This window comes from Aethalodelphis obliquidens, unplaced genomic scaffold, assembly GCF_003676395.1.
Source record: "Aethalodelphis obliquidens isolate GAN/ISIS:26980383/991018 unplaced genomic scaffold, ASM367639v1 scaffold3, whole genome shotgun sequence".
NCBI classification, from domain to species: Eukaryota; Metazoa; Chordata; class Mammalia; order Artiodactyla; family Delphinidae; genus Aethalodelphis; species Aethalodelphis obliquidens.
In genome coordinates this window covers 65,045,868-65,117,956 of record NW_020837947.1, presented here as the reverse complement: position 1 = coordinate 65,117,956, position 72,089 = coordinate 65,045,868, and positions in this window count along the sequence as shown.

The window sequence follows — 72,089 nt, the reverse complement described above, 5'->3', positions numbered from 1 at the left end:
AACATTAATCTACTGTAAATTCCTTAAAGTTGGTCTTTGGGACAAAACTTTTATGTTACGATGAAGTGTGTTGTATAATGGAGGATCTTGAGTACAGATACCTTTTTATTAAAATTGGTTTTTATAGTTAAAGGACCTTTTAGAGAAGGAAAAGGGTTGACTTCAAAATTATCTATGCTGTATTGACTTTATTGCACCCTGGGGTGCTCTTGAAATGCAAATGTGGGTGTTCATTAAGCAGAAATGGTTTCAAAGCTATTATGCTCTGGTATGTTAATGCAGGTAGAAATTTGAAAGCTTCCTGCCTTTATTATTTTTCCTCTTACTTTTTTTGGGGAGGGAGGTATTGGCTGGAGACTATGTATGGGTCAAGCTAAATACTAGAAAATCCCTCAAGGAAATGCATTTATATTTAAAAGTAAGGATTTGCTTTGACTCCCTGGCCATGCTAGCATAGAAGCCACACCCCACTCCTTTCCAGCTCTCCCACACACAGAAGAGCACAGACATGTATTTTCAATTGCGTCAATTTCAACGGCTGCTAAGCTATTGTACAATAGGTAAAACAACTAACCCACCACATGTATAATCCACTGTCTCTTCCCAATGCACATAGCACGTATTTTACAGGACTAGAGGAATTTCAGCTCTGATTCTTCCTGATTTTCATGTTCATTCTTACTGCTTCAGTTGGTTACAAATGTTTTAACTAGACCTACCGGGCCATTGGCTTGATATTGACTTTTAACATGCTTCAGCATGCATGCAATCACACAGATATGGTCCTTGATGTTTGCTAGTTTACAACTAGAGCAATGCTGAGGTGAGTAGAAAGTATTGGGGGGTCATACATTAATGGACTGCATGTTTAGTCCTCAGATTTATACCTTAATGAAAACAAAATACTCACCCACTTGGGATGTGAATGATGAGTCATTTGGAGATGCCTAGGTCATTGACGTCCTAGGGCACATGCTTCATTACCCATCATCACTATTACTGTCAGGGTCATGTCATATTTGGACATGCCCTTTGGACTCTGACTTGGCACGTTTTGCTCTGAGATGGTGCATCATAGTGCTGTCAGAAGCATTAATGTGGGTACATGGAAGAAGCAGATCTGGCTGTTGCTTTGACACTGGGTAAAAAATGTTTTTCCCTGCCTGCTTACTTATTCCATGTTGAGAGATCTCATTTCTTCTTCTTATTTAAAAGACATGTTACTATATAAAGTAGTGTCACTTGTACTTATAGAGCAAGGGCTGTACAAAATTACCTATGGAAAAACATTTCTAGCTGTAGAAATCATAGAACTTGTTAGTCAGTGATTTTCAGAAACTAATATGTAGAATGGTGTATTTGGAGAGCATTAGTCTTATGACTTCTGGAAAATGGATTCATTTAGAGGCACACTCTGCCCTTCTCCACTTGGTCGTTCATTTATATCTCTATGTTGCATCTGTTTATATGATCACTGCTTTATAATAAAAACACATTAACAGCAAATATATTTTTTATGTGAGGAGCTAGGAACAAAAAGAAAAGGAGATTAAGGAAACCTAAGATGAAACCAGAAATGAGGGAGGTACACAAAATAAATGCCAGGGGTCCTCACTCTGAGCCTTGATTTTGAACATCACAATAACCAAGGCAAAGAGAGAATGTCTTGCTAGCTATTCTTTGACTATAAGAGATTTGTGAGTTCCTTTCCAGTCTTCCCCTGAGAAGCAGGTTAGGGGCCTCACAGCAGCCAACTTAAGCTTCCCGGTCTACTTTCTGATCGGCAGATCCACTGGACAACGGGCCACACAACTAGCCCTAGTGTGATGGGCTCTCCATGACCATGCCCAGCCTTTTGGGCTTCACTCTCACATTGCTTTCAGATTCCGGTTGAATGGAATTGTTCACCTTTCCACGATTGCACTCTGTGGCTCTGCCTTTTCACACACTGTCTCTCCTATCAAGGATCTTCTCTTGTCTCCATCCTTCAAGGCTAAATGCCACTTCCTCCATGAAGTCTTCCAGAATCCCCACAGCCAAAATTGATTTTTTCCCAACTTCTCACACTCCTGCTTGTTTTTCTCTTAGGATATTTAGCTTATTATAGTTTCTTATTATACTTTAGTCACAAATGTACAGGTCTTATTGCCTCTGTTTGATTATAAAATACTGGTTGGGAAGTACTATTCAATATTAATATATTCAATACTGAGACATCTAATTCAATACTTTACATATACTTGGTGCTTAATACATGCTTCATTGAATGAATGATGAATGAATTAATGAATGAATGAACTTTAGCAGGTAAGATTTAAGATTCTTCCTAAGCTGAAGTGGTTTGGCTTCTCCCCAACTTGGAGTGAGCTATTTTTTAGAGTTGTATTTGATTTTAAAAACAGAATTAGGGGACCATAAAAATAGCCTTCAATGAGTTATTTGAGCAGTCTCACTGTTTTTTAAGAGTGGTAATGTTCCTTTTATGATGCTTTTCATTTACAGCATGGCCTTACAGCCAGCTCTTTTTTGAAACACAATCCCATTATTACGGCTGCCTTTAGCCTCAGACAACTTCCCACAACATTAGAGGTATAATATTGCAGGAATAGCTTCTGACAGGTTTCTGGTTTGCAGTCAGGGGGATACAGGATGTCAAATTGCTCATCATTTCTGGATCTGAGGGGAAGTACTTTGAAGATTTTATTTTACCTGTGTGTTTCTAGCCAACCATATCATGGAAAACATATTTCCCTATATAGGACAAGGAAATGGCTCAAATAATTCTCACACTTTGCTGAAATCCAAACACAAAATAGGATTGATCTTGTTTTCTTTCAATTCTTTAGATGATCCCAACAGAAAGAGTGCCTGTAAGAAGAAATAAAAGGCTCAGATTCATCTTGAAAGTTTGTTTTTGTTGAAGTTTTTAAGAGTTGTAGGTATGAGCCTTGAAGATTTCTACATCTGGATCTTTAAGCTGTGGGTAGATTTGGAAATGCTGGAAGAGCTGGAGAGAACAGTGGGCGGAAGTGGCAAGTGCAGAAAAGACTGGAGGCAAAACTTGAAAAAAGGCAAAATCTGTGTTTGGGACCCTCCTGCCTCCGGGTGCTTGGGTACCTCTGCCCTGTGGGCCCCCTTGGCACCATCCCTTCCATTTAAACTGACATTCTCCATCCAGTCACCCTGGGGTTACTCTTCTTTTGTCTGGGGGTCAGATTCCACGTCTTCCTGGACAGGACTACCTGATAAACCAAATTGGGATAATTGGATATGGTGAGAAAGTTGAAACCCAAGAACTCTTCTTTGCTTCCTGGGCAAATGCGTGTGTGTGTGCGTGTGCGTGTTTGTGATGCTGTTAAGGTAGTAACAGGATTGGATGGAAAGAATGCAGGCTTTGGATTTAGCCATCCATTAGTTTATGCTCTTATTCAGCCGCGTACCTTATGTGCAGTGCTGGGCATATTCATTATCTTCTCAAAGCATCTGTTGTCACTTGCCCCATCTGGAAGACTGGAAAGTCATTTTAAGGATTAAATGAGGAAAGAGTTGAGTACAGTACCTGCCCTATAGTAGGGCTCACTGAGCACTACTTTTGATGGTTAATTTTATGTGTCAACTTGACTGGGCTAATGGATGCCCAGATAGCTAGTAAATCGTTATTTCTGGGTGAGTCTGTGAGGGTGTCTCCGGAGGAGGTTAGCATTTGAATCAGTAGACTGATTAAAGAAGATTCACCCTCCCAGTGCCAATGGGCATCATTCAATCCACTGAGGACTTGAATAGAACAGAAAGGCAGAGAAAGGGTAAATTTGCTCCCTTTGCTTGATCTGGGACACCCATCTTCTGCCCTTGGACGTCAGCACTCATGGTTCTCGAGTCTTCAGACAGGGCCTGATATCATTGGCCAGCCAATTCCTGGGCCTTTGGACTGGGACTGAATTACACTGTTGGCTTTCCTAGTTCTCCAGCTCACCGACAGCAGACTGTGGAGCTTTTGGCCTCTATAATCACAAGAGCCCATTCCTATATTAAATCTCCCTTTATATCTATATCCTATTTGTTCTGTTCCAGTGGAGAATGCTGATTAATATGCTGCTTGTCTCCACTTTCCTCTGCCTTTCTTTTTGTTTGTTTGTTTTTTGTGGTACACGGGCCTCTCACTGTTGTGGCCTCTCCTGTTGCGGAGCACAGACTCTGGACGCGCAGGCTCAGCGGCCATGGCTCACGAGCCCAGCCGCTCTGCGGCATGTGGGATCTTCCTGGACTGGGGCACGAACCCGCGTCCCCTGTATCGGCAGGCGGACTCTCCACCACTGCGCCACCAGGGAAGCCCCCTCTGCCTTTCTTAACAGAGGCCTGGCACATCCTGCTTACTTTTTTTCTTTCTGTGTGGTCCCATGTAGGAAATGGCATCTCCTTGCGTAGCCCATATGGCTCTTTTAACACATGATTGCATTTTAAGGTGAAAAAAAACCCAACACATTAGATAGCTAGGATTAATATTGGAAAATAATTTTTATGATACTAGAACTGTATATTTTTATATCTATTTTGTATATGCAAGAGAGAAAATTAAAAGTACAATTCTTTATAATTAGTTTTCAACTTTGTTATAGTAATATTGCATATATCCAAGATGATAACAGAGAGGTATGAAAAATGAATGAATAAATGGATGAATGAACCTCATCCCTCATTCGTGAAAGAAGACACAGCGATTCAGCAATGAGGGTGATTGCAGCAGCACTGAGATTCCGTGGTATAGTGTTTACTCAGAGATAAGTCTGGAAATCTTACCTACTATGGATATGAAGAGGCTAAAAATGATAAACTCCAGGTTCTGGGATAGACTTGGCCATCTCCTTGTCATATGACACGGGCAGGGCACTTCATTTCTGTAGATCTGTACTTCTTACTCCTTATCTGAATCTTTCCAGTTTCTGAGTTCGTATAGTAAGAGTTTAGTTCAAATGGGAAGAGCTACCTTAATAAAATAGATATGAACTGCTGTTTAATACTCAGGTTAATTTCCCCAATTTAATAATAACCTGCTTGATACTCCCCTACGCCCTGTAACCCCTATCCATTTGGGCACCTCGAATCATCTCTGTGGCCCCTTGCCTGTACTCTTAACAGCACTGCAGTGGTGTCCTATGAAGCCCACTCCTGGCCTTTCAAAGGAGTGCAAATCTAATAACTCCTCCCCCTTCAGGCCAGACCCAGGGCATGCCTGACAGCCTGATAAACTGCGGAAACGAGAAGCTGGATCTTGGAAATACCAAGGACCCTGTGTAATTTACCCCAAATTGGGGGAAATACTTTCCATGCTTTACCAGTAAGTCACCATCCCAAGGGTGATCTGAGGACTCTTGGCTCTTTCTCCTATTAATATGGCAATGAACAAAGCAGAGAAAATTCCTCAGGGATCATTCATACGGTTAAGGCTTCTCAGCTACACAAATATAAGGTATTCAGTCGTACCTTAGAGCACACAATTCTAATTAGTTTTTCATCTGGTTTTTAATATTTGTGCATTTTAGAAGTTTGGGTATAAGTTTTTCTGATAGAGTGGGTGAGTAGAAGGACAGATTCTTCTGCTCATCCAACATACACATGTGCTTTTAAAGTACACTAAAATAATTTTTATTTCATAATTAATTTTGGAACATATAGTGGGGTATTCACAGATGATAGACACAGAGGGGGAAATGTAAAGTGAGAAGAGCGGGCAATCGCTGAAGCTCAGTTTACACCTTATGTGATCTGCAAAGACCGGAGCTGAGGATCTGGCAGCTGCGTGTTGCGGGGAATTTGGGCCCCAGTTCCACACAGGAGTGGTATTCTGCTCCTCACATCGGTATGGATGTGCTGGTGGTTTGTGGATGACAGCTGTTCCAATTGGTTTTGACATCTTCTGTGATGGGTTGGAGACCTTTACTGGTTTCCAAAGGAAGGACTAGAGTAAATGAGGGAGAGGAAGTCGTTGAAGACATAATGTGTGAGGATTTTCTCAGCTTGAACAAAGACATGAGTCCTCACGAAAGCTAAAGCATATCAAGTCCTGAAGAAGATAAATAAAAACAAATGTCCTTTTAGCTGTGTCATAAATAAGCAGTAGACCATTAAAGCAAAAAAACAAAAAGAAAAGGTGACCAAAGATTTTTTTTTTTTAGAAAGGAATGACCGTTAGACTGGTAATTGAATTCTGATCAGCAGCCATAAGTGTCAGGAAAACGTTATGTACCAAGAGTAAGAAGTTATAGAGACAAGGAAGGGATAAGTCATATTTCAGTAAGCAATGATGAACAAAGAAATGAGAAAACACATTATAAAAGAAATATGGAAAATGAAAAGAACTATTCTAATTTAAGTAAGCACATTAAAAATTTGAGCCCAGCTATTAAAATAGTAGAAGCAGAAAGTGTGACTTCTGAGGTTGAGACAAAATGGAATAAAGAAAACTTCATCAAAAGGGTAGAAGGAGATACATGAGTAGGTTCCACTTTTTGCTGTTAGAATCAGAGCTGCAATACATATCGTAGATATGAATCCTGGCTCAAATATGCAAAGATTTTAACCGAAATATATTTAGAAGTAGAATTCATAGGTTATAGGGCATATGCATTTGTAGCTTTATTGGATACCTTGATGTTGATGGCCAAAGTACTTGTGCCAATTTACAATCTCACCTCCATGGGTATAGAATTCCTGTCTACCCACATCTTTGCCAACATTTTTTTTCATGCTTCTGAATTTTTGGTGTGAAATGGTGTCTCATTATTGTTTTAATTTGCATCCTCTGATTAGGAGTGAGTTCGGGTACTTTTTAAAAAATAGTTATTGGCAATATGGGCTTCCTCTGCTGTGTATTGCCTCTTCCTATCATTTGCCCATCTTTCTGCTGGTTTTCTTTCATATTTTGAATTTATGCATAGGAGTTCTTTATATATTCTGAATTCTGATTGTTTATTAATTAGACACATTGCAAATATATACCTCAGTCTGAGTCTTAACTTTCTGATTTCAAATTTTGAAGTTGCCGGGCTTCCTTGGTGGTACAGTGGTTGAGAGTCCGCCTGCCGCTGCAGGGGGCGCGGGTTCCTGCCCCTGTCCGGGAAGATCCCACGTGCCGTGGAGCAGCTGGGCCCGTGAGCCATGGCCGCTGAGCCTGCGCGTCTGGAGCCTGTGCTCCGCAACAGGAGAGGCCACAGCAGTGAGAGGCCCGCGTACCAAAAAAAAATTTTTTTGAAGTTGCCAATGTTAACAATTTTTCCCTATGAATAGTGTTTTTGCGTGTTGATTTAAAACATCATCTTATACATTGATATTGTAACTTTACTCTCCTGCATTTTTTTATGGCAGTTGAGAATTTTTATTTTTCTTGTTTTCACGACTTGGCTCTTGGTCCAATACTCTCTTGTTACTTCTATTCCCTTATCCCATGTGTTCATCAAAACAGAGCATTGAGACAACTAGCACATCCAACTTTAGCCCTGGGTTCAGTGTTAAGAGACGTAGAATATTGAATAGCTGGAATTTGTTTTAGTGAATGCTATGAGGTAAGAATCTAAATTAATACTTACGTAGACAAAAATCTGATTGTCTCATTACTATTTGTTGCGTAATTCCCACTGAGTTATAATGCCATCTTCTTATAACCAAGTTTCTATATAGGCTTTGGTTTCGTTGATCTATCACTATTTCTCTGCACGAATAAAACGTTATGTCTTGAAATCTGATGTGGAAATCCCTCTCTCCATTTGTTCTTTAAATGAATTAACTTTGATATTATCAGACTTTTCTCGTCCATATGAATTTTAAAAATTGATTTGCCTAATTCTACCTAAACATCCTACTGGCAGTGCCTTGAATTTGTAGACTGGTTTGGGAGAAGACTGCATGTCTTAATGATCATCCTCCCATCCATTAATATAGTACATCTCTCCACTTATTCATGTCTTAACTTACGTCTTTCTACAGCATTTCACAATTTTCTCTGTACACCTTTGGTTAGAGAGTTCCTCGCAGGTAACTCAAAGTTGTATCTTTTAGCTTTTGAATTGATTATTGCTAGTGCAAGGCTGGCTTCATGGGAAAGCAACTGGTACAGTAGCTCAGTGGGCACAGGGTTTAATGCTCTGTGGTGGCCATCTTGAAATTCTTAATAATCTTATCTTTGGTGTTGTACTTTAATAAGTGAAATCTGATGAGAAAATGGAGCATGCACCTGAGGCTTGGAGAGCTCACAATGTGTGTGCCTGCCTCGTCTTTCTGCCTCCCCAGGACAGGTTACTGGCCTGCTGCATCCTCATCCCTTGCCAGCTACAGCTGTTGCCCTCCTCCCCATGTGGGGTCTGGACTTGGGAGGGTCTGGACTTGCACCTTGAGCACCGAGTTGCTGGGCAGGGGCCTGGGGCACTTCTGAGGGTCTGCCCTCTCCATAGGGGTATCCCCATGCACAAGGTAGTATAGCCAACAGAAGACATGACAATAAGTCAAGAGACTGCCAAAGAAAGGAAAAAGCTTTTCTTCCTGCAGATTGAGCAAGGGACCCCACATTTTCATTTTGTACCTGCTTGGCAAATTATGTAGCCTGCACTGTCCTGGGGTTTGGGAATGCTAGAATTTGTGTATATTGATCCTTTCATGGTACTCACTATCTCTTCTCACTCATAATTTTATGTTACAATGGATATGTGTAATTTCCATACACATTTTAAGAGGAAGTTTTGGTAGCCATTTGAGAACACCTCCAGGGGCCAAGTGCCTTTGCAATAATTTAGTTCATCTGAACACATCAAAGCCTAATGAAATTTGGACATATTTTAAACCCTGCTATTTCAGAGATGTCTGTACCTCAGACATAGGGATCAAAGTGACTTGTTCAAAGCTAGCCATAAGGGACTGTTCTTGTTCCTACTCTCAGTTCCAGTAGAACTCACACTATTTTATGATTCCAGGCAAAAAAATGAAATCAGTGCTGGGAAATTGAACCACCCCAGGAGAGCACATTTATCATGTGTTTCCCACAACCCTCACTCCTCTTCCAGCACCCCCATGGGGTGTCCAGGGACTAATGAATTAGTGTTGGGAACTTATTTATGCATTCTTGCATAAAAGTACCATAAAGAACAATGCATACAGTTATTATTTGGGGTCAGCAAACTAAGGTTTTTGAGAACATAAAGCATATTTAATATATTTTTTACTTCTTAAGGGAGTGTTCAGAGAAGAACTAATTTATTAAGTGAAATATCTTCGGTTGTATATTCCATATTTGTTTTATATCCCAAAGTACCGTATCAAAATATAGCCTGCTTCACCTCAGATGTCTGTGGGGAGAGGTGCGTGTGAATATATAGTACAATTCACAGCCAGAAATGGGGAACAGTGCATGTGACCTCATTGTTGACCTCACCTCAAAGCCCATTACAGACATTTCTTGAGACTGTTCATTCTAGAAATAAAAAGAGTGAGACTGAACTTCGATTCCATAGAATGATGATATTCCCTAAGTTGTTTTTGTTGTTGTTGTTACAGCTTTTTCAGAGTCAGACCTGAAGAGAACCATTTTTGTTTATTGGATCCCTTTCACATACTAATACACAACTTTTATCTCTTAGTAGTATTGGTGATCTAGTAACAGGCAGTTATATTCTGGGGTATTGAAATATTGCTCTATCTTTTCCAAGAAATATACAGCTATTTTCTGATATCTGGCATTCCATCATGAGAACTTTAGTCATTTAGATTATACTTAACAGGGTTGCTTTTCCTTTTCTAAAATAACCAATGCCCTTAGGGAGGTTGGCACACTAAACCTTATCTGTCTTTTATACTTGAGGGTGAATGGTAGACCAGATCCTTCTCAAAGAGCACGTTTAATGGATGGGGGAGAGGGACATGTTTCCTGGGAGAACTAGTTAGATAAGACTGTACTAAAAAAACGAAAGTAACAAGGGTAGAATAGAGGAAAGTAAGACGAAAAAAAAAAAAGTCAGGTCACAGACGCTAATTAAGGCACCCGTCACCCCTTTCACAATGTTGCTTAAGCCTCCAAAATAAATAGAAATTTCTCTTGCTCCTATCTTCTTTTTAGAACTGGTTTCAAAATGATTCTAAGGAAAAGATTTAAGGCAGAAGTGTTTGACTTGTAGCCATCCACAAAGTGCAGAGAACCGCGTTGTAAGTTAACAGCAGACATGGCAAAAACAGTCTCTTCCAGCATTACCGTGAATAGCCATCATTGTTTGTTTCTTCTATCATAGTGTAGATATAGATTGCTGTATATAGCTTCTGGAATTCATCAAGCAACTTCAACCTCTAACAGAAACATGGGAACTAAGGTGCCAAAAGTCCACCAACATGAACAGGTTTCCGTCATCTGAAAGAATGACGCTTTACTAATGGTGCTGAAGCGTCCCTTGTTGAAAAGAGGTTCAGGAATCCAATTAAAATTTGCCTCATTTTGAAAGAATGTTGTTTGCCCTTAATGCCCATAACATGATTTATTTTAGAATTTTTTCCTTTAAACTACAGTCTCATGCCCATTTTCAGCTTTAGAGAAATGTGTTAGGCACAACCTCCCAGGAGATACTGAAAACATCTGTGATCCAAGTCTTAGTAGTTTGGGGGATTAAAGTTGTGATCAGATTTCTTGGATGATGGTTCCTTTCTGTATTCTCACAGTCTCTGTTGACTTTGGTTTTTTTGTGTAACAGGAAAATTAAACTAGGTATGGTACAAATAATAGAGATCTAGATGTCTAAACCCTGACTCACATACTTATAATTTGTATTCTTTATAAATTTTTTTTAGAAATGTAACCTCAAACATATGTCTTTATTATTAATCATTTTCTTCATTTACCGTGTAGAAGGTTGGGCTAAATGACATCCCAGGATCCTTTCAGGTCTAATATTTCTGACTTGAGTACTCTATGATCACCCAGAATTCCCTCAATTGTTAACCTGTGACTTTGTTTAAAAGTTGACAGAAAATCTGTTAAAAAAATGTTTCCAATTTGAAAAGAGAAAGTTTCTGTATTTCACGGGGAAAAAAAGCATTGACTAGAAACAACCCAGACTTATTTCTGAGTTCTTGCCTTGTCTTCTTTTGCTCAGCATAACAAAGGTAGATTAAAATTAGACAGTGCCCTTCTATGAAACCATAATTCATAACAGGCTTAGAGTTTTTCAAAGATACAGTTATCTTTCCAGTGTTTCTGTGTTAGATCTGATAACTGTGGTTGGTCAGATTGTAATTTACACCCCTAATATTTATCCTGAAATTCTTGGCCATAGACATTCTTGGGGAAAGGATAATTAGAAAATAATATAGTCTTCCTATGGTTCAGTATTTTCAAATTTACTTCTTGGTCAATAAATTCCACGAGCTCCATCTTCTTTATTGAGTAAAACAATGGCAGTTGACTATAGAATTGAAATAAGGACTAAAATAAATTTGGGGTAAATGACCTAGGAAGTATACCAGAAGCCACACTCAGTCATATACTATTCTCTAGGCAGAAACATAAAACAAGCTCAGTATATTTGTGAGTCAAAGAATAATAGAGACTTAAGATGGAGACCATGAATCATGAGAACATTGTAAAAGAAATCATAGGCATAAAAGAGAAATTATAGGAATCAGAAGGCAAAGCAACATTTTTAAATGAAAGATTCTCAGATAATACAAATAAAATCTTCCAAAAGTGGAAATCAGAATTAGTATCTGGAGTTAAGAACTACCTCAAAATGTATTTGTCCCAACTTAATCAGTGACAAAGAATTGACTCACCAATTATTTTTGTTATGAGTACATTGTACTCAAAGCAATCTTACTTTCTGGCAGTTCAGAGCAGTGGTCTCAGCTTTTCTACCATGATTTATGATATAATAAAATAGGCAAGTTACTGGACTATTTCTTTGATGGCCATGAATTTACAAAAGATTAAATTGGGCTCTTCCCAGTTAACAAGGAAAGATAAAATGTATTTTAAAAGTTATGGTATCTTACACGTACAACTTTGAAACATGGTAACCTCTCTGTATTTATAGTTCAAAAAAAGTGGGGAAAGTGTTATTTTTCTAATCTAAGAGTTGGGAAGATGTAACCAGATGTCTCATGGAAGTTTCAAAAAATCAGAAAGTTAATTTGAGGAAGATCAATACTAAAACTCATTTATTTCCAGATTCAGGGTATGTTCTTTCTCCCATATCAAATTCTAAAAGGGAAAATAATCATCTTAGAGATTTCTTTCTTTCAGCAGAGGAAAAAAGATTTAAGAGTAGTTGGCTAAAATCCAACTGTGTCTGCATGAAAGGAATACCAAGTAAGTAAGAAAGACTGCATATTAAAGGATAACAAAAGCATTGTAAGGAAGCACCGAAAAGAATGATTAAAATCTTAATATTAGATTGCACTGAATGTAGGGAAAAAAAGCATTAAACAACAAAAAGGGTGTTTTATATAAAGGAGTGAATCCACAATGAAGATCTATGTACCAAATAACATAGTATCAACATTAATAAAACACAAGTGACAAGAAATTCAAGGGATAATGTACAGAAACATTCACAGTAGGAGATATTAATTTTCCACTCTCATTTCATAACTAATCAAGTAGACAAAAATATGGATATGGAAGACCTAAATGTAAATGGGTAGAGACATACTTTAATTATAGACTTTGTTATTCCAAATGTTACGGTAAAATATCAAGAAAAACTAGTAAAAGAATAAAAATGGTGTGTATAAATTCCAAATTAACAAAGGGGGAAATGAAATAAGAAAAATTTTTAAATCAGACAGTCCAAAAGAAGAAAGAAGCAGCAAAAAAGGCATGACAAATTTAAAAATATACGATAGTAGAAAAAATCCAAATATATAAATGTATTGGATTAAACTCACCAATCAGATAAGATTGTCAGATAGCATACAAGAAAATGAAACTATATACTGTTTATGAGAGATATTCATAAAATATAAGATTATAGAGAAGGTGAAGGTAAAAGAAGGAAACAATGTAAACCAAGCAAATATTAACCAAAAGAAAGCTGAGATATCTAAACTACCATTAGAAAAAGTAGATATAAAGACCAAAACAGTATATGGGAATAAACAGGATCATCACACAATGATAAAAGAGTCAATTTACCAGGGAGATGTGAGAATTTTCCCTAATGGAATTTCACCTAATGAAAGAGCCTCTAAATGCATAAAGCAAAAGCTGACAAATTCACTGTTACAGAAGGGGATTTCAAAAACATCTCTCTGGAAACAAGAGGTTAAAAAAATAGTAAAAATATAAAGTATTTGAACAACTGAATTAACAAGATGGATCTAATGAAACTGCAATTATAGTGTATGTATTTTTCTCAAGCAAGCATGAAACTTTTATTTAAAAAACCATAATTAGGCAATAAGCAAATCTTAGCACATTTCAAAAACAGGTATCACATAGATTACATTCTTTGATCAAAATGCAATTAAAAATCCGTAACAAAGGGACACCCATAAACAACTCTGTACTTACAAAAACTAATAAACTGTTCTTTAAAAAAAGTTACCCAAATAAGAAATAAAATATGAAAATTAACAGTACTTTTAACTGAATGTTAATGTAAACATTTTATTTTATAATGTTGGATACATCTAAAAATGTATTTCAAGGTATATTTGTAGCTTTAAATGCTTATATTAGTTAACAAACAAAGCAGCTAGAAGTTAATGAGCTAAGTTGCCAATGTTAGAAGGTAAAAATTAATTCCAGAATAAACTTAGAGAAAGTAGAATGGGAAAAATAATAAAGTAGGTTAAAAAAAATGAAATGGAAAACAAAGGTACATTAGAGCAAAATAACAGAGTCAAAATTGGTCATTGGAAAAGACTAAGGAATAGGTACAAAAATCTTTGGCAAGACTGGTCAAGATAAAAAAAAGAGAAAGAGAAGACACATATATATGGAATAAAACAGAAAACCAGCTACAACAGAGATTAGAAGATAAAATTAGAATACAAAACACAATTTTATTATTTTCAATAAATCTGAAAACAGAGTTTATGGAAAAATTCCTGGGAAAATATAAACTGTACATTAAAAACTGACATCAGATAAAAAGTAAGCTTTAACCAGTCCCTATTATCATTGAGATTTGCATTAATATTTTAGCCATGTTCCACAAAGAAAACATTAGGTCCAGATGGTTTTATAGGTGAATTCTACAAGGGACCCCAGTAAATACTTTATGCTTTCAGTTAAGATTTCTGGAATCTATACTGTAGTATTAAGAACAAACTCACAAAGCCCGATACTCAGCCTTGAAAGATCTTATTTCCTAATTGGATCAAGGTGATCTGCCACAAGTCTAACTGCCAGCCAGCAGAAATTTGTATCTTCCCTAGAGAATGAAACATCATTCAGATTTCCTCCAATTTTGCATCACCATGTCCAACATTCAACAAAAACTGATCAGTCATGTCAGGACGTAGAATCCAATGAATGAAAACCAAGCCAAAATACAGACAATAGGAACATACTGAGACATGGCCCAGATATCAGGGTTATCAGAAACAGAATCTGAAGTATGTTTAAAAAGGTAGATAATAAGACAATTTTATTATTTGTGATTAGTGACAGTTTTGTTTCCTCCTTTCTAATTCTTATATCTTTTATTTCTTTTTTTTAAATGGTGCTTTGCAAGTATTCACCTCCCACCCCCACCCCCCCCGCCAGTCTGTAAATTATATTTTCTCTCTTACGAGTATCTTCTGCAGGGCAAAAGTTCAATTTATCAATTTTTTTCTTTTATGGATCATGCTTTTGGTTTCATATGTAAGACCACTTTGCCTAGTTCCAGGTCATGCTTTTCTCTTTTTGTCTAAACATCTTATAATTTTACATTATCCATTTGGGCCTATGATACATTTGGAGTTAATTTTTGTATGAAATGTGAGGTTTAGATCAAAGTTTATTCTTCTGCTTATGAATATCCAAATTTTCCAACACTATTTGTTGAAAAGCTGACAGTACTCCATATCACATCACAATATATTTTAGTTATCTCTTTCCATGCCTGTCTTCCGATTGAACTGTGTATTCCTTCTGCATTGAGTCTGCAAGTCATCTTTGTATCTGGGAATCTTAGAACCTTGAAAAGTAGTGCTTAGTAAATATTGGTTTGACTTATAAATAATAAAACAATGAATTCAGACTTTTCGGCGCATGGTAGAAGCATTCAGAAATATGTGTAATGGAGATCTTTTTTGTTTGATTGTTTGCTTTCTTCTATCCCCTTCTTAGAGAGCATATCCAACCCATAGCCCTGATGGAGGCAACATATGTGTCCTGAGACTTTCGCCATAAATGATTGGACCAGGGGCAGAAACATAAATCAAACTGGGCCAACTAGTTTTTCCATCCCCAAAATTCAGATTGGCAAATGGATAGAACAATTCAGATTGCTCTGGGTTCTGAGTCTGCAATACTATGTAGACTCAAGGGCTGAAGTCACAATGTTGAGGTGGCAGTGATGAACTACATGGAGGTGGAGAAGAAAATGGAACAGGCACTTGAGAAGCAAAAGTGAAAACTGGAACGGAGGGGTAGATGCCTGACTTTGCAATTCTCCTCAGGCTGGGCTGAGATTCTTGAGAATCCCTTTTTTTTTTTTTTTTTTTTTGCAGTACGCGGGCCTCTCACCGCTGTGGCCTCTCTCCTGTTGCGGAGCACAGGCTCCGGACGCGCAGGCTCAGCGGCCATGGCTCATGGGCCCAACTGCTCCGCGGCATGTGGCATCTCCCCGGACCGGGGCATGAACCCGTGTCCCCTGCATCGGCAGGTGGACTCTCAACCACTGCACCACCAAGGAAGCCCGAGAATCCCTATTTTTTAAGTTAACTTCTTTGGGAGTTTGTCTCATTGCAATTAAACCGCCTAACCAAAGCAAGGTAGTAAGAACAATGCAACAAAGAACACTTAATTAAAAAAATAACCTAGAGGGTGAGTAGATGCCATGAAATTTTTGTAATTCCCAAATGACTTAGTATATATAAGGTTTTATAAGGATGGTTATAACATTCTTATAGCTAATAATGCAGCCATGTATGCTTTATTTAATTAACTTCAGTGCCATTGCGAGTAAAGGAGTAGTCTTCTTTTTGAAATGGTCTCTGCTCTTCCAAAGATTCATTCATTTAGAGTCAGTCCCAAGCAATGGATGCTGGTGATAAAAACATGGATGACAGGGCTTCCCTGGTGGCGCAGTGGTTGAGAGTCCGCCTGCCGATGCAGGGGACACGGGTTCGTGCCCCGGTCCGGGAAGATCCCACATGCCGCGGAGCGGCTGGGCCCGTGAGCCATGGCCGCTGAGCCTGCGCGTCCGGAGCCTGTGCTCCGCAACGGGAGAGGCCACAACAGTGAGAGGCCCACGTACCGCAAAACAAACAAACAAACAAACAAAAACATGGATGACAGAGTCTGCCCTTCTAAGCTCAGAGACTAGCATGAGAGATGGGAATTAATAAGTAATTATAGTTAAGATTCTGACATAGTAAACCATACTAGTCAACACATAAAGCCTGGAAGTGTTATGAGTACTCATAGCATTGGAAGACCCCTGATGTTTGGTGTAGTTAAGGGAAGGCTTTGGAAGGATTTGAGATTTGAAGACTAAGGTATATGTGGGTAGAGAAGAAAATGGAGGTATGAAAAGTAGAAGAGCTTCCTTTACATGTACCAATATTGACAGAAATGTAAGTATTACTGAGCTATTTTTGAAGGGTCTGGGCACGCTTTCAAAGTTACTTACAGCTTTCCCATGCCTTTTTTGCTTGGAATGAGTAAGGGCAAGATGAGTAGAGGCGAGTAAATTTAGTCTAGAAAATGTTCTCAGAGTTGTAACTCTCAAAGCTACAACTTTTAGGAAGCATAAGAGCAAAGAAAAGATGTTATTGCCAGAGCCTGAGGAAGAAGCTGTTCGTGGTGTACCGACAGTAATTTAATCAAAAAGGTTATCTTCTGGATTAGCACTCAAATTTCCTTAGTCTTGCCTGATGATCAAGGGCATTCTTTGTTAAGTCTAATGTGCTGGCCCTCAAAATTGCCTAGTGTGCAAGGAAGCTGTCAGTCATATACTTTTAAAAGTGTACAACAGAAGAGTTCTAAAGGGAAATCAAATTACAGTCCATTTGGAAATGTCACAATCAAGTTGTACCAGCAAAAATAAAGAGGTTCATTGACTATTTAAATTGGTATATAAAGAATTGCGTGTTTTTGCTGCTAATCAAAGATAAAGCTGGACTTTGAGCTGCCTATGTGGAGCCTGAGACCACCCAGGCTTTAGCTAATGTTAGTGTTTACCTGACATGTTGCAAACAAACTGGGCAATTACAAAAGCCCAGTCTAACTAGATCCTAACAGGCAAAATGCCCTCTGATCCAAATGTTAATAGCTTTGACCTTCATTGGTTTTTAATCTCATTCTGTCTGGCAGAGTAAATGAACTCTAGGTTATACGCTACAGAAGAGTCCTTTTTGTTTTTCATTCTGTTTTGTACTTTTTTTTTTTTCTGATATTGCTGGGGAAAATGAAAGTCTGTCTTTTTTCAGTTGGGTATGTCACTGAGTGTATGCACAGAAAGTCAGCTGATTGACGGTGCTTCAACAAAGGCAGATTCAGTTTACAGCTGATAAGGAGCAAAGTCATCCACGCCGTGTTTACAAAGTAGGTGAGGAGAGTGAAAAATTAGTGATAAAAGAGCTAATCTTATTGTTTTGCCGGATGAGAGAATGGCACTTCTGTGCTTGCTTAAAGAGGAGCTGGCATGTTCTCCTCCTTCCCCCACTATGCTTTGGCAGCAGAACAATTTCCAGATTCCCCAAAGTGTTACAGATTATAAAGGACACAGTTGTGTTGGAAGGGTTTCCTAACATTGAGTAGGGTACAGACTGCACTGGCTGCTTATTCTATGTGCCCGTGACTCTTACTGCATAAACTTCTATTTTCTCCTGTGGTGTTTCTAAAGCAAAAGATAAATATTTGGGCTGTCAGACAAATTCATTAGTGTTTAATTTTCTAACATATTTAACTGCTTGGTTGTGCTAAAACTGAAGTTTGAAATCCCTTCACCATCCGGTGTAGGTTCTGGAAGTGGTAACCAGACCTCTTTGAGTATCAGGTCATGCAGCTGAAGGAAGGGATCAGGGAAGAAGAATGTGCCTTTGTTCTTGTTGTTCATGACTACTTAGTTGTAAGCCCCACTGAGGTGGGGAAGCAGTAGCATATAGCAGAGGTCGCCAACCTTTTTGGCACCAGGGACCGGTTTCGTGGAAGACAATTTTTCCACGGACTGGGGTGGGGTCGGGGGATGGCTCAGGTGGTAACGGGAGTGATGGGGGGCGATGGGGTCGATGGGGGGCGATGGGGAGCGATGGGGGCGGTGGGGGGTGATGGGGAGCGGCAGATGAAGCTTTGCTTGCTTGCCCGCTGCTCACCTCCTGCTGTGCTGCCCAGTTCCTAACAGGGCATGGACTGCCTGGTGTATAGTAGCTCTAGGGGCAAACATGATTAAAAAGTTGGTGTCTCTGAATTTAAAGTGCTTCTGGTCTTAACTTCATCATCCACTCAGTTTTTATAAAGGAGAGATAGTAGATGATGTTTTGATCTGAGGCATATCCCAGGCTTTACGATTCCTCACTATGCTGATTTCTGCATTTGGTGTGATCTGCAAAGACCCATAACAATGGCAGCCATGTGTCTATTCCAGATCACCTGAATCATTCACTCATTTATTCTTTCAACATGATGTTCATTCAAGCCTACCACGGGCCAGGTGCCAGTGCTCTTGAGGGGAACAAAGCACAAATCACTACCTCCAGGGGTTTCCAGTCTTGTAGGGAGGACATAGAAGCAGACAGATAATTATGCTACAATATACTAAATTTCATAATAGAGATGCTGGGAGAACATAGGAGAAGTATCCCTCCCTTGAGCAGTAGAAGAAATCCTTGAAATAGATGACAATTAATTGTATCTTGAAGACTGTGTTGGAATGAGTTAGGAGATGACAAACAGCTCAGAATGACCAGAGCCCTGATTCTCAAGCTTTTGTACAAGTTCTGTGCCAGAGATAGATAAGGGCACAAAATAGATAATTTTCTGCATCCACTAAGAGTTTATTGTTTACTCATTTGTTCGAAATATTTTTTTGAACACCTAATCTGTGCTAGCCACTGTAACAGACACTAGGGATAGAGAAACAAGTGAGACAATCTTCAAACTCATCATGGGTTATCAATTCTGGGGAAATACATCTCAAAACAAATATGTACATACTATTGAATAGAAGTACAGATATGTGCAATCGAACATGAATATTTCAGATGAACTTTGCACTTGCAAGCGCAGCTTTTGGCAATGCCCCTAGATCCCAGAAGAGTGTGCTCATTTTATGCCAGCGTCAGGGATACTGTGTTCAAAGACTCTGAGGTAGTGCTAGTAAGGTATGCCTGAAGAATTGAGTGGGACATGGGATTGGAGAGGTAGGGAGCACTGAGCATCTATAAGTTTGCATTTTATATTGAAGGAAATGGAGTGCTTATAAAGAGGATTTGAAATAGGAATGGCATAATCAGTTCAGGGTTTTAGAAAGATCACTCTGGTGAGAAGTACCCATAAGTACATCTGAGATCATGCTTTAAAAATATGGCCCCTAAACCCGTTTTTCATTTGCCCAGCCTATATTGAATCATTCCATGGTTTCCATCAATGTCCCAACAGCCAAACCTAAGGACCTGAAATGGATAACCTGCAAACAGTGCATACACAAGAGAATTTGCCTTTGTGGATTTTCTCTTAAAGATGAGGTCACAAAAACCACAAATTGAATCTGAAAGTTGGAAGCACCTTTATTCATATTTTGAATTGATTTCGCTTTTTATTTAAAGGATCTCAAGTTATTTCACATATACTAGATGGGCTGTTTTTCAGAGAGAGATTGTTTGGTTGCAGGTAGGTGACACCCGTTCAAACTAGCTCAGGCTGCGAGGGGGGGAAATATATTGAATGACTACAAGGGCAAACAAGGTAGCCAGGACTTAGGAGGCCTATAACTGGGATATGGAATGAGAACACGTCTGAGACCAAGGGAGTTTTGTCTCTCTGTGTCTCTTTGGTACATATTGGATATTTAGCTTCATTCTTTGTTATCTCTGCGAGATGTTTTTTCTTTGCTGGTTTGATTTATTATTTTTTAATGAGCATGTGTATATAATGTCCACACCAACTTATATCCTTTCAGTCTAAGCATCACTAGACACTAGACAATATCAATTTTTCAGGAGAGAGAATTGGATCGGCCAATTTGAGTATGGTGCCCACTCCAGGTAAAAGTGGAGTGCCCACTCCACCTGTTGACTGGAAGGCAGTCCTGTAACTCACTGCCCCTTCATCAAGGCTATGGGAGCAGGCTCTGGAATCTCAGGGGGGTTAGATAAGTTCCATTAGAAGAGGAGTTGTGGCAGGGTGCAGTGCTTAGATGAAGGAACCTCTACCAACTTGCACAGTGAAAGCCTGCCAAATCCCCAATATTAATGAGTGTGTATATTTTCCATAGGAAGAAGACCACTCCTTCCTTTTTATATCTTTCCTTTCTCACCTTGATATCTTATAAAGCATAGATTCATGTATTAGTCACGATTCTTCAGGTTACAGTGCTAGAAACTGAGCTCAGATTGCTAAAAGACATTGTATTGCCTGATTCACCTGAGATGTTTAGCTAATAAATTGGTTTCACAGCTGGATTTAGCTACTCTGGTAATCTAAGCAGAAATCTGTTTCTGTACCTCTCTAGGCTCTGCTTTTCTTGATGAAGGCTTCATTCTCAGATGGGGTCTCTACCATGTGGTGGTAAAGATGACCACTATAAGCTCTTGACTTACATTTTGCTTAAAATGTTGGTGGATGTTGAGGATATTGCTACTTCTGCTCCAAAACGATCTAGACTCCAAAATTAAAATGCAAAATTAAAGTCAGAATTGATGTTTTATTCTCATTTTCTAACTAGTAAATTGGGTTTGGGGGAAAAAAGTAATTTTTAACATGAACTTTATGCAAGTTCACTGCATCATATCTGAACATTAAAAGTAGGATAACAATGTAGAAAATATGAATATTGAGACTGAAAGCAGTAGAACGCAAGGTACCATGATATCTTACAATACCTGTAAAGGTATTAGCATAATGCAGATTTGTTTATTTATGTACACTACAGCAAAACTGTTTTTATATTGTTTTTTTTCAATTTACTTCTTTGATATGCCTTTTTCTAAATTCCAAAATATGAAAATACCTATCCAGCCGCTTTCAGAAGTGTTTTTTTTTAAATTGGGGGTATAGTTGCTTTACAATGTTGTGTTAGTTTCTGCTGTACAACAAAGTGAATCAGCTCTATATATACATATATCCCCACCCTCTTCAGCCTCCCTCCCATCCCCCCTCCCATCCCACCCATCTAGGTCACCACAGAGCACCGAGCTGTGCTCCCTGTGCAGGTTCCCACTAGCTATCTATTTCACACATGGTAGTGTATATATGTCATTCCCAATCTCCCAATTCATCCCACCCCCTTCCCCACACCTGTGTCCACACCTCTGTTCCCCATGTCTGCATCTTTATTCCTGCCCTGCAAATAGGTTCATCTGTACCATTTTTCTAGATTCCACATATATGCGTTAATATACGATATTTGTTTTTCTCTTTCTGACTTAACTTCACTCTGTATGACAGACTCTAGGTCCACCTACATCTCTACAAATGACCCAGTTTCGTTCCTTGTTATGGCTGAGTAATATTCCATTGTTTTTAAATGTAACATTTTATATCTGCATACCTGGGCTGGGATTTATATTCTCTACCTATTGTTTAGAAAGGTTGCCTAGTATTGTGAGAACTGAATTGAAGGGTATTGGTGTTATAAGTGAGGGGAATTTAGGAGGCTAAGTTAGAATTGGCAGTTGTCTAGTATAGAGGTGACAAAAGCCTGAACCAGACAATAGCTATGGAAATAGAAAAAGAGGATAGATATGAGAGACATAGACATGAAAACAAGTTTTGTCCAATGCTTTTGTTGCATATTGCTGCTTTCTACATTTTTATTGTTAGCAAAACAGTAAAACTGGGTCTAAGTGGGCTAGCTAATAATTCCATACAGTTGGTTTTAGAAATTATTTGAATAAGAGAATTCATATTAGCATAATTTTTTTGAAGGAAGTAAGAGGATTGGATGCAGTGGGAGCAGGGGTGATTTATGCCTGATAGGAAGCAGGGAAGCAGAGCGCAGTTTAAGTAAGAGATACCCAGGGCAAATGATACTAGGGGGATGTGAAGCAATGTGAAGCTTGGTTCTGAAAGGAAAGAGGAGACTCACTTCTGATGACAATTGACTGCTCAGGCCCTGTTGGGCTTCTCTTTCATGCTGTGGCCTTAGGAATGTGGACATTTTGTTTTCCTTTACTTTTCTAGGTTAGCAAATCATCACAGCAGCTACATGCTCGTAGGCTGGTTTTCTTTAGTACAGTCAAAACCACTTTATTACAGATGTGAGATAACCCAGGTGCAAACTACATAAGGAGTTGGTAAATACAGCATTACAAAACCTTGTCCTCTTTTACTCCGGAGACTCTTCTCGCTGATCTGTCTACGACTGTGTTTTTCTGTTCCAAACTTCTTAGTTTCTTGTTTCATTTTACTTATTCTGAAATCAGCTTACTTTTCTATTTATCTGTCTTGTTCTTCTCAGTTAACAAACTTGATTCTCTCCTAATTTAAAGATCTCAAGGTTTTGCGCCTTTTAGGAAGTAGAAGATATTTTATTTAATAATAAGTGTGTGTTGATTGAATAAGGTCATACAGCCAAGTTGTTATGGCATAGACAAGGTGCAGTATATCATCTATCACAATAGTGCATATCCACAGACTCATGATAAAGGAATAAGTGGAGAAGGATGTGCAGATGGAAATTACTAAACCTTGTGTTGCTCTAGTACTTATCCTTTTCTTTTTCCTCTTTTTTTTTTTTTTTTTTTTTTTTTAGTTTTCTTTCTCCTTGTTGTCCTAATAGAGAGAGAGAGGAAGGGATATAAAATGTTGGGAAAATTTCAGAAGTGGGAGCAGGCAAGAAAGAGAACAAGAATCTAAGCTTAAAAATTTGTCCCCTCATCATCCAGTGTTCATTTAGAAACTCTAAATTCATTTGGATTAATAAATGCCTTGTTTGGGATGCAAATAACTACTTATAGGTTAATAACATTGACCATTCATACGATCTTTGTGTTGATTACTTTAATCTTATTAACTTTTGTTAGTGGGAGAGGCATTAAGTTGGTTTGCTTTTGCCCCATAGGGCAGAACTAGAATCTATAATAGAAGGAAAGGATTGTCTAAGATGGAGAGTTGTGGGATGGTGAGTTTCCAGTTTCTTTTGTTGTCTGCTCAGGGTTGAGCAAAGAATGTGTTACAGGAAATTCAAATATTAATAAAGAAGTACGTACACTAGAGTTCATTCATTAAAAGCAAAATTAAATAGCCTAGGAAACTTATGTAAGAAGGGAATGCATCGAAAGGATCTGAGAGAGCTAGGAGTTGGCTAAGACAGTCTAATGGACCAGGTTTGGAACAGAGAAAATCCAGTTAACTCCAAAAGGTCTAGTTAGCATAACCACTTCACAATGCAGGTCATCACTTAAGTGAATAAATTCTTGCTTTATTTAACTATTTATTGAGTATCTACAAGAGCTAGGAACTGGGGTACTACAGAGAATGAACAAAGACCCTGGTTTTGTGTAGCTTATACATTATGGGGGGAATAGACACTACACTAGTAAACAAATAAATATATAACACCTGGAGTAGTGATAAGAACTGAGAACAATAGTGAAACAGGGTCTGACAGGAAATATAGTAAGAGAACAGAATAATGGGGAAGGTCCTAGAGACCTGGATGGAGTGAGCCATGTGATTTCCTGGAGCAAGAGTCCAGCAGAGAGAGGGAAAACCAACTGCGAATTGTATAGAAGGAAGGAGTACGGTCAGAACTGAGTGAGTGAAGGGGAGGGAGGTGGTAGAATAATGCCAATTGCTCCTCTGTCCTTAGTCTCTCCCCTTAAGATGTAAAGTCTTTGAAGAGAGAATCATATCAACTGAACTTAAAATGTGTGCTCACTTCTTGGCTGAATAAGGAAGAGAAGAGGCTCAAGCTGGAAGGAGGACCTCCTTTCTAGAGACCCCTTCAGCATCTTGAGAGAGGAATCAGGGCAGCTGCACTCACCATCCTTCCCAAAGGAGGAGAGATAGAGTTTCCAGAGGAGAAAACGGAAGTGCAGTAAGGCAGGGGGAATCAATGGCAGGAACTGAATAACAAATTTCCCTATGGATAATTAGCTTAAGTGACCTTTAAGGTCCTCTTCAACATTAAAATCAACTGAGTGGTGGAGGTGGAAGAATGGAGGCAAAAGGGAAAGAGCTGAGGAAGAAAAGAGGTGCTCTCCTGTGGCTCAGCCCCGCCCCCCCTGCTTCTCCTACCTTCTGCTCTCCATTACCACGTTAGTCGTGCCTAGGTTGGTCACAGCACACAGAGGCACACCCTGTGGAGGGACACAACAAAGGATAACTGTTATGGGAAATAAAGAAGCACTGGCAATTGGCTGTTCACAGCTGGACATCTAGGAGACCTGATAGGTTCTAGAGAAGCAGTAGCAACTCTAGGGGCCACATCTTGGAGTGGGTTTGTCCACTGCTCCCTCATTGTCAAGTCAGCTTCTCTCTGCCTCTTCTACTGAAACTGTCTGTTCCTATCCCATTCTTGACTCCTCTTATTTTGGCTCTTTGAGGACTTCTGCATGCCACCTTCTCTCCACACATCCCTTCACATCTGCTCTGCTGCACATCTCATCTCTGGGTATCTTACATTCACATTCCCAGAGAAGATCTGATAGGACTGTTTAGGTGTTACTATTTATTATAGTCTTGCTATTGGGTAAATTCCTCACTGTAAGTAATGCTACAGGCTGCTAGCCAACCCATGTACTGTGGCCTTGATTCAGATGATAACTTTGATTTAGGCATCTAGGAAGGATAATGGGTCTTAGAAACCAAGGATCTTACCTAAGAAGCCGTTTACTGATGCTTTATTCAGAAGGAGTTGATGAGTATGGTAGGTGCTCAGGGTTTCTTGAACTTTTTTTCTAGTGCAAAAAGAGTACTAATCTCAACATATAGAATGCCTGCTATGTGACAGGCACTTAAAGCACATTATTTCTGGCTCTGAGAACAACCTTATTATGTAAGTATTGTTATTTCTATGTTTTACTTCCAACATCATACAACCAGTCAATGGATAAGCTAGAATGTAAATTCAAAGCCTATATTTTCTTTGATGACATCAAAAGTTCTTTTAGTATATAGAGGTCTGAGGAAGTGAAAGGCTTTGAAAAGAAACAATGACAGCGTAGAAGGTCCATATTCTACAAAAAGGTCAAAATAATTTTTGATGAACCATAGGCTTGAAAGCATTCATTAGTCACTCAGTTAATCCATAAATGATTTTTAGTGGATACTGTATACAAAAGACTAAAGAAATAAAATGATGAGTAGGAATAAACTTACCAAATATAAATCCAAATGGTGTCATAAAAATATTAGTACTAATTGTGCTATTTTGCAATCAGAATGTCTGAATCTAACTATGAAAATCTGGCAAATGCCTTTGCAATGTGCAAGATAGAGAATGGCTTAATAATGAAGGAACAACAGCGAAAGGAATCTTATGGGGAAAGAATGTTCAAGTAAAATATTCTATGTAAATGTTAAAGTAATAAGAGAAAAGGATAACAATGTTATCTTTTTCCTGGAGCTCATGAAAAACCACTGTCCCAGAATAGTTCCTCAATGGTAACAGGATCCTACTCTGCAAAACCAAGTGAATACATGCTAAAAAATAAAGCTTTCTTTTAAAACAATACCATTTATTCGTGAAAGAATTGTCAATGAGAACAAACATTTACAATGCCAAAAATTACAGATGCTCTAGCTTTTTCTGGCTTTTCTTTTTTTTTGTTCTTTCATTTCTATTTTTTTTTTGGTCAAAAGCAAGAAAGATGATATTAACAGGAGACAGATGGTTGTACATGAATCGTAATTAAATAGGTGTAAATTCATAGGCACCCAATCAAATTGTACTGCTTTAGCTGATAGGTGAGACTTCACTGTGCTCTCCTTGGTCAATGGAGATAAACCAATAGAAATGGAAATGAGGAGCTGGCGCCCCCTGAATGAGTTGTGGTGTTGTAATAAGTTTTCAAAATAACTCAGTTTTTATCATTGTAAGGGCAATTACTTCACCTACATGTGGGATAAATGGCCAGTGGTGGGTATAAATTGAAGCAGTCAGGAGGAGTTGCTCATAGCTCCACTGGTGTTGCAACTTTAAGTGCCTAAAAGTGCCCACCATGGCCTGCCTCAGGTCTCTCGACTTTTTTCTCCACAACTGAAAGCCACATTTTCTCTTAGCCTGTGGTTGGCTGGGAGGTTATGAAATGTTTAATTTCAGATTACTTTTCTACTTTTATGTTCTTAGGCCACTTATATTGCTGCTGCCTTTACAGAAATAGACAGCACTATAAATATATATACCAGGTATCAATTAAAAAACATAATGACACATGAATCAACAATAAATTCACATCTGAAAGTCCTGGGTCTCACCTTTCCATGATGGGCTAAGGTAACATTGACTGAGAATAAAAATAATAGTCACAACTGAAAAAAATATCCCATCAGAAACAGAAGTTCTGGGAGGAGAAGGATCATAACTTGAGTGAATTTTGTATGTTTCTTTTAGCACATGCATTGAACATTAAAAATGTCTACTATTTTGCACACTGGAAGTTTTCCTTACTCTTTCTTTCTCAGGAATGCTGTCACCTACATATCTTGTAGTGGCTGCCATTCAGTTAACAAGAGGATACTGTGAACATAAGATGAAGAAGAAAGAATGCATGAATCATAGGGAAAGTAATCCATGGCACTCTGCTTTGTGCCATCTTGAGGTCATGGTAGATAAAGAAATGAAAGATCTGGCTGGTTTTGTCCAGGAAGCTGGCTAAAGATGATTGAAACGTTGATTAGCCTGAACCATGGACAGAGGGAGAGCTTTGTCTTTTTCTCCCTCTCTCCAGCTTAGGCAGAAAATACCCACTTTTGTGTTTGAAGATTATGAAGAGAATCTGGACCTGGTAATCTTTCGAATGGTGACATGAAGTTAGGATTAAGATGTTGGAGACTTCTTTTTTAAGACCTATGGGGGAGGTTCAGTGGAGGGCATATCAGAAAGGCAGCTGGTGCCTAATCGCCAAATGTTTGAGGTCTTCAGGCAATGCTTTGCTAGAGGAACTAGGATTTTGTGATTAACTTTTTAGAAGAAGTGTCAGAAATGCTTTTCAACACATAGGTTATGACATTAACTACAGCATAAAGAAACCTCATTATGTCTTCTGGGTCAAGAATTGGAGGGACTTAGCATTCTCCAAATCCCCAGTGATGATGTGCAAGGTGGATTTCAAAATTAAGACAAATAATCTCCTAAAACATAGTGTCTCCATTCTGTTGCTTCAGAGTAAGTTCCTAGAACTGACAGTGTATGTGCTGGGGGTTTTTTGTTGTCGTTGTTTGAAACCAAATAATTAGGAGCACCAGAAAAAAGAATTCTTTTGAGAATATAATTTGCTTTTTTCTACTTTTTAATTAAGTTAATGGGGAGATAATTACAAAAACCTACTCACTTTACCTTGTCTTTCTCTCTCCTCTTATTGTTTATGCAGGTAAATTCTGAGGGCATTTTTGATAAAGACACAGAGGTGTCCCAGAAACCTTGGCCGTTCCAATCCTGTCACTGTATGTTATGAGTTTGTTAAAATAATATTTGTTAAGTAGAGCACAGCGTGCTGGATGATGAGCCATGGTACTACAGAAGGCCAATAGAGAAATTGAAATAGAGAAGTTTATTACTCATAGGTCCTGGAGGAAGTACCTGACAAACCTCAAGGGTCTGCATGGGGCGGTCAAGGCTGAGGCAGATAGAAAAGCAGGGCCTGGGGGACATGCCTTTATTAGGGTCTGTGGGTGGAGTGCTTTGGGTTTCCGGGGCTAAGGCCAGATTGATCGATTCACACCCAAAAGCACAGGGTTTCCGTAAGCTCCCGCTCTACCAAGGCCATGAGCTCTAAGGCAAAGAGATGCAGCATAATTAGCTCTTCTGATAGCCTCTTGAACAAAATGTCAGTTCAGAAACCTGAAGTGTTTGCTAATGACAAGGGCCCAACTGTCCCATAAAACTAGAAAAGTGGTGTTTGTTGTCTGATTCAAGAACTGGAAATGAAAATCTTAATGATACAGGAAATGCTCTTCAAAGGCCAAGAAGTCTTAGTACAAGATAAGAGGATCAATCAGTCTTAAATACGAGTTTACTAAGAGTAAGAGACGGGATGCTGCCAGCGTGGATATGTATTTCAAAAGGCATGAATAAAACCCAGAAATAGTGTTAATTTTACTTTGAAGTATATAATGAAACCCCTCAAGTACCCAGACTTCAACACCCCTTTCCCAAAATGACCAAAATTTCCATTTTTGAGCGTTTATCATTCCGCCTTTTTCCGTTCCCCGAGTCTTAACAGAATTTTAAAAGGAGCAGCTAATAAATGAAGTATACTTCAGTTTCATGTGATGGATTAGATCAGAAGGGAACTGATAAGATGATATTGGAAACGCAGGGGGGTCGAAAAGCTTCACAAGTGCTAAGTTGTGTGAGTTCAATTGATTCCCAGAGTGCAGGCTGCAGTCCCTGGTTAGTCCAGAAAAGGGAAGGAGAGCCCTCCCTGCTCTCTTACAACTGAGGCTCTTCTCCAGGGACTGGTTACCAGCAGGGCCAGAGGTGATGAGGGGGAGATAAAGCCAATTAAGAATTCTGACTGGGGAAGCAGGAAACAGAAGCCGCGGGGAGAAATCCAAAGGGGAAGGCGGGAAATGAGACTTTGGGTCACTGTAGGCATTCAAGGTAGAGTACAAGTATGAGTTTTAAACTCACTCTAGAGAAACTCATTTTAGCGAAACTCATTTTAGTGAAGACAGGATCAAAGGAGGACGAAGCTTAGCAGTGTGGTTTCTAAAAGCAAGGCCCAGGGGCAGAATAACCTGAGTAGAAACTTATCATTAAAACCTAGTCTGGGGCTTCCCTGGTGGCATTGTGGTTGAGAGTCCGCCTGCCGATGCAGGGGACGCGGGTTCGTGCCCCGGTCCGGAAGATCCCACATGCCGCGGAGCGGCTGGGCCCGTGAGCCATGGCCGCTGAGCCTGCGCGTCCAGAGCCTGTGCTCCGCAACGGGAGAGGCCACAACAGTGAGAGGCCCGCGTACCGCAAAAAGAAACAAAAACAAAAACAAAACCTAGTCTGGAGTTTATCATCCTTTCTGTATTCTTGGCACACTTTGGGATATTAGACATTTCCATGGTGTACTTGAAGGAATTGAAAAGCTCAAAATAAAACTAAGAAGCAATTCAGGAATAATTTCAACACTATCACGGCAACACTTTAAAGATAACAGTGCAGTGTCTATAGTAGCGTCCCAAGGATTGAGAGCTAGGAGGCAATGGTGAGGAGACAGAGAGAGGTCTGGATACTTGGCTCCATGACCTTGGGCCCATTACTTAAGGACTCAAGTCAGCAGGTTCTGCAAAATGGAGAAGAAGAGTAGGACCTCCCTCATGGGGTGTTAGGAAGATTAAATAAACGACAGCGGAGAGGTCACAGCCCCTGGGGCTTATGAATGCTCATCATCATACTGTCTCCTTGCCCCTCAGCCCCTGGCATAGTCCCCTGTCCTGCTAGCATTCTCTTCTGCTCCAGAGGCCAACGTCTCATCTGGTTCAGTCAATACGAACTCTTCCTTGAGCAAAGTCCTGCTGTTTCTTACCTTACTCACAGCAAGCTGTAGTTCTGCTCTTATTAATCCACATGACCGGCTCGCCAAAATGTCCTGTCCACCAGCCATTGTAGTCGAAGTATATATACAACAGACTAGGGAAGACCAGTTTCATACACTGAACAAATTTGGGGGCATTTCTGAAAAAGGTTCTTAGCGTATTAGGGTGCCTGAACTAGCCATTCAAGACTTAACCTTGTAGGGAAAAGATAGATTTGTTTTCCTCCTAAATCAAGACTTTCCTTCTCCCCTAAATAGTGGGACAATAAATTATTTAATTGTTCTGTCCACAAGCTGAGTACTGCTATGTGAAATACATAGAAAGTGTTTCACATATATCATCACATTTTTCCTTTTTTCAAAGCAGCCCTTTAAGAAAGATAATATTATTTTTAAAAATCATTTTATAGACAAGACACAAAGGCTTAGAAAGATTAAGTAACATCAAATGTAGGTCTTTATGTCTCCAAAGCTCATGCTTTAGAATTTACATTTCTAAGTTCTCTGTGATGCTGAAGCTACTGGTCCTGAGATAACAATTTGAGACATTCTGCTGTAATATCTCCTCAAACCCTAGTTGAGTCCCTCCCAAAACCACAAAAAATGCATATGCACACTCCTAAAATGAAAACATAATACTTTGAAGGGAAATTGGAAATAACTCTCTACCAGGAAAACACTGATGACCTCAGTCCTAAGTTAGATAGAGGTACAACCACCCCTGTGTTAGATGACTTCTCCATTGGCTGAAGGTATTTTGTGGTGAGCTTTGCATTTCTCACCATGCCCAAGGCACATAACTTTGGTCCTACATTGCCTAACTCTGTGATTTATTGCTGTTATTTGAAATAAAATACTTTTATGCATAGTAAAACAAAGCAAAAATGAAGGCTTGGAAACCATTGTGGTTTGTCAATGGTAACGCCATTGGTATAACATTTGCTTGTTTCTGAGGTTTTGAAAATTGCTTTAGAAAGCCTTGGGGCAGAAAGCTTCACTTAATTAAAATATTTTAAATCAAACCACAGGAACTTCAGTTCATAAAGCCTCAGGGTACAGCCAGCAATTGTAAGCAACTTAAATGGAATAGGGTGGATAAATATAATAATATAGGGTATAAAGTTTTATTATTTCTGTTTGCTGGGTTGAAATAATTAGGCAACAGAAAATCTTTGGTTAACTATTGGAATTCTGAGGGTATTCATTAATTGCTACACAGCTGGTTTAGTGTTTCCCAAAGAGTGTTCATGGAGCATTGGGATAACTATGCTCCCAGGTTGCTTTGCGAAGAAGGACTTCCTTTTAAAGTAACTTTAGAAAGTACTGCACCACTCTCTTAAAAGTTGACTTGCTTAGAAAAGGCTCTTAGAAGACCTGCTGTACAGCAACCTGCTTAACTTGTTTAAACCATCAGTTCCCCAAATGTTTTGTTTTTTTTGTGTGTGGTACGCGGGCCTCTCACTGCCGTGGCCTCTCCCATTGTGGAGCACAGGCTCCGGACGCGCAGGCTCAGCGGCCATGGCTCACGGGCCCAGCCACTCCGCGGCATGTGGGATCTTCCCGGACCGGGGCACAAACCCGTGTCCCCTGCATCGGCAGGCGGACTCTCAACCACTGCGCCACCAGGGAAGCCCTCCCCAAATGTTTTGACCACAGAGCTTTCCTCCCTCTTCCTTTCTCCTAACCCCTGTCCTAATGAACACCTTTTCACAAGCTATGGAGCTAAAAAAAAATTTGAGGAAACACTGATATATATTTTAAAGACAATATTGATACTGAACCAGTTGTAGGTATATATTGCCAAGCTGGTCTCCTCCCACACTTAATTCCTACTTTTTAAATAAGTGTTGCCTATATGTCTATTCACTCTTTGCTGAAATAAAGATCTGAACGTTGTTAGTTGTTCACAAGCAGTAAGATATGCTAGGGGTGCCTTCTGAGTTTATCAGTAGATTTAGTAAAACCATAGAAATTCGGCCTAACTGGAGGGAAGCTCTATCAGATTTGTGGAAAGTTTGAAAAGAAATTTGATTTCATTACCTTCAATTGATAACTTTGAAGCCTTGAGTGATGTCTAGGAAAGGTCCTTGGGGGAGGACTCTACTCTAATGTCTAGAGATTATTTATAATTACAGTAGCACTTGTTGATGTGTTAAAAGTATCAAATAGTCTGAAAACTACCTGCTCAATGAGTTAAATGTTTTTTCTCTTTGAAAGTATTAATAATGCTTAGCAAATTCATTTTTCCTAGGTACAGGAAAGTAATTTTCAACCACTTTTTCCCCAGCTAGAGGAAAGGTAAACTTTAACCTAACCATTTTTCTAATTATCACACATTTTGAATTAATGGGGTCCAAATTAATTAAGGTTTTATTATAGTTTCATCCTTAGGAGACAAGGTTTCATTTCCCTCTTTTGAAGTATTTTCAACCTGAATCAAAAGAAGATTAACCTCACCTCTCTCCTTGCTTGAAGCCAGTGGGTTTCAGCTTCTTTTTTCCTTCCCCAACATACCTGAGGGCTGTGAAACACTCCCTCTGTAAGGAAAAGATGAGGTGTGAGGGGGGCTATAATTAGGAAGGTCTCCCTAGGTGATTCTGATGAGCTCCCTGCCCCTTCTTAAGAATTTCTGGCTTTATGCCTTTGATTAAAACCTTGTAACCCTCAGGCAAGCGTGGAAGTGGGGCAGGAGGGCAGTGGAGGCCTGACAGGACTCCAGCTAAGCTAGGGCTCTGATGGCAGGGGTTTTTGTTGTAAGTGGTCAGATAAAGTGTGGAGAATCAAAAGTATAGCAGGCGCCAGAAGCATTACCAGTGCTGTGAGCTGTCTCCACCGTTTGTACTGAATACTGGGTGTTGATAACCCAGGAGCAGCCAAAAGGAAGAATGAAGACCTTTGGTGCAAGCAGGGGCAGAGACAGTTAATCTGTTTGACGCTGAATCTATGAATGAGAAGAAAAAGAGAACCCCATCCAAGTGCTTTCCCACCTTTTCTCCAACCTAAGCCATAGTCTTCTGAAGTCACTGATAAAGAAATATGCTACAGGGCTTCCCTGGTGGCGCAGTGGTTGAGAATCCGCCTGCCGATGCAGGGGACACGGGTTTGTGCCCCGGTCCGGGAAGATCCCACATGCCGCGGAGCGGCTGGGCCCGTGAGCCATGGCCGCTGAGCCTGCGCGTCTGGAGACTGTGCTCCGCAACGGGAGAGAGGCCACAACGGTGAGGCCCGCGTACCGCAAAAAAAAAAAAAAAAAAAAAAAAAAGAAAGAAAGAAATATGCTACTAAATGTGGGTTCATGGATGAAATCACCATAGTCATTGCTTTGAATTCCTATGATGGTCTATATTTTGAAGGTTTAGATGAAATAGAACAGCTGGTGAAAAGAAACAAACGTTAAAAAAACTTATTTTTACTTGTAAGCAAAATATTAAATGTGGGTAAGGTACCCATTTCCTTTGATATTGATGTACTGAATCTTGTAGGCTGTTAAAAAGCCCTTTTGGAAATAAGTTACCCCTACCTAATGCTTCTGTTGTTTTACTGTGTGCCAGGATGAGTTGAATGCTTATTTAATTACATCTGTATTTATTTAAGTTCCTTTTAACAGGTTGTCCACATTTGATAACATTCCATCTGTCATCTAAATATTCTAACTTGAGGGCAGATCCTGGTGATTAGAGGTGAAGACTGATACAAAAGATCCCCTCTTGTTGCTTTTTCCTCCAACACATTCCAGGATGTTGTTAAGAACATACGAATACTAAGTGACTGTTACATTCATTTGTCACTGAATTGGGTTTGGATCACTAGGGTTGGGCTGGTTGTCAAGAAATCTGTTTTCTAATAGCTCTGTGAGCGTAAGCAAAAAAGAAAAAAAAAAATCACTTAAGCTTTCAGAGTTTCATTTTCTTATCTGTTGAATAATGGTTTCTTCCAGAGGCTCGTGTGTGATTTTATAGGTCAGTGACATCTGACTCAACTTTTAGGTTTTAGACACTAGATGGTGATGTTGTGTTGCATTTTAAGAGGTCTGGCCCCATCGTAGCCAAGGTCTGTATTAGGTTTCTCATTTTCTAAGGTTTTAATAAATATGGCATATGACTAATGAAACCCTATCCATGAAACAAACACACTGAGCATAGAAGTAATGCAAGGAGCAAGAAGAAACCAAAAATAACCTCTGCATGGTTTTTGACAGTCTTGATTAGCTTAATCATTCTCTGGCTCCAAAGTCCCTGGCTCCTTTTCTCATCTTACTTTTGTGTTGGGCAACTTTTTGATCTACTGAAGCTTCACGAGCAGGTCTGCCTCTTGATACCCACTTCTGTTTCTCACTCATCTCTTCTGTTCAACCCCTCAGATTCCTGGAACTATACAGTACTCTCCTCAGAAATACTTGTGAGACCTTAGGCTTTCGGTCGAAAAGCCAGACGTATACAAATTAACGTAGGTTTTGTTCAGAAGCAAACTCCTTAAGAATACATTTCCTTATCATAGTTCTAAAACCTGAGAACAGCTCTCTCAAAAGTTTCTTCGAGAACCCTTTCTGCTTGTTCACAAAAGCAGCTACGGGAGGAGGAGAAAGCGTTCACTAAAATGGTGGGGGCTCTCTCACGCTTCTCGAGAGTGAGTTTTTTTTTTTTGAGCTCAAAACACAGAAAGAAATAACTCCTACTTGAACTCCTTTTTCCGGGGGGTCCTCCCAGGCCTTGAGTCTGCAGACTTTCTGGATGGCTCATGTTGAGCAATGGTGATCACTCAGCCCAAGCTCCTCTGCTGCAGAAGGCCAACTTGTAGATGAAAGGAGATGTCTGGTTAAACCCCTGCCACCCCCAGGCCTGGGTCTTCCCAGCACCGATTAGGCATTTTGGAGTGGAATATGTTCATTTAAAACATCTTTTCAACATAATTATATCCCACTTAAGAAAATGCACCTATATTTCTTCCCCTCTGGTGACATGAGTAATTGGAAATGGGGGGGGGATCCCCTCACTAGAGATTCTGTGTGCTGTCTCAGAAAGACAGCTGTACCATACAGGGCTGGGGAAGTCAGACCACTCAGATGGGTTACTGCTGCGCTCAGGTGTGATCATCTTTTTTTTTTTTTTAATTGGAGTATAATTGCTTTACAATGTTGTGTTAGTTTCTGCTGTACAACGAAGTGAATCAGCTCTATGTATACATATATCCCCTCCCTCTTGGACCTCCCTCCCATCCCCCCACCCCATCCCACCCCTCTAGGTTATCACAGAGCACTGAGCTGAGCTCCCTGTGCCTGTTCCCACTAGCTATCTATGTTACACATGGTAGTGTATATATGTCAATCCCAATCTCCCAATTCATCCCACCCTCCCCTTCCCTCTCTGTGTCCACATGTCCGTTCTCTACATCTGTATCTCTATTCCTGCCCTGAAAATAAGTTCATCTGCACTATTTTTCTAGATACCACATATATGCATTAATATATGATATTTGTTTTTCTCTTTCTGACTTACTTGACTCTGTATGACAGACTCTAGGTCCATCCACATCTCTACAAATGACCCAGTTTTGTTCCTTTCTATGGCTGAGTAATATTCCATTGTATATATAGTACCACATCTTCTTTATCCATTCGTCAATGGACATTTAGGTTGTTTCCATGACCTGGCGATTGTAAATAGTGCTGCAATGAACATTGGGGTAAATGTGTCTTTTCTTTTTTAATTTAATTTTATTTTGGAGTAGAGTTGATTAACAATGTTATGTTAGTTTCAGGTGTACAGCAAGTTGATTCAGTTATACACATACATATATCTATTCTTTTTCAAATTCTTTTCCCATTTAGGTCATTATAGAGTAGAGCAGAGTTCCCTGTTCTATTCAGTAAGTCCTTGCTGGTTGTCTGTTTTAAATACAGCAGTGTGTGCATGTCAGTCCCAAACTCCCAGTCTGTCCCTCCCCGCAACCCTTCCCCTCTGGTAACCATAAGTTCGTTCTCTAAGTCTGTGAGTCTGTTTCTATTTTATAATTAAGTTTGTTTGTATCATTTTTTTTCAAGATTCCACATATAAGCAATATCGTATGATATTTGTCTTTCTCTATCTGACTTATTTCCCGTGATCATCCTGATTTACCGAACTGGCAGTTGTCGTGGTTCTTATGACAGGTTGGGTCATCCTATTACAGGACCCAATTCTGGATCTCCACCACAGTCTGTAAACCTCTGCTGTCTTTTGGCCAGGTGACACAATAAATCGTCACTTTACTTTTTTCCACTTACCCTCCAACACATTGAAATATAATTCATTAGAGGCTTATGAAAAGAAAAATAGTTTTAAATTTGAAATGTTCCACTCCAAATAGATAAGGCTGAATGAAAATTAACTTGACTCTTATAATCCTCTAATTTAAAGCCAAGAGAAAAGAGGCCTTTTCACAGTCTAGAAACATCCACCTCATGGAGCATTTTTGTTGCTTGGTCTAAGGAACCTGAGGCAGAGACAGGCTCTCTGAGGACCTGAGACTCAGAATTTACACATTGAATTCTTACATGTTTTTCCCCCATTCATTGAGCGATAGAAGAAATACGACTAGAGAATACAAAGAAACAAAAAAACTTTGAGACAGAGGCAAAGGGAACTCGAGTTATTTTATATAGCCAGAAGAATGTACTCAGAGGGTAGTACAAAGACCACTTTTTTATGAATTAAACCTGTATTGGGGTGATAGCAAGGAGATAAATATAATGTGGAACTTGGCACAAATGAATAGAAATCCACACAGCTATTCAAACCACGTCTTTTTCAGTTTTATTGTATAGCTACAACAGAGCAGTTTAAAAGACCAGAATAAACGTGACCTAAACATTTGTCTATCTCAAGTTTTACAAGTACAGTTTGAACTAAACTGTGCCAAATAAGTAAAGAAAGCCATGAAAGTAAATACATAACAGTCTAGCATTGTACCTACAATGGAATAGAGAACACTAAGCAAATAGACACTGAATTTAAACTGCATTTCAAATATTATTTAGGGAATTTTAAAAATCATTTTATTCCAGGTATGGCAGATAATGGCAAATTTAGTAGGACTTGGTAAGAGAATTTCATCAAAAGCAATAAATAGGTAGAATGAAACCTGAATATGTTCTGATTTATATAGTTCGTTCAAGTTCTGGGCCATTTGTTCTGGTAAATATAGATTCCTTGATTCTAAAATTTCTATAAATGTAATTTGTTTACCCCAGAAAGGCTTTATACTAGGTTACTAACTGGAGTACCATACATCTTTTAGTCGTGTTCTTTATGTTCTGCTTTGTGTCGTCTACGTCTTCAGTACTATTGTTTTCCAAGGGGAATTTTTATCAAGAAAATGATGTAGGGGATGGAAGAACATTCTTAAATCTTACAAGAGGGGGGTTTTTGCTCTGTTTTTGTAAACCATAGAAATTGATTTTTCACAATTCTTGAGGCCCCAAGTCCGAAATTGAAGTATTGGTAGGTTTGGTTTCTTCCGAGGCCTCTCTCCTTGCCTTCCAGATGACAACTTTCTCGCTGTATCTTCACTTGGTTGTCTCTCTGTGTGTGCCCATGTCTGGTGTTTATCTGTCTGTGTCCTAACCTCCTTTTCTTATACGGACACCAGCTATGTTGGTTTAAGACCCAGCTATATGACCTCATTTTACCTTAATTACCTCTTTAAAGGCCCCGTCTCCAAATACCATCACATTCAGAGGTACTGGGTGTTAGGACTTCAGCACAGGAATTTGGAGGAGGGGGCAGCACAAGTCTGCCCCAAACACAATTCTATGTTTAACTTTTTGAGAAACTGCCAGACTGTTTTCCCAAACAGCTGTGCCACTTGGTATTCCCACCATTGATGTATGAGGGTTCCAATTTCTCCACATCCTCAACAGTACTTGTGATGTCTTTTGATTGTAACCATCCTAGTGGTGTGAGAAGTGGTGTCTCCTTGTGGTTTTGAACTGCATTTCCCTAATAAGTGATGAGGTCGAGCATCTTTCCATGTGCTGGCTTGTTGGCCATTTGCATATCTGCTTTGGAGAAATGTCTGTTCCAGTCCTTTTGCTATTTTTGATTTGGGTTATTTGTCTTTTTTATTGTTGTGTCGTAAGTGTTCTATATATATTCTGCATACTAGACCTTTACGAGATATATGATTTGCTAATTGCTGTTTATCTAAGCTTGTTGGGTGAAGAAAAAAACCTTCCCCAAACAAACGTAGTATTTGATATTTATGGGTAAAATAGTCATGAGTCCCTATCTAACGCACGGACAATCATCACGGTGGGGAGAGAGATTCCCTTTACCTCACTGTGAGAAGGGAACTTTCTTTACAATGTCTGTGTGGTGGTTGAAGAGAGGGCTTTACGGGGAAGCTAGGCTCAGGTGTCATGCTGAAGTCAGTCACTCCTTCAGATATGATTCTGAGTCACTGGTTCTTAATGCTAAGGCACAACACAATGGTGAATAAATATACCACTTAGGGGAGTCAAACGTGGAACAACTGAGTACATGAAGAACGAGTGTTGTGGAGGTCTGCAGGGCTCTAAAGAAGAATACAGAGGTTAGGAGGAGGGATGGGAGACAGTTGGCTAAGTGAGCGAGGCAGGTGGCAATGACGGGTGTTCCAGCTAAGGAAACAAAGCATGTGGAGACAAAGTGAGTGGGAGAGTGGCCTGTGCTGGTGTGGGAAGCAGGACCCAGGCAAAGCTGGAACATAACAGGTTCTATTCAAAATATTCCTCTCTAGCCGAAGAATAACAGGACACCTTAGACAGAAGTGTATTTTAAACAGAGGAGCGCCATTAGCAGTTTTGCTTCTATAGTAATACTCTTATTACACTGTACTGTAGTCAGAAGTTCTGATTTTTTTCTGCTGTTTTGAAGTTTCTGGGGAAAGTCTCATTATAGCTCTTATAGAATAGCACAAATTCAAATTGGGAATTGACTTTAGTACCGAATCCAGAGAAGGCCATTAGACTTTTATATGGGGATAGAAGTTCATATTATAGTAAGTAAAATTGTAAAAAGATAGTCAATTTATAAAGAACTGCTTGTTGTAAAAACCTTTTTAAAAGCATCCTTTGTAGTGCTTTAATATTCATTCTAAAAATTTTAAATATAGTTTTGATAGGATAATAGTTTGATAGGATCAACTCTCACAATTTCCAACACTATAATTTTCTCATATGATTTGTTTAATCTTAAAAATCCAATAAGTAATTTAAAAATAGAGTTATAAAGACTCATTACGCTATATGGACCCGCTGGAAAGTCAATAAGCAATCGAATTGCTGAGCCCTCTGAGATATGATATTTTTAAATGCAGTAATATGAAGGGGAAAAATTTATTGGAAGTTAGATCAGTTTAATCCTGGTTTGTATGAATACTGTGAAGAATAGATATGCCATTATCACTGTCATCTCTTTGCTTTAGTCTCTAAGAATTCCATCTTCTCCTAGGATTATCAAAGTGAGAATAAATTTTACTAATTGATAAATATATATGTGCCTATATATATACGTGCATATTTGTTTATGTATATACACACATATACGTATATATGTGTGTGTACACACATGATTATGCAAGAAATGTCATATTACTCTTCTAAGAACTGAGAGAGTGTTCTCCTGAATGCCCACCACACCCAGGTTGTGGGTAATTCAGTCCCATTCATCACTGAGTCTCCCTTCCTGAGTAAGTTGATAAGAAAGCCCAGAATTTTATATACAGCAACAAGTTCAAGGAGAGCCCTTTAGTTTTCAGCTTACCTTGGTCACCGTGATATTCTCATGGTTCTCAAAGATGATGGTTCTGCTTGTTCCAGGCCACTCATGGTTCTGGGAATCTTTGCTGAGCCTGGAAGGCCCAACCCAGCTTCCCTTGGGTGCCGTGAAACAACTGCTCTGTGAGGTCCTGAGACCTTCCCGGGGCCCTTGGGGGAGAAGAACTCAGATTCTACTATTTTCAGTTTCCTGCCTGATCTTGGAAGATCTCTGAGAAAGCCCTCTATGAGTTTAAGCTTTTGAAACCAAAAGCCAGGGAGTGATCAAGGGATGTTTTTCTGCTAACACACAAAGGCATTCTCTGACCACGAAAAGGAAGAATATAGTGAGAACGAAACAAAAGATTACCCTGTCATATGTGTGCTTCTTGTTTTTTTCATCTGGTCAACTAACTGGGTACTATGAGTTCATGTATGTAGCAATGGAGATGTTTGCAGTAACAATTAAAATAATAATGAAAACAAAAGCAAGAAGTCAGCATTTGCATGGTTGCTATATGCCAGGCCAATGTGAAGCTGAGAGATTTACAAGCACTAATGTCTTTTTCCTCACAGCCCCATGAGGTGGGCACCACGTTGTCCCCATTTTGGAGGTAAGGAGGTTGTAGCTTAGAAAGGTTACGTAACTTGCCTGAGGTCCCTCAGGTCCTAGGTGATGGGGCTGAAATTGCTCGGCTCCGGAGCCCAGCTATTAACCCTCTGCTTAACTTTTGCTTCTTTCATAGGAATCACTCTTCATGCTTTGGGAGCTATGAGGCTTTTCACTAAGTTACACTGCCCTCTGTCAGCAACAAAGCAACAGGAAAGAAACTCGAGGAGCACGGTGGTCCTTTTCCTCACCACCAGAGTTCTTTTGGTGAGAATTTCCAGCGGATTGCACATCATGTAATGGTATGTTAGAGGCGGTTAGAACCTGAAATTGAATTTAGAATAAAATAACGGATTTTAGAGATGTGATTACATTGCTGGTATTTAAACATGGACTCCAAGGTAGATGCACTTGCCAACATGAAATTACATGTATCTACGTTTGTCTTCATGTTTTTTGCCTACATGTTTTTGCTTTTTTTCCCAGTCTAGGGCAGGTTTTAGCTTTGAGCAGATTTATGTAAGACATTTAAAGTCAGGTTTAAAATGAGATGACTCAGCTGTAAATTTGTTTCCCAGACAAAAATTCTAGGTATCATTTTGCAGAAAGTTTCTCTTTAGGCTAATGAATGAAAAAATACCTATGTCAACAAAAACTCATTTGTTAACTTGCTGCTTTGCCGCCTCAAATAATTTCCAAACATTTCAAATTATGCCAAATTTAATATACATATATATGAATGTATGTGTGTATATACATACATACGTATATGCACATATATATCAATGGGTATATATGTGTGTGTTCTCCCCAGTTGAAACCTTTGACATGTTTCAATATATTCATGATACTTATTATAATGTTTCAATAATTTGTTATTTAGCAGTTATGCTTATTTGTGACCCACATTGTTTCAACTTAATGAATGTTAAGAATATTCTGATGAAGTATATTTGACACCTGAATGCGGTCTTGCATCCTGTTACGGGAAAGGACACATACGACAGACTGGAATCAGCTTGGGATTTTGGCAGGCACTTCTTCCTGTGGGCCAGCGAAGATCCCACTACCTATTAGAAGGGGCTTTCATGCCTAATTCTGGTGTGATGGAGTCATTAGGAGAACACCTAGTTTCCTCAGTTGTGTTGAGATGTGAGGCTAAAAAGAATTCCAAGCTCTGAGGATGGAGAAGATTCCAACCATTAGAAAGCAACTCCTAAACATTTTTCTACTGTAAAGTTGGCTCCTGTTGCCTTAGGTTTTTGAGGAAATTCCTTTTGCTTCATTCCACCGAGGATGCTTTAATATATGTTATTTCATACAGACCAAATCCCAGGTCTATACAGAGGCATCAACCGCGGTTTGGGAAGCAGCTCTATGGGGACTGAGATAATAGCTCATTACCTCCAGGGAAACGTGATTGTATTAACCTCTACAGATGCATGAATGTGATCTTGCTAGTGTTGGTTAGGCCTGTGTGCTCATTCCAGGCAAGAATCCTTGCCCTTGGTCCAGTGGACCCTTTTAGTATGACATCCATGGTATCAAAAACTGTGTGATGTTCATCTCACAGAATTTTGAAAATGATCCTTTTCAATGCTATTGAATCACAGCCCTGAAATATCTTTGACATTTAAATACATTCACATTGCCCTTAAACAGAATTGGTGTTTTGATGTTTAAAGTATTTTTGCTGCCTCTGATAACATTTTTCACAAGCCTTCTCAGCAGAAAGTCCATCCAGTTTGGCTATCCACAGGAGGAATTTGCTTGAAAATTATGTTCTCCCCTGTTTCTTTTCCTAATCATTTGTGATACAAGTCCTAACATGAAATTAAAATTCTTTTATAATTTCATTATCTAGGAAGCGATTTTGCAGCCTGTTGAGGATCCAATGTTGAAGTACAGCACAGTGTACAAAATAATTCTTGTTTTAATACATCGCTATGGCTCTCACAGGAACCTCTGCTCAGCTCAGTTTATCATTAACCTCTATGTTACTCAGGTTTCCAAGTCTTTAATTCAAAATGAAAATTAAACAATATTCATTTTGCCAGGGCAGTTCGTAGCGAAATTGGTTTTAAAAACCCTATATTTTTCAATTAGGAAGGCTCTCACTGTAACCATGTCTAGTTTTCCTAATTGTTTAGAACCCAAACACTAGAAGCCAGAAAACCTTCAGAGAATGGACTCAGAGCCCCCCAGGCCCCCGTTGCAATACACACCATTACTCTTGATGGGCACTAGTTAAAACCTTATGAAACCACTGAGCATGTCGCAGGAAACCAAAATCAAACAAATATCTACCCCCAGTGAGTTTTTCAGGAGATCCAAAAAGCATTTTTAGCTTGTATATAAATTTAAAAGTGAGTATTTTTAACTAGGAGCAATTACGGTATTATGGCTTATTTAGGTTAGGCCATTTTCATATTCAATTATCATAAAGCCGTGTGGCATGTTGGAAAGGCATAAGCTTTGCAGCTTCAAAAAAGGTGGACTGAATTCAGTTCTGTGCCTTAATGGAACCAGCTGGTTTAGCCACTCGAAACCTCAGTTTACTCATTTGTAAATGAGAAATAACCATACTACTTCCTAGCGTTGTTATGAGTATGAGATGAAACATAAATGAAAGGACCTAGGGTACAGCTTGGCATAGAGTAGTCTCCTATTAAATTTTCCTTTCTTTTCTTTTTACCTATCAATTATTTAAAAATAGAACTGGGTAGAAAAGCATAAAAGTAGAGCTTCCTGAATTTTGCTGCTGAAAGTCAGGCTCAGATTCATGGATCAGGCTTTATAAAATCTCACCAAGCCCTCAGGATTGATATTTCTATAACATTAACAAAAGAGAAAAATGAGACCTTTTTTTTTTCTTCCTCGGGCCTATTATTTTTTGATTCTCTTTTTGTTCACTCACACTGTATTTAAGTGGAAATCACTTCAATCCCTTGAACCACCCTCCAGAAGCTTTGCTAAATCCCACATTTTTGGTTTCACTCCAGACACAGTACTGTGTCCCCTACCTTTGAAGTCTTTGAAGTGTCCACATTGTAGGCTGAACCTGTGGTGAAGCCCAAACTGGTGGTTTCGACTGCACAAGCCCATTTAAAGCTGGGACGTGGCGGGGGGAATTGAAGCGGGATATGAGAAGGGGTGGTGTTGGCTTCCCTTTCTTGACCCCCACCTCTCTCCACTCTCAGTCTCTTCAAACACTCCTGCTATAGTCGCAGACATATCAAAGCCTGCTCTACTATGGCTGCGGTCACACTGAGGCTGGAAGTGACTGCCTTACCGAACCACAGCTGTTCACTGCCGGAGGGGAGTGAACTGAAGCGGGAAGTGCATCGTGAGGTCTTCAGTTGCAGCCGATGACCTCATGTTTCTTTACCTGGGAGAGATTTGATTCAGGGGTAAAAGATAGAGCAAAACACTTAGAATGTGGGATTTATGTTATTAATTTTTATAAAATATCATTATGATAAATTATATATGATTTATGTTTTTATAATTCTATAACATACCTATATATTTTTCAACATTATATGATATGGTTTTACGGTTTTTAAAATAAATATAAATGGTATTACACTATACCATTTTGAAAAAATGTTTAGAAGGAGTATAGTAATGAAACTGGACTGAAAAACTCCTTTGCCACTAACGAGCCATACGGCCTCAGGTGAGTCACTTCACCTTTCTATGCCTCAGTTTCCTCATCTATTAAATGGGGTTGTAATAGTATCGATCTCTCAGGCTTGTGGTGGATATTAAATAAGAATGTGAAGAAAATCAGATAATGTATGTAAGGCACTTAGAACAACACAAGGCACATTGTAAACAGTGTATTTTCTCTTATTATTGTTAACAAGTTTTTGAAGTTACTATATTTTGACAGATTATTTGAAATGCCATATCATTGCTCATTTTAACTGTTGTATCATACACCATTGCCTACATATGCCATAATATATATTTATCCATTCTCCTGTTCACCAATAATACTTCTTCCAATGAGAAGTACAAACAATAAGAAAATGAACACTTTTGCACTCATTGCTTTGAGTACAATATGCAAAAACATCTCAAGATAAAGAATTCCTGGCTTATAGGGTATGAACGCCAACAGATTTACTCAATATTGCCAAATTGCTCTCCAAACAGTTGGACCAATTCATGCTCCTAATGTCAGTGCGTGAGAATTTCCATTGCTCCACACTCTTGCCAACTTTAACATCTTTACCAATCTGGTGGGTGTGAAATGGGAGTGAATGGCATCTCATTGTTTACATTTTATTACCAATTGGGCTGAGAGTCTTTTTCATGTGTTCATTGGCCATTTTGATTCCTTTTCTGTTTCTATCCTTTGCTCATTTTTCTACTGAGTTTTTTCCTGTTATTGATTTCCTTACCTATATTTTTGGATAATAATTATCTGTTGATTATATGGGTTGCAAATATCTGTTCCAAGTCCATGACTTATCTTTTAACTTTGATTATGCTGTCTTTGGTGAACAAGTTTTACATTTTATAATAAATTCAGTGTATCAGTTGTTTCTTTTATGGCTTAGGCTTCTCGGCACTTTGTCTAGGAAATTCTGCCCTAAAATTACCTAAACCACGTTGGTAAAGTCAGATGTCTACATTTTCCTTGAAAATTGTCAAAGTGTTGATTTTTGTATACAGATCTTTAGTTCAGCTGGAATTTATTATTGTTTATGGTGTAAAGTGTGCTTCTATTTTTTTCCATCTAGAAAACCAATTATCTCAGCAAAATTTTTTGAGCAGGGTGTTTTATTTTTTCATAGCTGTGTAATGTCAGTTCTGTCAAATTAAAAATAGGCAATTATGCAAATTTTCTTTGTTTTATGCATCAATGTGTGTATTTTTGCGTCAATACAATATTGCAAAATATCTTCAAAAAACATCTTAATATCTGTTAGAAATAGTTTTCCCACTTTGTTCTTTAAAAAATGATCTTAGCTATTCTTGCAATTTTGTACTTTCATGTGTCAGGTTCCATGAAAAATTCTGTAGGCTTATTAATTCGAATACTTTGTATAGATTAATGTGGGAAGAACTGGTATCTTTATTATATGATGTCTTCTAATCCATTATCAAGTGACAGTGCTTTATTTATTTAGGTCATACTTTATGTACTTCACTCATATTCTCCTGACATTTTATAATTTTTTTCCATAAAGTTCTTGAATCTCATTTCTTAGGTTTATTATGAAGTAGCTAAAAGTTTTGATTGCTATTATAACTGGAAGGGCTTTTTTTCCACTTAAATTTTTTATGTTTGTTTATGCCGGTATATAGGAATGCTCTGTTCTTTAAAAGCCTTAATAGCTTACTTGTAAGTCCTCTTGAATTTTCTGTGTAGGTAATTATGTTTTGGTCTTTCTTCCCAATCTTTAAACTTTTATTTCTTTTCCTTATCTTATTGCACTACCTAGGATACATAGCTCAGTGCTGAATAGAAACCAGAATGGAAGGCTTTCTTGTCTTTTGTCTGACCTCAGTGTTAATGTGGTCAGACTGCTGATTGCTGCAAATATTGGAATGATGCCTTTGATCAGATTAAGGAAATTTTCTTCCACTAGAATAGCACTATATTTTGCTAATAATTCTGTCTTAAATCATGAATCTTGAATTTTGCAAAGAAATTTTTGCAACTGCTGAGCTAATCACTTACTTTTTTCTAATTTAAATTGTCCATGTAGCCTATGTCGCTATTAGGTTATTTTTTATATGAATTATCTTTGCATTCTTGGGATAAGTATGGCATGGTTATGGATGCAGAAGGGGAGAAAACCATGTAAACATCTAAGAGAAGAGCATTCCAGGAAGAGGGGCCAGCGAGGGCAAAGGTCAGCAGTGTATCTGGTCTTTTTGAAAGATGACCGAGTAGCATGGTCGGATGTGGGACATCTAGGACATCTCTGGCAACAAATTATCCAGGTGTTGTGTTGGTTCCAGCCTATGGATAGTCATGCAGTTGGCTAGGCATGCTTGCACACTCGCCCGGGCCCGTCTTACTCGCGGCGAGCCCCGCAGACATTTCCCCCACTGGAACCAATGTTGTGGCTTGACCAGCCCTTGCGGTTCTTAGTTTGACTGCAGGATGTACCTCAGCAACAACCACTGGGGGACTTTGAAGAGCAAGTTATTACTCACAAATCCTGGAGGGTACACTGAATGCCCCAATTAAGCAGCAAGGTCAGGATAGAGTGAAAAGGAGGGAGCAGGACCTGGAACTGCCTGTATCAGTGTCCCAGGGTGGGGTATCTAGGAGTTCTCAGAGCTGCTCTTTATTGGTGAATTTAAAACATTAAGAGCAGAAACTAGGGAGTCAGAAGGGAGAAGCAGTGTCATTGAAGCAATCCGTTATCTGGGTTTCCCACGGCTTTCTCGAAGGGGAACTTCATGGGTGGAGGAAGCCTTGTTCCTTATCTAGTTGGTTTTCTAATAGCTGTGTCATGTAGCTGGCAGTGTGCTTATTCAAGGTGGATGTCTTTGGGATGCATGCCTTGGCAATCAAAAGCTTAAGGTCAGGCACTCGCACTTATACTGCCCCAGGCTAGGAGCTCAGTGCTTCTCAAGGCAGTGTGTTCTTTGCACACATCCCTGTATATTCCACCCTAATTCTATCCATTCAGGTCATACTTGTAATCCTCTTTCAGCTGTTTGGAGGGAGAGCTAAACTCAGTCTTCTCTCTAGTTCATAAAGACACATCTCTGTGGGCTGACCTTCTATGATAAAGTTGAATACTTCGCTTCTGGGACCTCTTGGCCAACATTCAACCCCGGTTTATATCCAGTGATGAGTGAGCAGGAAGCAACACCAAGCCACACTCTAACATTGCATGGGTCTATACTGGTGGATACTATCTTTTATAAGTGATTTCAGAGAACATTAGAAGAAGATCCAAGATGTGCTAAGTTGATCCTGAATGTTGTGAGAAGCAAGAAGAGGCTACCACTCTCTTTCAAGTGAGTTAAATTAATGGAGATATTATATATTTTTAAATTTAGTTCAAGAGTGCGATATCCTGGCAGTCTAAGGACAGTAAACACACTCCTTGTATACTGAGGATCTAAGGTTGCTTTTTCAGTGCTAAAACTGGAAGGCAAAGAAATGGAAATACTGAGTGGGACACATGCAATACATTTGAAGAAAGCTCAAGGGGGGAGACACTGGAGCTCTGTCTCACCTATGTGTGAGGCCAGAGGCAGAACAATCTCTATTTGCCTTTTGGGATAGATATCCCCATCCATCAGGCTGCATCTGGTGCACAGACCGAGGCCTTGACACCCACGTGCTGAAGGATTGATTGGTGTTGTTTAGGGACTCGTAAACCTCCTTCTGGGCTTCCTTTCTCTGGCTTCTTGTCCGTGCTGTACTTGGACTCACTAAAGCCTATTGGTCATGCTGGTCAGTGTTTCAGTCCTCTCCTTTGTGAAGGAGACAGTGTTATACTTCTTGTGCCTTTGAGTATCTCACAGGCTGAGACAAAGAAATCTTCTCCTTAGCAAAGAAATCTTCACACTTGTCAGCAGACGACACAATGACAAACCCGGGGGACTGTATTTTCTCTCCTTACCTTCTCTCTCTCTTCATTTTTATTTTTTGTAGAAACACATAGCTTTGTCTTGCTAGCTAGATGGCAATATTTTTCTTTTCTCTTAGGCTCTTCCTCGGAATAGGTGACTGGCTGCTTGGTTGATGATCATGATCATGTGACACCATCATTCCTCCATCACGGCTCTGTGGCCTTGGGTAGCCAGTAGCTCAGGATGTGTCTACCTTTGTCTTTTGACATCATCCTAGTTTTGCTCTGCCCTAAGACTACTAAGTATATATTTACACGGGTAGGTAAGGTAAATGATTTTTGTTTCAAAAGAGCTATTTTTCTGAGAAAGAATTTATCTTGGGATTTTTTTAAATGTTACACTCTCCAAATGCATTTCAAATTAATTTTACTTGTGAAAATTCTATTTAGATACTCAGTTGATGTGTATTGTATGGATTAGCACATGTGCCTATTTCAAGTTACAAGGGACACTAGACTTGAAACATGCTTGAAATGAATTGTTTTGAAACTGTTCAAATTGATGTAGTATTTTAAAATGATAAGCTGTCCTGAGATGCACTGAAAATCCCTTGAAAGGTGTGTGAGGAATGTGCCATTAGAGGCAGAAATGTGCCTGGTTTTAAAACAGTAACGATAGGTACATATTTGAACTTTAACTATTCCAAGTACCTTCCTTGTAGCGTCTCTTGTGATTCTCACAACAACCCTTGGAAGTATGCACTACTTTTACCCTAGGGAGAAGCAGAAGGTGTAGTGAATTGGAGCATGTATCTTGGATCCATGAGCAAGATATTTAACCTCTCTTTGTCTCACAGTCCTTAGCTGTGAAATGGGTACTTATCTTTTATGATCACTAAATGAATCAAAATTTTAAAGCTCTTAAAACAGTTTCTGGTACATAATAAATACACAAATGTTAGCTCTGATGATCTAATCTTACACATAGGTTAGCATTTTTACAGATGTATAACTGAGGTATCAAGGCCCAGGGTGATTAAATAACTTGCCTGAAGTTACACAGCAAATATCAGAGCTAGACTATAAATCGTGGAAAACTGACTGTACAACACGAGTCTTTCCACTGGTACTCATACAAGGCACCATACTGTTCCTTGTTGCAGGAGATATTTTATTGAAAGATTATCAGTTCTATAACTGGGCAGGTGGTGCCACTCACTATTTTCTGAATGTACTAGAAATTGCAAAAATAAATTCTGGTTAAAATTTAACTTGAGGCAGAGTTAGCTTTAGTTGTAGGTGCCAAATAACTTCAGGTAACCTGTTTCTGGGAGTTTTTTTCTTCTTTTTTTTCTGGAGGAGAAGTCATTGCTTTGACAAGTTCTGTTAAACAATGTATATGGATTTCAAGGCCCATGACAAGGACTCCAAAGACCAAATGTGTACTTGAAATCCATGTTCTCCATCAGCATTCCAAAGCCTCTGTCTTTTTTTCTTTCACAGCCTGGTTTCCCTCTTATCAATATCTTTTGCCACAAGGCTCTGTTTTTCTTTTTTTTACAGGCTCAGTATTTAATAAACTATAATATACTGCACTATACTATAATGTACTGTATGATACATACTAAGAGGAAAGCAAAGAATACTTGTTTCTGAAATTTATGATTACAAATAGCTGAATAGTGAATATGCTAGATTACAGAATCAAGAGTTAAAATGATATTGATAGACTAAGGAAAAAAGAAATGTACCTAGGAGATAGGTATCGTAAGCCAGTTTCATGAAGTATGTTGCTGGCTTTGACATGATAGTAGTTCACACAAAATACTTCATAATTACAAATTCAAACATCAATGGAGACACTCTTGCTCTAAGAATTCACACGCTTTTGGACTCTACTGTAGGTCAAGGAAAGTCAGATACCAACTGTGTCCAGCCATGTTCAGTGGATCCTGGGTTTCACTTTAGAAGGGACTTTGATACACTGGGGATTTCAGGCGTTGGTAGCTAGGCGGTAATAAGAGTGGTGATTGGAGAAGCTGAAGGACGATTCTTTTAGGGAAGGACAAACGTGATGTGCGCTTCTGTTGGTGCGTTTTCACAATGCCCCAGTTCACGGAATTGGAAGGAGGCCCCAGAGTAAGCAATGAACTTGTCTCCTTGCAGAGGCAGTTGGCTTTCTGCTGTGTGTTCTGTCTGTTCAGTGCAGTGGCTGTGGATCCAAAGAATCAATCAGAATCGGGAGATAAATGAAAGAACTGCTGGAGACACTTGACCTCAAACGGAGCAGGAGAAATCTTGGAATTACCAAGAAATCTCTTTGCCGCGTCACCATTTATTTATTTAAGGATGTTCTGAACTTCTTAACACAATAATTTTAATTAATTTAATTATAAGTACTTTTTTAATATCATATCATTCTGGATGATTTTCAACTTGTCCTGTAATTGAATAAAGTGACTCAAAGATGGAGAGTCACTTTGGGAACTGCTGAGAGTATGTTTCAAGACAAGACACAACGTAGTAGAGCCAGAAGCATTTCTAGAAGCAATTCAGGGTGAATGTGTGTGTGCTTGTGCTTGTGTGTTTGTATAAGAGAGGATGGTTAATGCCGTTTTTTTAACAAATGCAAATCGATACCATCATTTTAATGGCTGCATGAATTGTCTATTATATGGATGCATTTTAATTTTTAAAAACAAATTCTAAATTGAGAAATTCTGGTTCTTCTCAACTTTTTCTTATTATAAATAATATATTTCTCCACATACCTTTGCATGCATCTTTGTCCGCACGTGCAATTATTTTTTAGGACAGGATCGCAGACATGGAAATTCCGGGTTAATGGAATATATCATTTAAGGTGTGTTTCTGTATTACCTGCTCAACCCATATTTCTACTAGTATTCAACAAGTATATCTTTTCCCCCAGAGGATTAACAGTCGTTTAAAATGTTGCCAGTTGGATCCATGTAATGTGCTATTTCCTTAGTCTTTTAATTGTATTTCTTTGATTACTTGTGAGGATCAGCATATTTTGTTAGGTTCATTGATTATTTCCACTTGTTTTTGTGAATTACTTGTTTATCTAAAAGCATACTGTTTTTTTCGTTTAACTTAAAGAGGGCCATAGCAGAAGACACTGGTGCCCCACCAGTGTACCCTTAGATTTCTTTTCCTCGTGTGTCCATTTTCATGGACACCGGCTCTGAGTATGTTTTTACCCCTGACAACCAGAGCATGTGTGTCTTTGCAGATGGACTGTATCCAGGCTTCTGGAAGTAGCTTTGCTTGTGTGCTCAGAGGGATGGGTATGTGTGAGGGGGAAGGAGATAGTGTCATTAACCTATGGCTGACTGGCCAGGGTAGGGATACAAATACTGCAGCTTCCTCAAACCCTGAGGGGGACAACTCTATAGAATGACCTGCACCGTGATCAGAGTCCCCAGCATGAATGAGCCCAGGTTACCCTCTGCAGGTAACCTTGCCTGGCTTTCTTTCCTTCCCTATCCCTCTGCCATTTTTTCCCCCTGGGAACACTTACTAATAAATCACTTTCACATACATTTTGGTCTCAAGATATGATTCTGTAAAAAGCAATTTAAGACAAACACTTTACTTATTAAAGATATTTTCTCTCTGTGATTAGAATTAATCTTTGCCATTTATTAATCTTGTTGTCTTTTGGGAACATTTGATCATGTAGACATTGCGGTATTGTTTTGTTATATGCAGAGGCAAATCTGATGTTTCCCCTTCATAACTCACCTTTTGCATATTTAAAAAAATCTATTTCTTAGCCCCATATTATATAAACATTCACCTTTCTTTATTTTGTTTTCCAAATAAATCCTTAGATTGACTCTGCTTGTGATTTGTTAAGGTTCTTAGATCAATGGGTTTAGAGATTTCATCAAATTCAAGGAATTTTCAGTCATGATTTCTTCAAGTATTTTTCTGCTTCCCTCTGTGACTTCAGTTTCATGCTTTAGACTGCTCGATATTTTCTCACAGGTCTCTGATGTTGTGTTCATTTTTTAAACTTTTTTTTTCTTTTCATATTTTTAATGAGTTTCCATTGCTATGCTTTCAAGCTCATTGATATTCTCTACAGTATCTAATCTGCTTTTAATTATATTCAATGTGTTTTTAATGTCAGATACTGTATTTTCCATCTTAAGAATTTTATTTGTGCCTTTTTAAACATCTTCTGTTTGTCTCCTCATCATATTCATGTTTTCCTCTGGCATCTTTAACTTTTGGAATGTGTTTATAACAGTTGTTTTGACATCTCTGTCTGCTAGTTTTGTCACCTCTGTGATTTCTGTGTCTGTTTCTACTGATTGATTATTTTTCTCATTATGGATCATATTTTATTGCACCTTTGCATGTATGGTAATATGTAAAGAGTATTACTATTCTTTGAGTGCCAGATATTGTGAATATTGATTGGATGACATCCATTGTGAATTTTACACTATTGGCTGTTAAACAGTGATGGTGTTTATTCTGCTGCGCAGATAAGTTATATGGACTCAGTAGGATCATTTTGGCTTCCTTTTAAGCTTTTACATAGTAGATCCTGAGCTGCCTGCCTTTGATCTGGTGCTAATGTAGCCCCATTGCTAAGGTAATCCTTTCTGAGCATTCCAACCACTGCCCCATGACTTATCACTCTGGTAGGTGAGAACAAAAACTATTCCTGCCTCTCTCTGTGCAAGTTCTACATATTGTTTAACAACTCTGTTCTGGTGGGTTTTCTCTTGCATGTGCCGAGCAGGGCTCAGCCAAAGACTTGGAGACACCCTGATGCAGACCCCCAGAGCCTTCTCTCTGCCCAGCTCCCTCCTCCCACCTACTTTGTCCTGCACATTCTAGCTGCTGTGGCCTTTCCAAACTGTAATCTCTTCCTCCTTAATTCAATGTACAGCTGAACTTTGTAGTCTTTCTCTCTGCCCTGTGGCCTGGATGCTCTCTAGGCAGTAAGCTGGGACCATAGCGGGGCTCACCTTATTTGTTTCCCTTCCCTTGGGGATCACAGTCTTGTGCTCCCTGTAGACTGCTTTGTGAAATCATTGTTTCACACATTTTGTCCTGTTTTGTAGTTATTTAATTTGGTGGGTATATGTGGTCCCTGTTACTCCATCTTTGCTGGAATCAGAAACCTTTGGTCAATGCCCCTTGGCAGCACTCGCTTCCTCAGTTCTTCATCATCATTTTGCCTGCCCAAAGGCCAGATGAAAGAAAGGTCAGTTTTTAGTGAGAGATCAGTATATGTTAATGGAAAAGGTAGGGAGAAGTGTGATGAAAAGACGGTTTTAAACAAGGGCAGGAGAGGGACTTCCTTAAGCATATTTGTTCTTAGAATGATCTCTGTGCCTCTTTACACTTCTATGTCCCATTGCTCACCAGCTGTACTTCTTAAAGATCTCCAGGTAATAGTTATCAACCTTGTGAGAAGTAGGAACTGCCACATCCCTCAGAACTCCTTTGAGAGATATTTGAATCTCAGAAATAGCCATTTGTGCCGTTCTCTCAGCATTCAGCTAACGAGAATTTTCTGTTTTACTCCAGACACTTCATTTTCTGCCTCTCTTCACAGGTAAGGGAAGTTACACATTGAAAGACTGGCTAATGATTCAGTTCCACATCACTGAACTACCTCGGAGGAGACTTAAAATGCTGCAGAATCATGATTACTTATCCAAAGAGTATATGGGTTTTTACAAATACATTTTTAGTGCCTGGATGAATCTGTTGATACAATGGTTACTTTAATCTCCTTCTAGCCTCTGTAAGAAATCTACTGGCTTGTTATGTATTACATATATGGCCATCCTGAGTGGAGATTCTGAAGAATAATAGCATAGCTTTTAGGACTGACCCACCAGAGGAAAAAAAAAAGTATAGGACAGTCTTTTTCACTTAAGTTTAAAAAATGTTTTCTTGTAAATAGTTTAATAAATAATAGAAATGGAACATGCATGTTTCCATGGCCAAGGTCAAGAAATATAACACTGCCAAGACCAGAAATATCCTCTGTGCATTCCTTTATTATTAGAACCCTCTTTCCCTCCCCTAAATGTAATGAGTCTTCACTCTGAATTGTGTGATAATCACTTCTGTGTTTCTTTTTATTTTTGTCATGTATGTACTTATGCATGAAAGTAAACTGAAGTATGGATGCATGCATAAAATAAATGTAGTTTACATTTATGTATTTTTAAAACGTTATTGAATTAAATCATTGAGTCTGAATCTTGCTGTGTCTTCCTTCTTTACTCAGTATTGTGTTTATGAGATCCATCCATGTTGTGCGTAGGCAGAGTTTATTCATTTTTACTGTTTTAGAGTAGTTCCTAATATTGCATTTCAGTGTGCCATCATTATTTACCCACTCTATTGCTAGTGTATATTCAGGTATTTTCAATTTGGGGCTCCTAAGAACAATGCTACTATTAACATTTTCGTACAGGAGCCAGAGTTTCAGTTTGTGTTTCGCAGGCTACCAGTGAAGCCAAGCTCCTTTTTGTACATTTATTAACCATTTGGATCTCCTTTTTAAAAAATGCCTTTTTTAGTTTTTTGCCCATTTCAAAATAGTGTGTGTGTATGTTTAAATTGTGAGTCTTCTGTTGTATGTGTTTTCTTCCTTCTCTCTGTATTACCTATTCATTCTCTTTGTGACGTCTTCTGATGAGCAGAAGTTCTAGTTTAACGTAGTAAATTTGCCAGTTTTGTCCTTTTGGGTAGTGCTTTCTGTGACTTGCTTAGGTAATTTTTCCCTACCCTGAAGTCATGCAGATATTCTCCTCTATTATCATATAAAAGCTTAATAGTCCTTCATTTAAAGTTTAAAAGTTTAATCCCCCTGGAATTGATTTGTGTGTATGGTCTGACTTCATGGTCTAACTTAATTTTTTCCCATATGAACATCAAATTTTTCCAGTGCCATTTGTTTAAGAGTCTGTTCTATCCACATTGCTCACCACTAATATGCCTCTTGGACTTTTTATCTTGTTTCATTTGCCTGTTTTTCTCTATTTGTACCAATGTTGCACTTTATAATGAATTTTGATATCTAATTGAATAAGTTTTTAAAGTTTGTTTTCTTATTCAGTTGTTGTCTTGGCTCTTCTTCCCCTTTTTTGGATATTAATTTTAATAATCATTTTTCCTTTTCTGCAAAAAAATTTAAAAAAGGACTGAGTTTTTAATTGGGATTACATTGACTCTAAGGATCAGTTTGGGGACAATGGTCATTTTTATAATATTGATTTTTTTCTCATCCCTAAAGATGATTTATTTTCTGAAACATTTAGGTCTTCTTTAATATCTCTCAATAAAGTTGTGTCTATTTTTTTTTCTCAGAGATTCTCCTATCTGTGTTAGATTGATTCCTAGTCACTTGATTTTTAAAAATCTAATTGTAAGTATTTAAAATTTTTATTTTATCAAATTATTTTTTCTGCCCCTATTGAGATGGTCACACTATGAGTCCCCCCCCACCTTTTATCTGTTAATGTGATGATTTACTTTGATTGGTTTTCAACTGTTAAATCAAAGTTAAATTCCTTGAATAAATCTGGCTTAGTCACAATGCATTGTCTATTTTAATAGGTTGGATTTCATTTGCTACCATTGTACTTAGGAGTTTTAGGTCTATGTTCATAAGTGAGTTTGGCCTGTACATTTCTTTCTTGTATTGTCCGTGCAGATTTTGTTATGCTGGGCTCATTAAATGAGTTGGGAGACTGTTTTATCCCATGCCCCCAAGTTTCCTTCTGGATGAGTTTGGGTAGTATTGCTTTTTGAATGTGTGGTAGAAATTGCCAGAGAGGTAATCTTGGCCTGGAGTTTTCTTTGTAGAAAGATTTTTGAGTATTGATTCAATGTTTTTAATAATTATATAGCAACTGATATTTTCTATTTTTTAAGTCTATTTTGCAAAAATTTTTTTTCTAAATAGTCATCCATTTCACTTAAATTTTCAAATCTATTGGCATTAAGTTATACATAATAGGTTCTTTTAAAAGGAAATTTGCAGGAAAGTGGTGTCTTCTTTTTCATTCCTAGTAATGATTATTTTTGCTTTCTTTAATGTTTTCAAAGAACCTACTTTTAGATCTTTTTTTCCTATCTATTATATGTTTGTTTGTCTATTTTATTAATTTTTTATATTATCTTTATTCTTTATCAACTTAATTTTACTTCTCTTGGATTTCTCTTAACTCTTTATATAGATGTTTACTTCACTAATTTTGAAATTTTTTAAAACTAATAAACATGTGTAGTCAACAATTGTTCCCTAAGTACTGCTTTAACTGCATCACCACAAGTTTGATATGTAATATTAATGTGTTATCATTCAGTTTAAAATACTTCAGATTTAAAATCATAAATTCCTTCATGATTTCTTCTTTGACCTATGGAATACTTAGAAGTTTGTTTATTTCAACATATTTTCACATATATAGGTCTTTGTTTTTTATTTTAGAGTAATTCCACTTTGGTTAGAGAACATACTATGTTATTATTTCAATCCTTTGAAAGCTGTTGAGACTTAAGATCCAGGTTATGCTAACCTTTTGTAAATGTTCCATGTGTGCTTAAAAAGGATGCGCACAATGCAGTTGTTAAGTGCAGTGTTCTAAATATACCCATTAGGTTAAGGTTTTTTTTGTATTCTACCTGTTACTGAAAGAGAAATATTAAAATCTGCCATCATGAATGTGGATTTGCCTATTTCTCTTTAAAATTCTTTCTTTTACTTTATATATTTTGATAAATATATGTTAGGTACACACAAAATAAAAGTTGTTACATATCTGAGTGAATAAATTCTTTTTATCCATATGAATTGGCCCTCTCTATCTCTAATAAAGTCTTTTGCCTTAATGGCTATTTTTAATATTAACATAGCTATACCAGTTTTATTTTGGAATGGTGTTTATGTTCTATAGCTTTTTCCATCTTTTTACTTTCAAGCTTCCTGGATTTTATGTCTTAGATTTGTCTACTCTAAAAAGCACGCAGTTGGACTGCAGTTTTTTTTTTTTTTTTCCCAGTCTGAAAATCATAGTCTTTTAAGTAGAGCACTTATTGTGTTTGTAATTTGTATAACAGCTTATATATAGGGGTTTAAATCCAACATTTTATTTTGTACTCTCCATTTATCATACTTGTTGAATATTTAGTTTTGTCTTCTTTCAAAATTATTTTTTATGTTTCCATCTCTTCCCATAATGTTTCAGAATGTATGCACTGTTTCTCTTCTTTTAGTGAGGACTCTGGAAATTAACATATGCCTCCTTAACTTCCCGATGTCTAAATTTAATTGTAGATAAAACAAAACAACTTCAAATACTTCAATTCCATTTATATCCTCCCAACTTAAATATAATTGTTGCATATTTTAATTCTATCTCTTTTGTACATAGAGTACATTTTTTTTTTTTGTGGTATGCGGGCCTCTCACTGCTATGGCCTCTCACTGCTATGGCCTCTCCCGTTGCGAAGCACAGGCTCTGGATGCACAGGCTCCGGACACGCAGGCTCAGCGGCCATGGCTCACGGGCCCAGCCACTCCGCGGCATGCGGGATCTTCCCGGACCGGGGCACGAACCCGCGTCCCCTTCATCGGCAGGCTGACTCTCAACAACTGCGCCACCAGGGAAGCCCTAGAGCACATTTTTTAACACTCAGTTTTTAAAGAGTTTCCTAAATATTACAACTTATTTTGCTTTTCATTCCTTCTTGTTTCTCAAAACCTACATCTGAGCTCAATTTCCTTGTACCTGAAGTACACCCATTGGAATTCCCTTTAGTTGAAATGTATTGATAGTTTGCTCTTACAGTATTTTGTTTGTTTGAAAATATTTTTAATTTGCTTTTATTCTTGAAAGATATTTTCAACTGGTATAGATTCTGGGTGGACAGAAGACTTATATCAATCCATTCTCTTATGGCTTCCATTGTTGCTACAGAACAAACCAGCAATTAAGTAATCACATATTGGAAGATGATTTTCTTCTCTGGATGCTTCTAGGAACTTCTGTTTGGCTATAGCCTTCTGGAGTTTCATTGTGATGTATAGAGGCATGAGTACTATTTTTATTTATCCAATCCTGCTTGGAATTTCTTGGGCTTCTTGGGTCCATGGTGTGATCTCTTGTTAGTTTAGAATATTCGGAGTCATTATCTTTTCAAATATTGCCTCTGATATACTCTCTCCTTGCTTTCAGGGATTTCTGAGGTGGTGTGTGGGGTGGAGAAGGGAGAGGGTGCAGGGGAAAAAGCATCCTGATTGGGAGATAAGTCTCATCGTCATTATTAACTAGTAGAAAGCTAACGCAGTCAGCTTTGTGATGTGTCACATACACCACAAAAATAGTTTACATGTGTATATGAGTTATCCAGTCTGCAAAACAAATTACTCCCAAACTTAGCAATTAAAAACAAGTGAGTATTACTTCACAGTTTTTGAGGTTTAGTAGTCCAGGAGTGGCTTAGCTGGGCGGGTTTGGCTCAGGATCTCTCACAAAGTTGCAGCCAGGCTGTTAGCCAGGGCGGTAGTCATCTGAAGACTTGATCGGGGCTGAATGATCTGCTTCTAAGCTCATGCACTGGTTGCTGGCAGGACGCTTCAGTTTCTTGCTGGCTGTTGTGATATGAGATTCAGTTCATGCCCAGTCTCCTTGTCTCCTATTCAAGACTCTGCAGGCAAAAATAAGGTGCTTAAATAGTATTAGTTGCCCTGAGAATAAAGCCAAAGTTAGCACTTTACAGAAATGAACATTTATAAAACTGACAAAGGTCATTTATTTCTACCTTTGGTTTAGTTGTTATTTGGTTTTAATATTCATCTGTATTAATTTTATCCTGAATGTTCACAAGAAATGCTATGGATCAGAAACAGATTTCTTATGAATAACCTCACAGTAAATAGCCCCTCTGCTCTCAGGCCTTATCCTTGGGGCACAATGATGAAAACCAGGTCAAACGTCTTATGTGGGTATCCAGACACTCCATAGGTGAGGACTGAAGGATAGGGAGGCAGCTGTCCCCTCCCCTCCTAGAAGGATTTCCTTGGATGCATAATGGGCCTGAGCCCTACCTCCAACCTTTTGATATGCTAATAAAAATCTCTCCAGGAGCCAGATAGTCCCACAGGTCTCCAACCTAGAGATGTCTTCAAGTTCTAACCTCCCTCTTTTGACGTGCAATCCCCCTGTCATCTTCACTTGGAACCTAGATGCCTATCCTGGGATGTAACTTATTGGCTTTGGGGGAGACAAAAGAAATTTTATTATTCTTTGAATCAGATGAATTAGGTAAACATATGGCTACAGATCTAACTATTATGTATGCAAAAATGTTTCTATGAGAAGTGAGAGCAAAAATTCTCTATTTTTATAGCTTATACATTTCCGTGGCTCAAGAGGTTAGGAATTTTTACAGGAACACAGAGGAGTCCTGGGAAGTTTCATTTCCCCATAGTTGTCCTCTCCACTGCCCTGAGAAATGTCTGTGTGCCACTTTGGCCTAAAAAGTGAACTCTGCAATTTGTGTTTCCACCTTTTCTCCATGGTTCTTGGGCTTGTTCTTGGAGAGAAACTACTCCCCCCTAATAATAAAAGGCAATGAAATACTTTTCCTAGAACTCTTAAAAAGAATGAAATTCTCCTAGGCACATCAATGGAAACATCTTTTTCTTTTCTTTCTTTTGTTTTTTTTGGCCAAAATCTTTGGTTTCCTTAAAATCCAAGCTGGTCATTTTGCCCAAAGATTTCCTCCTAGAAGACCAGCTGTTAATTACCTATACTCATAGAGTGATCAAATCTCATTGTATTAGTCAACTATTGCTGAGATAATGCTACCTAACAAACAAGGTCCCAAACCTTCATGGCTTACAAGACAAGCACTTATTTTTTCTTGCTCCAGATTTTGTAGAGTTTGGGTGAAATCAGCTGGGGTTGGTTTCAGACTGCAGGTTGGCTTCCAGTCAACTCCTCATAAGTACTTGTTCTGGGAAGAGTGACAACTTGTAGCCTGTACTTCTCATGGTGGATGGCAAAGAAACAAGAGGATGAACAGATAAATTATGTTCAACGCCTTACACAGAACTGGCACCTATCACTTTCTCCTACATTCCCAGGCCAAAGCAAATCATCTTCTCACAGCCAGCGTAAATGGATTGGGAAGTGCTCTCTGCCCATAGTGGAAGACAGTTCATAGACTCATGGCAAAGGGCAGGGTTGTATGAATCTTTTAAGGGAGGGAGCAAAACGTTGGGGAAAAATAATCTACTCTACTCATGTTTTGAAGTTTGGGATGGCTTAGAAGTCTTCTAAATTCAGCTCACCAATAGACATTTGAAACTGGAGTTTGTTATTTAGAAGATATGTAGCAGAAAAAATGTGGCAGAGATGATTAACCGTCCCTCAAAAATGTTTGGTCTCCCTTCCGGGGAGTTGTGTTTTTTCTGGTGCCCTACAGATGCAGATGCCCTACAGGGAATATATTTCCCACACCCTTTTGCATCCAGGTGCAGCCACGTGACTAGTTTCTGTCACTTCTATTTTGACACGAGAACATCTTGTCCATCTCATATCCTCCACTAGCTACAAGCAGGGAAACCCTGAGATAGATCTACAGAAGCCTTGGTTCCTCATTCACCCTGCAGAGAAAGGCTACTTGTTATCCAGACACACCCACTTCGGACCCTTAGATGAATGATGACTATGCTGAGCTCATGAAATTTTAGAATTTATTTGTTACAATAGCTTGTAACATCTTCACTATTCTAAGCATTTCAGGAAGAAAAGTGTTTAAAGTAATGTGACAGCTGTGTGAGGTAATAAGAAAAAAATACCACTTAGATTTGAAATTATAGCTTCTAATCCAGCTCTGCTGATAAGCAACTTTTTTAAAAATTCATTTATTTATTTAATTTTGGCTGCGTTGGGTCTTTGTTGCTGCACACGGGCTTTCTCTAGTTGTGGCGAGCAGGGGCTACTCTTCGTTGTGGCGTGTGGGCTTCTCATTGTGGTGGCTTCTCTTGTTGCAGAGCATGGGCTTTAGGCGTGCAGGCTTCAGTAGTTGTGGCTCGAGGGATCAGTAGTTGTGGCTCGCAGGCTCTAGAGTGCAGGCTCAGTCGTTGTGGCGCACGGGCGTAGTTGCTCCACGGCATGTGGGATCTTCCTGGACCAGGGCTTGAACCTGTGTCCCCTGCATTGGCAGGTGGATTCTTAACCACTGCGCCACCAGGGAGGTCCCTGATAAGCAACTTCTTGATGCTAAGGACATTTTTTAAAGCAATGGGTTTGGGGCTAGTTAATGTTTAAGGTCTCTTTCAGTTTAAAATTTTAAGATTTTGAAGGGCTTTCCATAGTCTTCAGAGAATATGGAGCAAAAACAACATCCTCCCTTAAATGTTTTATGGAGCTCCCTGATAGAGAGAAAATTGGCAAGCACTCTTCTGCAAGAGAAAGAACAAGTGAAATTTGGTTTTCATCCCTAAACAATGCCCTACAGTTATGCTGGCTCCAGCATCAGAAATGAATTAGAAATGCGGTGCAGCTACTTTAAGTGGCCTTGGGTAAGTCATTTAAACTCTTTGAGCCTAGGTTCCTATCCATAAAACAGAGATATAAGTGTGATTTTGCAGCATGATTTTATGGATTAAATGAGCTGTTACACATACATTTCATGGTGCAGTGATGGGCAAATAATGAGCATGCAATAAGTACCCAATATATTATTGCAGTTATTTTTTTCTAGGTTAGGATAGAGGATCAGGCTCTCCCTGGGTATGGGCTACACATTGGACTATAGAATTGAATGATTAAATCCCAGGAAAGATTGAAGAAGTGGTCTTTGTGGAGGCCTCGATTCATGATGCTGAAACCAAATGACATAGATCTATCACTGCACATCCAGTGGGCTTGGAAATGACAGGAGAGGGTACTTGTAGGGTCAGCATCTTAGTACATCAGAGAACTTTAAATGAATTTTCTGGCCTATGCTGTCCAAGCATACAAGGTGATGCTGAGAAACTGCACAGGGAGGCCATGAATTTAAGCAATCATTAGGCACTTGTCTGCCTGGATGTGCTTTTGATTGTCACCCAAGAAAGCAAGGAAGCCAATGGGACTTTACAATTAAAAACAATAATCTTGGGGTAAATATTAGAAAAAAAGATAAATATTCAGGATACTGCAGATCTACTGTTTTTAATGACGATTGGAGCCTGGCTAGCAGAAAGCAGCCCCCGCCTGCTTCTTCAGGAGAACCTCATTGTGTGACTCTGGGCCACATAGAGTGAGTTGCTTATTGAGGGCGGACGGGAGCCATGGGCCTCTTTTGCCAGGGAGGCTCTTAAACATGAGACAGACTGAGTTCTGCTTGGAGATCAATTAGGCAAAGTTAAAAATTCTCTTGAGAGAACATATGGGATCCTTGAACCATATCCAAATAGCCAAATCCTTCCCAGCATTAAGGATACTCAGTGCCATCTTTCCATCTTCTTTGTTTCAGTTTGATCTTTTCCCTCCCTAATAGTGTCAGTTGTCACCTTCGGTTCTAATTTGTGATACAATTTTGATTTGTTTTGCATGCATAAATGCTTCCCTATGTAGAATGCAAAGTCTTTGAGAGAGGGGCTCTTTCATGTAATTCTAGAGATCTTCAAATGTGACTAGCAGAGGGCTGAATATCAGGGATTCATTAGTAAAGACTAATTGAAATGAGTTTCCAACCACCTATGTAGTATGTCCTATACTGCATTTTTCATTTGGTAAAATTGGGTCATTTTTAAGCTTTTAAGGCAACATTGAAAGTCTCTTAAGGATGCAAATTCTGAATTAACATTTCTGTTTTGTCCTAACTCAGCAGTACATGATTCCCTGAATTGCCCACCATGTATAATGAGACTTTTGTGGAACTCTAGGAGTTGAGAAAAACAAAAGTTAACTTAGCAAGTTCTTGACTCTCTGAGTCCAGCTCTGAATAATGAATACTGGAGCCACTGTTTTCCAAACTGCCAGCGATAAATGCGATAAGCATTTTCAAAAGCCTAATTTTTAAAAAAACGATGCCAGTTTAAAAGATGTAATTTGAACGTAAGTCACATGTGTTAGTGACGTCTGGTAGATAACTTTTTGTACGTGAAATATTTTTGTAAAAGCAGAAGAAAATGGGAGGAAAATGAGCTTTCTGATCAGGCATGTTCAAAAGACTAATTCTACTGTCTTAGTGATTTATTTTCTCAAAAGTATGCTTCCTTTGAAAAGGATACTTGTTTAGAAGGAAAAGGAAAATTCCTTCTCATAGTGTGAGAGTTCTTTGAAAACCTCTTTCCCTATAGACCCAGAATCCTTATTTCACTTCCCCCTTCAGTGCTAAATTATCTTTAACTACTATCACATTAGAAAAGTCACATTAAGAGTCACCTTGATTAAAGAGGAATGATTGGGTCAAATTTTGCCTCTAGGTTCCTGAGCATATCTTTGGGAACCGATTTGCTCCCAGATTTGTATCTTCTGTTGACTCCTTAGGTGACATAATTTCTTATGTCCATAAATGGAGGACTGGGGGCACTTCCAACTAGTTAACCAGTCCATGGTCATTTCATTGCATGACAGTCTTTGATCAAACAATGAGGAGAGTAATTATGATCTGCAAAGAGGACAGATAATTACTATACTGATAGTAACAAGGCATAGTCTTGTTATAGGGTACCTCGGTGCGTGGATGGAGTTCTGGGAGTGTCTTTAGGATTTGCCTCCTCAGGTTAAAATGTACCCTTGATTGGGTAACACCTATCAATCCTGTGTGTTTTTTGAGTCTGTCTGAAGGTTGAAGAAAGAGATTCTAATGGTAGATAGGAAATTGGATTCAATGTTGGAAAGAGCTATTTGAAGGGAGTGTAAGGGACACCAAGAAATGACTTGTTTAGGTGAAATAAACATGTGGATAGAGGGCTGGTTTTGTGCTTTCAAAAATCTCTAGCAGTTGATCACTGCAATAGCTGTAATTTCTTGGCTGATTACAGTCAGCAAGGTTTTTCCCAAAGGACAATAATGGTCTCAATTGAAAAGTCTACAAGCAAGTTAGTTTGGACTTTTAAACATGGCCCTTAGCTATGCAAATAATGAACTTATGTCTTGCAGAAAACAAACTGAGTGAGGAGTTGTCCTTTCTTTGGCTACTTTTTTTCTCTCTGATGCCTAATCCCAACCACAAACATATAGCCTGAAGTTTGATTATTTAATTCCTTTTGCTATCCATTTTATAAAACTATAAAATTAATTTTACAGTTTCTTTCATTGGGCTTCAGTCAAGCTTGTCTTAAAGTAAGGACAGTGTTATTTAAGATTTCCTTCTGTCATGTGAGACTAATTTGTCTAATTCATTATGTAAAAAATGTATGGGCTATGAGACAAATGAGGTAATGTATTTTGAACACTAGTGTAATTGCTAATGAGATCTAATGTGAGTAAACTGCCTGTAACTTAAGAGTTTCAACATGATGGATATGTTACACTTTACAAAGGAAGGAGCTGAAATAAGTTATAGCATCAGTTAGCAGTGCACTTACAGAGGAAAATAAAGAGTGAGGGAGAATACAATTTAAATTAAGATATTTCACTTTAAGGTTAGCTTTTTTGGTATGTGGTCTTCTTCCAACATGTTGGATTTGAATAAAATGCTAGCTGGTCACCAGCTGCTCCTTTTAATTGCCTGTGAACCAATGTAGCAGCACATTCATTTTGAGTAGGGCATTTTTTTTTTAACATCTTTATTGGAGTATAATTGCTTTACAATGGTGTGTTAGTTTCTGCTTTATAACAAAGTGAATCAGCTATACATATACATATGTTCCCATATCTCTTCCCTCTTGCATCTCCCTCCCTCCCACCCTCCCTATCCCACCCCTCTAGGTGGTCACAAAGCACCGAACTGATCTCCCTGTGCCATGCGGCTGCTTCCCACTAGCTGTCTATTTTACGTTTGAATAAAGACACAGACCTACTAGAGAATGGACGTGAGTAGGGCATTTTGAGAAGGATTGACGTCACAACAAAGCCAAGGTCCAAAGAAACCTAGGGTGTTTATCAGTCGTAATTGAATAGATTTGCATCCCATTGTTCAGTGACAACCCTGGGATGACAATTTACAAATAGAGTGTAGTATATGTCTTTGAAGGGATGGGGAGACAGATGCAGGAGTTTCTTTTGCTATAGTTTTACCCACAGTTTTCTTTTTTTTTTTTTTTTTGGTGGTACACGGGCCTCTCACTGCTGTGGCCTCTCTAGTTGCGGAGCACAGGCTCTGGACACGCAGGCTCAGCGGCCATGGCTCACGCGCCCAGCCGCTCCGCGGCATGTGGGATCTTCCCGGACCGGGGCACGAACCCGTGTCTCCTGCATCGGCAGGCGGACTCTCAACCACTGTGCCACCAGGGAAGCCCACACAATTTTCTTTTTGATAACACAGATATGAATGGATTAACAACAGACAGTAGGATGAGGAGAGAGATGTTTGTCCCAAATGTGGGAAATGAAAGAGGATGTTCAGTCAAATAGGGAAGACATAGAGACCATGAGGGCTTAGCAATCTCTATGGGTGGTCAGGAAAATAGTCAGCTTTCACAAGTCTTATCTGAGGTATCAGTGGGTCTCCACTGGGGATTTATGTATAAAAGTAAGGACCTAGATATGTGATGTTCAAAGACTAGATGGGCCAACAGTTGCTGGATACTCTCCTCCAAACTTTGGACTATTTGGAGTTAACAAAATGTTAACTCAGGAAACTGGCAAGAGTTGAATGTGATTCAAGCCATGGGAAAGAACTGGAAAATAGATTTATTAGAGTCGAACCTTCGACTACAGCTGAAAGCTAGGGGATTATCTTATGAACTATGGGACTTGGCTTGGGAGCTCAAACATGCAGGTCCTACTATCAAAATGGGAACGTGTGATGGAGGGGAAATATATCAACTGACATTTGAGAATCAATGTGGGAAGCTATTGGTTAGCACTCCAGGTTAACTCTGTAGTAAAGATAATTTAGAAAGAAAACCAGTAAAATGGAAATTCTATGGGCTAAGACACCTTGCCCGCCTTTTCATGACTGCCTCTCTGGTGCTTAGAAGATAGCCTGGTGCATAATGGGTGCTCATTGTGTATTTTTAAGGAGTGTAAATGTGGGGTGCAGAGTTCTACAAGCATGTGAAAGTGGTTTAGATAGTGAAATTTAGGTGTAACTTACCTGAGAATGAACCAGGGTTGGAGAAATTCCTGCTTTACCTGATAGGAGAACCAATGGGTACAGGGGGAAGTTGGAGAAGAAAAATATAGGAAAGAGATGCTGGCTGACACAGCCAATGACAGAGCTTCCTTTCTCTGCCTCTCAATGTTAGGGTCATTGTCATACCTTGAGACTAATATAGAGATTCATTTCAGTTCTTTAGTATTTTAATAGTAAATTAGATTAAATTCCCATTCAAGCCCTATAAAGACCACTATCAGATCCCAGCAAAAATTATGTATGTCATTTTAGCAAAATTGGATATAAACCAGTCGCTATCTACTCACCTCACCTATCTTGCCACTTTCTGGCACCAGCCAGCGAGATGCTGAGGTGGGAGAGGGAGCCATTGGCCATATATCTTTTTTTTTTTTTTTGGCCATATATCTTTTTTAATCTCTTCTACTTAATCAAATGACTTAAGGGAAGATATATTTTTTTCAATGAATATGCCACAGATTCACAAAATGTATGTAAATATATAATGTAAATTAGTTGCTTTATAAGTGCTTGACGGTAATAATAAAGAGAAAAAACAGATGTGTAGCTCATCCTTAGGTAATTCATAAGTCACATGTCTAAACACAAGAATTTTCAGAGAGTCAAATACTTTCTTGACAGTTTAGAGCAATGGATGCACAGGAGATAGGTAATTTTATGTGAAGCAGTAGAAATTAACCAGAGAAAGTTACTAGAATTAGTTACTAGAATAGAACTATAACTATAACTATATTAGTTACTAGAATAAGAACTATAATAAAAGTATGCCAGTAAAGAATCTTACATGGTAAAAAGCACTATCAAATAAGGAAGCAGTAGGACTTGTAATATGGTATCCAGTTATACAGTTATAGATATCCCTTGCTATCTGATGCCTTTCTGTGTAAAACTCAGGAACAGATAGATTTGGCTTATTCAGCATCCCTCTTTATCTGAAACCAATATCCAAACTCTAGCAATCTAGCCTCAGGAACTGAATATATTCATGCAGAGAGGAATATTTGTATATATGTAGACATAAAACAATTTAAATTGATATCAATGATAGTCCCAGAACATTCTTCTCAGTCTGAAGGGCACAGCAATTAATAAAAGTAATAGTCACAGTTAGTCTCTGGCTTAGCACCCATGGGCCAGATGCTTGGAAACCCAGCTTTCCTGTCTTCTACACTTGGGCTTGGAGATTCCTTCTCATCTCATATAGGCCTCTGCTCCCACTTCACCGTGGGTAGCTGACCATCCTAGCAATGTCTCAGTGATCTGCCTAAGCTGCATTCGGTGGTCACTATGTACCGTTGTTCTCATTTGCATCATCTCTATCTCTTAAGTGGACAGCAATTGGTTAGGAGCTGCGACAGTGCTTTGGGGACAGCCCACCTCTAGTCATGACTATAACCTCTTTTACAAAATACCTTTTCCTAATTTGTGTCAGAAACTTCTGATTGCCCTCCAATATTCACTTAAACTTGGCAAAAGTCTGTCTAGCAAGAAACTACATTTTCTAGCTTCTTGCACCTAGATGTGATCATGTGACTACTTTTTGGACAATGCGATAGGAGTGAGAGAAGTTTGTTCTATTTCTGTGTTATGCTAGCTGCTTTCCATTCCCTTTCTTTAACTTCCTTTTCCTGAGAAGTAATGAACAGTGGAGCTGCCACCTCACACCCAAAGATGGAAAGCGGTTGTTAAGGATGGTAGAACTCTTCCATTTACCCTGAAATGTTTGCCTCTGGACAGTTATATGAGAAAGAGTCTAATTTAGTATATGGGGACTCTTTGTTATAGAAGCTTAGCCTGACTCCCAACAGCAGCTACTTTCAGGGAGTTTTGTGTCTTTGCACCAAGTATTGGATTTGAGCAATGCTTGCTAGAGCAGAAGACTTGAATCATTACCGTGTTTTGATTTTTCTGTCTCGGGGGAGCCTGTGGACCAGCGTGTCCTTTCTTTCTCTTGGAGTTCATGATAACAACCCTGCTCCTCTATGAAACCAGTTTCACTCTCACAGCTGAGCAGATTGGTTTCTGTGAACCTGAAGACAGAGTTACCTGTGGGTCTTTGGCCGTCTCTGTGGGGATTCGCTGCCCAGAGCTCATCAGCTCTCTCCCACTTTGGGACCCTGTGCTTGTGCTTTGTGTCTGCAATGCTTTCTCTCCAGATCTTTGCATCATTTACTTCTCAGCTCAAATATTACAGGTCCCAAACCTCACCCCACATTTCAGTCTCTCTTTCATTACCCTGTCATATTTCCTGTATAGCATTTTCTGCTACCTAAATGATTCATGTATTTGTTTACAGGTTTATTCTATTTTGATAATAGACACTTTGAGCACAGGGCGTTCATTTATTTTGGTCACTGGCCTATCCCTGTTTCCTAGAACTGTGTCTAATAGAAAATAGATGTTCAACAAATATTGGTAACGAATAACTGTTGAATGAATGAATCTCCTAAAGGACGTTAAGGTTATAAGTTACAGCCACCTCCAGTAGGTAGAAGTCTCAATCTAAATACACAGAATGATAGTCTAGCCTGATTGAATTTTTAGTAAAGTTCCGACTAGATCTGGGAAGTTTCTTTTCTGAAATTTTCCTTTATATTTAACAGCTTATACCTATTGATTGGTGGAGTCTGAAGACCCCACACAAAGTGATTCAGGTATTGAAAGTTTTAGAAATTAAAAACACTAATAATGCCTAGGAAAATAGTGTGTGTGTCTATTGAATAATGAAATATTAAATTATAATTTCAATATTAATTTATTTATCAGCATGAAGAAATGGACTAAATTATACCAGAGACATTTTTTAAAATCCTCTTTGCCTGAATATGTGCATCTGTTCCATTTAAATTGGTTATATTCCCTCCAATCTCTTATGACTCTGCATCATTTCATCAGGGTTTAAGCCACGTGGGTCCCATTATTAGGCGGTGTAATAATGTACACCTCTTCTACTCCTGCTACTACTTCTACTACTTCTACTTTTAGTCCTGGTGTTTCTATGTTTTGGTGATGATAATTTGCTGATTCTAAGTTGTTAATAGTGTCTCTAGTGGTCTTTCAATTTTCTTCTCTTGGTTTTGTCTTTTCCTCCTGGTAAGCATCTTTAGTAGGTTGAATAGTATTCTCCTAAAATGCATGTTCATCTGGAACCTCAGAAACAGGATATTTGCAGACAATTAAGAAAAGAATTGAAATGAGATCATCCTGGATCAGAGTGGACTCTAAATTTGATGGGAGTGTCCTTATAAGAGTCAGAAAAGGAAATATGAAGAGGGATCAGAGATTGGAGTGATGCGTCTACCAAGGAACACCAAAGATTGCCGGCAGCCTCCAGAAGCTAGAGGCAAGGCATGAACAGGGTATTCCCTCAGAGCCTTCGGGAGGAAGCAACCCTGCTAACACGTTCTGGCCTTCAGCGCTGTGAGAGAAAAAAAGTTCTATTGTTTTAAGCTACCCAGTTGGTGGCATTTGGTTACGGCAGCCACAGGAAACTACTACAGTGTCTTTCTGGCTTATCAGGCCACGTGAGTTGCACCTGTGAGCTCTGCCTTGGGTAGGGCAGGCTGATGTTGTTACTTAGACTCAGTTGATTCTAATTTATTTCTCTCGGGACTATCTCAGACACAAACTATAAGCTATCTACCTTTGAAAAGAGCCACATTCTTTTAAGCTACGAGAGACAGTAGAATCAATTATAGTCCAAATTCAAACCTCTCCTATTTAATTCCTTGATCCATAATTTTGTGAAAATAGACATATTTAACCTTTCATTATTTCTGATAAGTATAGAAGAATTAAAACATGAACTCAAAACCTGATTTTTAAGCTATGACTTTCTTAAGGCATTTTTTAAAATTACAAGGCCAGCTGTGTCCAGTGTAGCTCCAGGAAACCTAATGTGCTTCTAGAAAGAATGTGGGATCCATAACTTGTCATTTTCTCCATTTAATTTTTGCTGAAGAATTTCACTCTATCCTTTGGGTATCTCCATTTCATTCATTAATGAGTCCTGAGCTTATGAAATGAATGATGGGACTAAACTGTCAGGCAGGAGAGAAATACTGTGGGGTTTTTTTCCCTGTGTGACATTGCTACTTTCATCTTAACTCTTTTGCTTCAAGTCCCTGTCATATTAGCCCCATATATCAAAAAAAGACCAACTAAAACCTAGTGCTAATTTTATTTTGGTTTCCTACCTAGTGTAACTCATTCCCACTTTCAGTTTTGGGTTTTTGCTTCTTGTTCAAAGTCTTTTGGCAGGTTATCATGAATTGCTTTAAATTATGATGGTTTGGGTTTTTAGGCCTTTGGGATGAATTGCTAAGATGAATAAGCCTATTATTTAGTTTTATTTTTGATAACTCCCTGTGAAGCATTTCTTGAGTAAATGTTAGGACGCAATAGAAATGGTAAAGTAATTTGCATTAATAGTCCACGTTCGGGATTTTGGAAGTATCTGCATAGCATCATTTTTTTGCCGCTTTTCTTTTGTAGGCCTAGATTGCTGTTTTACTGTCACAGTAGCCCTATAATCACTTAAATGAATGGTGTTGCATTCTGTTTTACTTGGAGAACAAAGAGAAGCCAACTTCCAACACTGGTGTGTTGACTGTTTTACATCCTGTGATATTCTTGTTCCTTCATACAACCTATGTTTATTGGTCAAAGTTTAAGTGTCACAGCCCCAGCTTTGACTACCCCAGACTGAAATTAAACCTGTTTTACTCTGTTTCCCCAACCTACCCATCAGTCCTATATCTCTTATTAAGACTGGTGTTATTGTTACCCACCGGGTTGTCCATGCTAGAAACCTTCAACTAATCCTCAGTTCTTTCTTTTACCCCACCTTTCCACATCCAAGTGGACACCAAATTCCTGTCAGTTCTGCCTTTTAAGTATCATTCAGATTCTGCCTCTGTCCTCAACTCTGCTGTGCATGTCTTTTTTTTTTTTTCGACATCTTTATCAGAGTATAATTGTTTACATTGTTGTGTTAGTTGCTACTGTATAACAAAGTGAATCAGCTATACGTATACATATATCCCCACATCCCCTCCCTCTTGTGTCTCCCTCCCACCCTCCCTATCCCACCCCTCTAGGTGGTCACAAAGCACCGAGCTGATCTCCCTGTGCTATGCGGCTGCTTCCCACTAGCTATCTGTTTTACATTTGGTAGTGTATATATGTCCATGCCACTCTCTCACTTCATCCCAGCTTACCCTTCCCCTCCCCGTGTCCTCAAGTCCATTCTCTAAATCTGCGTCTTTATTCCTGTCCTGCCCCTTCAGAACCATTTGTCTTTCTTAGATTCCATATATATGTGTTAGCATTTGGGTCCCATTATCTCTTGCATGCTTCTTTAACAACTCACACCTAATGCTTCCCTTCCTAGCCTACCTACTTCCTAGTGATTTTCTGTAATTAAGAGAGTATGAAGTCTTAAATCACTGAACTTTTCTCACCTTCAGTGAGACTTTTTTATTTGAAAGCTTGACTTTGTTGAGTCATCAAAGGGTTTTCTAGATTCTCAAATATCCCTTTATAGATTTGGCCTTTAGACACTTAACCTTTGTCCAGCCAGACCAAATAGCATCGTAGAATTTTACCTGCTATACATTTAGTCATAGATTTTTGTTTTAAAGTTAGTTGTGCCTCACAATTCACTTAAATGAATGACTATCCATTCTATTTTATTGGGGAAAAGAAGGAAGCCAGCTTCTGACACTGACGTGTTGACACCACATTTCATACCACAGTACTGGAAGAGCAATCTGGAGGGGAAAAGAGATGCGGAGAAGTTGAGATTTGA